This window comes from Falco punctatus (genome assembly GCF_963210335.1).
Source record: "Falco punctatus genome assembly, chromosome: 7".
Classification (NCBI taxonomy): domain Eukaryota; kingdom Metazoa; phylum Chordata; class Aves; order Falconiformes; family Falconidae; genus Falco; species Falco punctatus.
Window position 1 is genome coordinate 33,307,395 of NC_137587.1, and position 72,089 is coordinate 33,379,483.

The 72,089-nt window shown below is 37.8% G+C and overlaps 1 protein-coding gene and 1 long non-coding RNA gene across 4 annotated transcripts in view; both read left to right on the top strand.

Annotated features, from left to right (window-relative positions):
• Positions 1 to 17,713: 17,713 nt before the first annotated feature.
• Positions 17,714 to 55,376, top strand: VRK1 (VRK serine/threonine kinase 1). Of its 3 annotated transcripts, none has more exons than XM_080397746.1 (13): positions 17,714 to 17,865; positions 24,163 to 24,321; positions 25,792 to 25,847; positions 30,731 to 30,800; positions 31,197 to 31,284; positions 32,695 to 32,803; positions 32,942 to 33,034; positions 34,009 to 34,141; positions 35,387 to 35,507; positions 36,591 to 36,649; positions 37,814 to 37,992; positions 42,238 to 42,331; positions 53,677 to 55,376. In XM_080397746.1, the coding sequence occupies exons 1-13, from the start codon at positions 17,760 to 17,762 to the stop codon at positions 53,757 to 53,759; spliced, it is 1,350 nt and encodes a 449-aa protein (XP_080253872.1). In that variant the 5' UTR covers positions 17,714 to 17,759; the 3' UTR covers positions 53,760 to 55,376. The 3 variants fall into 3 exon arrangements, with proteins under 3 accessions (XP_080253872.1, XP_080253873.1, XP_080253874.1); XM_080397747.1 differs by having other exon boundaries at positions 53,647 to 53,879; XM_080397748.1 differs by lacking the exon at positions 17,714 to 17,865 and adding an exon at positions 17,920 to 18,158.
• A 15,767-nt stretch (positions 55,377 to 71,143) lies between these two features.
• Positions 71,144 to 72,089, top strand: part of LOC308067967 — a 168,441-nt gene continuing 167,495 nt past the window's right edge. Inside the window, exon 1 of the long non-coding RNA XR_013929792.1 lies at positions 71,144 to 72,089. This exon is cut by the window's right edge and continues 32,009 nt beyond it. This is a non-coding gene — a long non-coding RNA (uncharacterized lncRNA).

Sequence of the window (72,089 nt, forward strand, 5' to 3'; positions counted from 1 at the left end):
CTCGCAGTGAGCCACACTGCCTTCTCCGTGGACCGGGGCTCCCACCGCTGGTGCCAGCAGTTCCGGAAGCACTGTCGGCCCAGGAGTCATTTGTTGGCATTTCCGCTAACGTGATGCATTTATTCTGCTTTGAGAACAGCAAAGCTTTGCTGTTCTTGTACCAAAATAAAGGTGTTTTGCACTGTGTGAACTTGTCTCAACTCCTGCATATATTGCGAGGGGTCTGGGCAATAATGAAGGAAAACACCGAGGAACTGTAGTAATAGTCCAGGGCCAGGAGACATGTTTTACTGTTCATTAGAAAGTTGAACAGGTTTAAGTAAAACAGAGGCCTTAAACTGGTCGCTGGTACTGCTGGCAGTAGGCTTTGCACCCAGGAGGTGTCTCACACTTCAGAGATCAATTCAACGTTTCAACAGCACTTGCTGTCACAGGGCATGAGTGAGCTATCACTGCCCACTGTTCATTCGGGAACGTGTGTCCCCTTCTATCCACTAGAGATTCCTGTCAGAAACTTTCCTCTGGTTCATAACACAGCCAGAAACATTAGGAAGCAACTCGAGACTTTGAAACCCCTCTGCACTGTACCGTGGGCTCTGTGAAGCTGAACCGGCATGTATTTGCCACTGGGCTAGGTGCCCAAGCAAGGATAGCCCCTTACCATAGTGGAGATAATCTGTCAAACATGATACCATATTAATTAATCAACAGGGTTTTGGGTCTGAGCTCATTGCCTATCCTCTACAGTTTAATTGTTTTTCCATTTACAAGGTTCCTAGCAAATAAGATGGCCATGTTCCTCACCTTAGCAAGTCAACAGCATCATGGAAAAGACAGAAACACAAGAACTACTGTTGACCTACTCAGGAAGAGGGTCATATTGGGCATTACTAATCAGAGGAGGTGCAGCTTTTCAGTTGACTATACTGTTCTGACTGCACAGTCAGCTGCCTGCAGACAGCACGCGTTCCCAGTAAGACCTTGTTCAAACATGTCCAGATTTTGCAGTTCTTTGTATATGCATGTACTTGCTATTAAGCATTACTGAAAGGAGTCTCCTTTTGTCCAGGCCTTACTGTTTTCAAACCAGGTAGGGAATATTGGTGATAATATTTTTTTAAAAAAGCATACAGTTCTTATCTCAGCCCTTAGAAGCCCTCTCCTGCAGAGGCACAGGAGGGCAGCTTTGCTGCACAGTCATAGCCTTCAGGGCTGTTGGTATCCAGCAGCCCCAACACTGCTCCAGCAGCTCTTGCAGTAGGAGGATGCCTCAGTCCCAGTCTCAGATTCTGCAGCCCCAGGGAGCAGCTGCCCTCTCCTGAATGTCCCTGCAGCCACTCCTCCCACTGCTGGCACTAGTATTTGCTCTTTGACATAAGCTCAACAGCCCTTTGTGAATTGTGCTTTCCTGTACCGGGGAAAACATGCACCCCCCTGGTGTTTCACTTTAGACTGACAGTCCACTTGAAACCCTGACGTGCTTTATGCCACTGGCCTTCTCCAAAGCCTGGTTGCCTTGTAAGAAAATCAAGACTATACATTGTGACACAGAATACATTTGCCTTATCATTGAATTGACTTGCTGCAGTTATTTTAGAAAGGGAAACATTGATTAGAGCAGAACAGAACTATCAGCTTTTCTTTTGCACTTTTCATTCTTTATGACAACTTACATTAGGTATTTATACCCAGATTCTGCAACGATCTGTCTAACAACCCTGCATCAATAGGGAGTCCATAAAGTCTACAATAGTTCTTACTGACTTACATGTTTGGGGTTTTTAGTGCTGTGTGTAGTGCTTACTGTGGTTTCCTAGGTAAGCTACAAAATTTGGTCTGGTGAAGTTGACACCAACATTATCCAAAATTAGCTTTTTAAGGTAAAAGTTTTCCCTAAAATTACTGAATGCCGTGTTTTACCAAAGAATGGCTCCTTTTCATTATGCTAAAATTGTTTACCTTTAATTTTTTGAAAAAAAGAGGTCTTGGCACGACACAGTTCTAAGTCCTTTGAATAATGTCTCTTTGGAACAAGTAAGTTGGCATGTTTTAGGTAAAGCCAAAGCTCTGATAGTCCCTTACACAAATGGGTAGGCAAGCAACACTTGTTGCTAAGAGTGGACAAGCTATTCTGTAACCACAACTTTATCTGCTTTTAGAGAAATTTTACTAGAATGATAGAAGGCTTTCATTGCTTTTTTGATCAATGACGCATTTCCTAATTAACGAGGGATACCAGAGACTTTCAGCCCTGTCCTTTGTGAAGTTAGTGCAAAATATTGTTGCTTGACATACATTTTATAAAGCCTTGCTGTTGCTTCCAGTGCATCAGGGATGAGCTAAATACTGGTATTAACATTGTTTACTTTTGCTAGCTGGTTTACTGGTTTGCTGGAACCAGGAATGTAATCTCTGGCTCTTCTTCTGTTGTTATTCTTTCCCCTCAAAATTTAGGAAGAGGAATGTTGTTACAGTTTCAAATTTATCGGTGAAAGCTGATGCATGTTGATGCTATGCAAAGAGGCTGATTTTATTTAGGCATTCAGAAATTGATATCTAATTAAATTTTGAAATGAAATGTTAAAACCAGTGGGTGACAGACTGCCTGTAGGCGTGTCCCCTGAGGTGCTCCCTGTTTTATTTGATAATGATCTTTCTTCTTTGCCCATGATAAACCAAGCTCTACCCTCTACTGCTATAGCACCATTATTCAGTATTTAATTTGCTCACAATCTTTTAAAACAAAAAAACCCCACTCACACTATACTTAATTATTGGCTCATTTAAGCTCTCAGTGGCTGGACCTCTGCTTCTGAGTATAGATACTTATATTTTCCGATTTCAAATACTAAAGTATCGTTTTGCAGTCACAAGACCAGCATTGACAAAAGGAGGTGATTGGGATAAATTAACATAACTCAAACTGTTATGACAAGAATTTGCAGGTGGTCACAGACTGAGATCTGATGTTAACCACTGTATGTAGAAAAGCATATATGTGTAAAGGGGTGTGTTAAGGGCAGATGTGCAACCTAAACACTGAATTTGAAACTGACTTTTTGGATTTTTTCATTGTTTTCTTTCTTTTTTCCCCACCACTCTTCCCTATTCAATCAACGTCAAGAGACCACTTCTGTATGACCTTAAATTATTAGAAATGTTCATTATCTTCAGCTCTTTGCAATAATCACTAAACAGATTTTTTTTTTTTGTAGTCACTAGCATCTCCTTTATATAAGGAAAGACACTGGAGAAATGCATTAACAAGTACATGTAGTAGTTTTTTCTGCCTGTGCCACTGGATGGCTCAATGTGTCACAAAAGAAATCTCTGTTAGCAGTGTAAGTTAAATTCAGTTTGTGAGGAAACTGTTCCTCAAGAAGGATCTGAACATATTTTGCTAAAGGTATGAAGATCAGAGTAGCCATGATGGTCATGTTATTGAGAGCTGTTAAGTTTTCTCTGGCTACAATTCTGTAACACCACTTGCAAAGCCTCCTGTAAAAGATGGTGGTAAACTCTTTGTGGACAGCAGCAATGCCTTTGGACAGCCGAGTTTGCTTTATGCTACTACGGAATCAAGAACAGTAGGGAAACAATAACTTGGTCATTGCCAACTCAAAATTTGCCTGCTCATGGACATGTTAAGAAACAGTTACATGTTGTGGCTGCTTCTTTACCGTTGGCTTAAACAGACCAGGAGCAACGTAGGTGTACACTGGAGCATGTGTCTCTGCATGAAATTAAACGAGAAAGTAGGTAGATGCTTCAGCATAGTTCCCTGCTTAAATAAGCTCTAACCCTTTGCTGCTATTCAGTCTGCAATGATGATTCCAAAACTGATAGGGCTGTTGTCCGTACCCCATTTTTCTGTAGGAACTGTACTGTGACAACCAGACTACTTGCAGTCACATACATAAGTTGGCAACCACTGGTTTCTTATCAGTCTTGATATAGGTCAATAGCTCAAATCCAGCTTATGATTAGAAAGGAAAACTATCCATGCTTCAGGTCCCTGACCTGTCCAGTCCTATGTGTTTTGGATAGTAACAATTACAGTAAAGACACCACACTTCAACGTCTCCTGTTCCACCCCGCGGTTCTTGAAAAACATGATGCAGCTTATTAATAATGCAACCCTTTACTTAGGATGTAGTTATGTGTACCAGCCTGGAATTTCTAATACTCATTGAATGATGATATATCAAATAATCTGTATTATAAATATCTTTTGGAGTTGCTCTGGTTTGTGCTAATTACCATGTTGGATTCTGAGTCATAAAGGTATTAAACCAGATCAAATAGACTGTATTTTGCCACAGAGGTGGCATAGTTCAGCATGACTGAGTCACTGCTCTGAAGAGAAGCGGCACTGAAATTTTATGCAGGGTATTGCAAGTCAAGCCTGAAGTGCATTGGCAGAGCTGCACAGCTGCAGGCAAAAAGCTGCTTTTCAGTACATACCTAATTTTACTTGTGCAATTCACTTTTTTTCCAGATACACATCTTCATCATATAACCTAAACTACATATTAGGTGCAAGCGTCCCAGGATGATTCATGCAGTGAAAAGGGAACAAGTAAAATTCTGAATCATTGCAAATGGTCAGCTTGGCAGGTGCCAAGTACAACATGTCTGGCCATGCTAAACAATCTTGGCTGGGAACTTGAAGCTGGCAAGCATCTTCTAGCTGCTGCCTTGTCTGCTTCAGTTTCCCTCTTTCCTCAGCTGGAAAATGCTTACTTACTATAGTGGAGACCTTTGTGACAGATATGTCTTCTTTTTCCTCCTCCTCCTGCCCGTGCTTGTCCTTTTCTAACCAGTGCTGATTTGAAAAGGGTTTCCAGTTGGTTAAGTCTTCTCTCTGGTAACTCCAGCTTGGTTCCCCTTGCCCTGTTCTGTCTGGACTCCCTGCCTTCTTTCTGCTTTACCTGTTTCCCAACAACTTTTGTGCCCAGAAACACCAGATGCAATTCTTTTCTTCCTGCCACCAGAACAAACCTCTCAGCTGCCCACTCCTACCTGCTGTCATCTCTCACTCATCTGTTAAATCCCCAGGCTTCCTTTATTCCTAGGCAAATGTCCCTTCTGGTTCTTTCTTGGAACATCTTCTATGGGTTTTGTGAATACTTCTGTCTGTGTATTTTTCACAATGTTTTTTCTTGGTGTTATTTCCTCTGTTGGTATACAGCAGGAAACAAGACTATTTTAAGGCTCCGACTATTGTGTTTATTAGTTTCTTGAAAGTTTTTGCAGCTTATTATTGATGTGGGATAGAAATTCACAATGAATCAAAGGTGAATAAAACACTATTAGACCACATCTTTAATGATTCATATTCACTCCAGGCTCACAGTGCCTTGGTAAAAGTTACCACAAAAGGGCAGACTAGTTGAATTTTATTACGCTATGTTGTTAATTATAAAAAAAAAAAAAATCACCTAAAAATGGTGTTTTGCAAGGAACTTTTCAGATGCTTTATAATAACCTGCATCCTTTACCTTATGCTTGGCATTCTACTGGGGGAAAAATAAGCCAATAACTTTGAGACCATGAGTTAAATATGTCATTCTACTAAGAAAATTCTCCATAAGTCCTTGCTGTCTTTTATGCTTTCCATCTTTTGAGGTTTTGGTAACTAAAGATTATTATACCTAATAAATTAGGATCTTGATAACTAATAAAACAAATCCAAGTATAGCCTACCTATTAGGTGAATTAATTGTTCACAACTTCTGGCTTGTTTGAAAGACCAGGTGCAAATGTTGTTTAGCATATTCCTGGGAAGGTACGCACCTACATGTACATACTTCTTCCTTCCATGCACTTTTATCATTCTAAGATGATATAATGATTTACTATTTCCAACAGATGCTCTGGCAATCTAAAGATGTGACAAACAACACTTGCAGGAAAAGGTTATATATCTTATCTCACCAATTGTATACAGAAATTATAAACTTCCATGCATCGGAATTCCCCTTTCGATTCTTTTTATAAGAGAAAATTTTCTTGCACTTCATTCTGAGCATTCCCAAATGTAGCCTTTCCCTCTTTCATATGACACATAAAGTGGTCACTAAATAATTGCATTTTGAGCTTAATCCAAACTACAGCACAAAGACATCAGTACTGAAGTGGTGCAAAGTGCATCTTTAGGTGGTTATATAGGATATATCTTCATATTAGGTTTTTAAAATGATTTATTTATGGAACAGGTATGTTTGTTTTTTTGAGGCCTAGGTTGTATGTTCTGGTCTTACTATGCCATGGGGTCTTGATTAAGAGTTAGAGGCAATGTAGCATCTATGTTGAACAGGCGTTCAGTGATAGCTGACTACAGGGAGGGAGCTTTTCACCCCAGAACAAATGCTTGAATAACAGTCTGTACAAGCAGGAGAAAGAGATGGCATGTGCACTTTGGGCTGGTTCAGTGCTCTCTGCATGCAGAGTCAAGCAAATGGGACCAATGGTTTCATGCCTGAGCCAGGCAGACCCATCCCTCTGCTTAGAAGCCTGTCTCATGCACAAGCAATGTAAATCTAAGTAAACAGCCAAAACTTAGGAAACATTTTCAACCTTAAAGAAATAACTTAATAAAAAGGGTAAAACACCTGATCAAGCAATCTAATACTTTTAAAAGTAGTTGTACCCTCTCAAGTTTTCTGAACTAGAAATGTAGGCGAAGCAGGCTCTATTTTGGGGCTCTGTAAATAAGTTATTTATTAAAAATATGATATTACTTTAATGATCATTCTCAAAAGACTCTTTGAAAATGAAGGAAAAGCAAAGTTTATGTTGGACAAGGAGATGGGACACAATTCTGAGAAATATTCAAGAATAAGTTATATGAAGTTCATGAAACTGGAAGATTTACTCTTCTACCCATCTATTTTGGCCCCGCTCGGTTACTTTCATCACGAGAGATGGCATGCTTTATAGCAGGGGTCCTCAAACTTTGTAACCAGGGGGCCAGCACGCGGATGCAGTGGCAGGCAGCCATCTGCAGCTGCTTGGTTTCCCCCCAAACCCCGGCGGGGGGTGGGCAGGGGGAGTCTGTAAATACCGGGGGCCGGATTGAGGACCCTGGGGGGCCGTGTCCGGCCTGTGGGCCGTAGTTTGAGGACCCCTGCTTTATACTTACAGCCTTTCTAGCAGTCAATGTAGTATTGACTGTATTGCAGCCAGTTTAGCCAGTGTGGTGATGAGATACTGTAGTTTTTACAAGCTTTCATTAGGTTTGCTGTGAAATGCCATATTCTCATATTAGTCATCATCCCTGCTTTATATCTTAAAAGATGCGTTTCAAACTGTTTTAAAAGTACATTATTATTCAACTGTTCACCAAAATAGACCAATATATATTATAATATGTTTACAAGGTGGCAGTCTTACAATTCAACAATTGAAAATTTAAATTCCATCTGAGATAGCCACAAAATTGTTTCAAATGGCTGTGCTTACTTTTTGGAGCAAGTAGTTCTAAATGAAAAGGTTGATGGCTGCAATTTGATTATTAGCAAGTAAAAGAACTCCGATAGAAACATTGTAGTCAGTATGGTGATATTCCATGGAGAATGAAAAATGTTTAGTGGACAGTTTAGGATATTGTCAGTATACGGTGTCATAAAAACTGCTGAACATGCTTCTTTATTTATATCATTGAGGCAGGTTTAACACCATTTAAATATCTTCAAAGCCATGTCTTTACTGAAAAAATTAGCTGTTTCAACAATAGATGGTAAACACTTTCTCCCTGGCATGTTTCAATTGAATACAAGCTTTAGACAGCTGGGGAGGGACAAAGCTTGGCATCTCCTGTCAAAAAGCACCCAGTCTGCAGGGAATGCAGAACTCCTCATCTCAACCATGAGATAGGTAAGGTCATATTTCATACGTGTGGATGGAGCCAGGTTCAAGTGTGTGAAGGGAGAGAAGGAGGTGAAGGGATGGAAGGAAAAGGAAGAAAATTAACCTATTCCCCAAGAGCAAACCATAACACAGAGAGCCTATCAGATTCTAGACATCTTCTCTTAGTGCCCTGGTAAGTTCACTGCGACAGAGGACAAAGCTGATTAATCATGTTTTTTTTAGCTGCTACTACTACATTAATTAATTCAATGCTTTCAACAGATGTCTGCATGAAAATACGGCAACTCAACTAGAAAAAACAGATCTTATAAACAGAGGTCTTAGGAGCTGAGATAATACTGAAGTAAAACACTACTTCTCTGAATAACAGGGCCAGTGCCAACGATATGGAAAATAAGCAAATGAGACCCTGAGGACAGAATGAAGATGGAGAGGAGCACAGCTACAGTGTGTCTCCTCAAGTCAAGGGTGGAAAAGTGTTGGGATTGTGTGTGAAGCTAGATGTGTGTTCTTGCAACTTCTTAAAAGCCTTGCATATTTCTCCAGTGAAAAATGTGTTTGCGGTTTTCCTTACCCACCATTGCAAAGGAGGAAATGAATTATTAATTTACTATCGGACAAAAGATTGTCTTAAGTTATCCAAACCCATTTAGATCACGTTATTCTACTGGAATACCTGCCTACAAATATCCAAACAAGTGGCTTTTAAAGCAAAGAGCACTGGTCACATAAAAGATGCCTGAATCAACAATATTGCACGCTGAAAATGCAGCACTGTCAGTGGTATTGTAAACAACCTCCATCTTCGCCTGCCTCCTTGTAGCAAGGAGGACACTCTCCTGCCTCTCGTCCATTCATCCTGAGCCTGCGCTGCTGCCAGCATGTGTGACAACTATTGCCAATTATGACAGTTGTTTTTGCGAAGGGGGACATCTGTCTACATAAAATCAGGCTGGGGTCTGAAAACTTGTTCACAGAGGCCATGAAATAGTCATCAGATGGTAAAAATTACCTTCTTGGTTAAAAGATAAACTACTGTCCCAAAACTGAGACAGACTGTATCTGACTAATACCTGAGCCAGGCTGACGTTTGTATGATATGTGTTCTGGGGAATCCTTGTAATTGCTGACAGATGGGTCTTCATCTAAAAAGCCTTCCACTGCTACATGCATCTCCTAAGTTTTGAAGTGTTAACATAAAAAATATGGTCCCCACTATATACTAAAAATCTGGAACATTAAATTTTTGAAAAATATATCAATATGTACTATGGATGTCTTATCTTGAGCTGTTTGCAAGTGCTAATCAAACGGCCCACAAGTTTTGTGGCTTTGGGATTGTCTCAGAGGAGTTTCAACATGAGCCCAGCTCTTTTCTTGGCATCTCATTTCTCCACTCATTGTCTTCTATATCTTTTGCTGTAAGCCTAAAAGCATAAAGATCCTCCATACAGTTGGTTCTAATTAAGTAAATTAAAGCTATAGATTTTTAAACAAAAATAAAAATGACATGAACAACAGTTAAGCATTTAAAGCACAAGAATGAATATATCCGTAAATGGGCAGGCAGTTACATTAACTCTTGACTTTCTACCTGATGCAACATATTTGCAGGGTAAATGCATTAGCAGTTCAGTGTTTCTTTAATTTTTGCACAGAAGCATCAATTTTTTTTTGTCAGATCACATTTTGTAACACAATATCAATCTTGCCATATCCATGTTCTAGACAGGCTGTAGGGATTCTGCTGTAATTATGTCAAAAAATGAAATATTTCAAAATCTGATTGACAGCTTGATTACAATAATGCATGTGATTAAATTCAGGTTGTGCTGGTGTAACGAAGGAGGGAATGTCAGTGGTAATTAACTGTATTTTTGTTAAATTTTGTTGAGCATTTCTTCCTCTTAGGTTGAAGTATATTGAAACCAATGAGACACCTAGTGGTAGCATTTTTTTAGAACTTCTTAGTGCCATTTGGGACTTGGAGAAAACCAGTTCTTATGCAAATCATATATTTTGTTACATGTCATGTAAATTTTATGTAGATTAGCATGGTCATGAGCGGCAAAACTATGCAGTACAGCAGCATGACAGGAAGGATTCCATGCTATGCTCACGTACAGAAGAGCAGCAGTAAGTACTTTTTCTTCTCCAGACAGCTAGTTCTGGATAATAAAGCTTGCCAGAAGACAGAAAATTGTGGATTATAATGAAATGCAGTGGTTTATTTTCAATTTTCTTTGTATGATATCTCCTTCTGAGGAAACAGTCAATGACTTCTGCCCCTTCTACTTCCTCAAAGAAAGTTTGTATGAGACAATTAATCCACCGAATACCTATTTATATGAATATGGATTAACTTTTGATATGAAAAAGGATGCAATGTGCACTGATTTTCATTAGGTTTTTTCTTCTCTGAACAGTAAGCTCCATGGAAAAAAAATGCTGTATCCAATCTTATAAAAGTTTTTAGGTATTTTAGAGTGTTGTTTGAAAATAAAAGAAAAATGTTACCTAGATGATAAATATTTAGTGCTCTCTCTCTCTCTGTAATTCTACTTCTCCTCCAAGCATTAGTTAAACTGCAGGATAAAAGCAGAGATGGGAAACTGTTAATTCTTAGATTCAAATAATTGAAGGTGCTTTGCCACACAGTATAATAGACTCAAAACTGTGATCCTTCACTGATCTGCCGATACCTACTAACCTTGATATTTTGCCTGCCCATCTCTTCTACAAGTTTCACTGTCCTCTCAAATGTTTCCCTTACAACTGGAACATCCATTCCAGGCCAATCCTCTTCTCTCAATCCAAATTATACTCGCTTTTAAAAGCCTGTAACTGCTGACTTGTCAGAAATCAGGTTACCTATATTCATTCTATTTTTGGGAGTGAAGGGACAGGGTAGAATAACTAACAGAAAGCTTTGGAATTTATCTGGTATTCACTGACTGTATTCTCTTTGAACAAATGTTATGTTTTCCTCTGACTCTGGATAACATTCAGTAAACTGCTTCCTAGCAAGATATAGACAGTAAAAATACGTAAATGAAATGCACTGTAATATAATAAAGTGAAATATAAATACATAAAGCTGGCATCCTTATTTATTTTCCGTGAAAGAAAGTTCTGAAGAGATTGTTAGAGAATGTAACAAATACATGGTGGTTCTTTATTTTTCCCACTACACAAACACATTTTCAAAACCCAGGGGGAAAGATGCTATTTTTGCTATCTTGAAGCAACAGAGTTAATGCTGCAGTATTTAAAATCCACTGTAGAAAACCTGCAACAGCCCAGTGACCTTGGAAGTCATGGTGATGTCTTTAAACAACAGGAAATATGGAACTGTAGATGGGGAGTAAACTACACAAAGTTTTGCATCTGGCTGTTTGCATCAAAAGAAGGTTTAAAAATATATAACCTCATTCTTCCTTGCACTTTGCTAGAACCTAATCACCTTAAGAAATCATTATTTGATCAGTAGGTCTATTGCTAATAGTAAGCTCATCTCATCCAAGAGATCTGAACTACAGAGGATAGTAAATAATAAGTTTATAGAATTCTGGTTTGTTATTTAAATAGCGTATAGTGAGAACTCCACTACTGTTTAGCAGAAAAGTATTTGGAGGTATGCTAATGGCCACAAGAAATTTTCAAACCTTCATAATGTGCTTTAATCATCAGCTGGAGATCAAAAGCCACCATGTGATTTTATACAGCATGGGCAGCTTCCAGAACTGCCTTACATGGAAAAGATCAATGGTAAAATTGGTAGATACAGCAAAGCTTTGCAATAAAGGCATTTTATGTATCTTGTTCAAAGTATTTAAGTGCCTTTTAGATCACTGATTGAACCATAGACATTATAAAGTGGAACCTTTTAATACCAAAATAAATTTGCAGAATAAAATTCCATTATAGGAAAAAGCATTGCACTGCAACAGGACAGATAATAATTCTTTCACATGTAATGGGATATATGAAATGTTTGATGATAAACAGAAGTTCTTTGTATAATTATAGTTAGACTTCATGTACTGTTGTTTGTGTGCATGCAAATGTATCTGCAGCGTAGGATATACAGTGTTCCCCAGATAAAATGCATGCATACCTATAAATACAGCTTCTAAGATGGGTGAAAACACTTCATATTCAAGACAGTCCAGTTATTTATTTTTAAGTAGAAAAAACTGCCCATGCATATGAGTTTGGACCTTGACCAAAGAAAACATACAAACCATTTAGAAACTCATGAAAGTCCTTTAATTTGGATTAATTTAATGCACTTCAAACAAACTCTAGTCTTAGAAGCTTCAAGTTATTTAAAACTATTCCCTTTCACAGCTTCAAATCACGTCTGTTAGCATCACAAAACTTCCAGAAAAAGTGAAACTTCTAACAGATCTGACTGTAGCTTTTCTTCTGGAGCATTTTCATTAATTCTTCTAATACTCCATCCCCTTTCCATTAAATTATTGGGTACTCTGTAGAGTCTGGATCTCTTATTCCCCATATTCCATTCCTTCATTTAACTATTTAACTGCTTAACTTGGGGAAAGAATACAGAGGATATTTTCAAAGAACTGCAAGATTTATAAAGACCTTTCCTGCCTCTGCATATTAATTTTGAATTTAGTATGTTCTGAATAGTACAATTAATAATGTTTTTTTAATTCATAATACAGAATCAGGATTCAAGAAATCCAGGCCTGACTTTGACATGTATTACAACTTTCCTTTGCCACTTCAAGCTAAACAAACTTCACTCAGCATCTCTGTGACTGCTTCTTCATTTGTAGTAAGGGGTAAATATTTATTTGCTGAAGGGACTCTTTATCAAGTTCTGTAAGAACTTGATCCTATCATGAAACAATGTTGTACTTTCCTTTAGTGAAGAAAACTTAGGTGACAGCCTTATCTTGTGTAATTTTTTAGATAGATATGTAAGAACTCTATTATATAAATAAATAGTCTCATCAAATAGATTGAATATTCAAAATAATAGTTGATTCTCTCTGGTTTCTTATTCTCTGCTTTCTGAAGGAACTAATAAACAAAAAAATTAAATTCCTACCTCAAAACACCAAAATGAGTCTAACTTGTAAAGACACGTGGAAAGATCTTAAACACGGGGCAAAACCAATTTTGTTCCTAGCTATCTTTTAACAAGCACTAGGACATAATAGGATGTTTTACTGCTCTCCTAAAATACACACAAGCTCTGAGGTTACTGGGCAGACCATCTTAAATACTCTCAGAATGTATATTAATGGATGAACAAAGACAACTCTGGAGTGCCATATTGCTATTCTTAGATAATAGTGATTACCCTTTTAAAGTTTAATAAAAGTAGAGTAGAGGATAAACCCCACAGGCTTCACTTAATTTATAAACATCTTTCCACTGTGGAAGATGGCATGAAATGTGAATGAGAGAAACAAAAGAAAGTTTGCAGTTACCTCATTTTTCCCCCAGTGTTGTTATAGTCACACTGCAGGCTAAGACATGGATATGATGGGGAGCATAATCATTTCTACACCACAGTACACTGTGGATGGACATTAACACAAGGCTACTGAGTCAAGAACTGCTTCTTGGAACGTGATCATATCAGTGTTCCTTCTCAAACTGTTAATGAACTCTGACCAGCGGGTTTTTAGCAAATCTCTTTTTGTCTAGCACTTTACAAGGACTGTAATTTGAAGCCAATACCGTGGAAATTTTTAGGACCAGTAATCTCTAACCTCTACTCCTGCCTGTGGTCCTCACACCCTAGTTAGGACAGCTGAGTGCAGTGCATATGTACTCCTTTATCAAGTATCTCTGGTGGCACAGTCTACCCATTCATTCTGGAATTGTCTGCTGATTTTTTTTTTTTAATTTTTCCTTTTTAAAATCTTTGTGTGCAGTATGGCAAGGTGTTTGTGAAATGTGTAATAATTTTCTTATTTTGCAAAGTAGAAAAATATAAAAGACTGCAGGAAGGGAATGCATGCTCGAGTTCTGAACCATTTCATTCTGTAATTTTTGGAAGAGTGGAAATGTGAAGAACATAACGTAAAAATACCACTGTATCACTTAATAACTTTTTAAATCCAAAGGTAATTTCATCTTTTTATAAAGAGATAAGCAGTAATCTTGTGAGGTTTCATTTTCTATAATTTCCAAGAACAAAACTCAAGGGATATGTTGTATTACTTTCACATTTCTAGATTGTTGCTTGTTTACTTGCATCTGTATGTGGAAAAGCATGCATGCATCTTTTGCTCCAATATTCCTTTCTGATATCTTGCAGAAGTTTAGACCATGAATCACAGCCTGGAAAACCTACACTAAAGTGGAAATGAGCCTAACTGAAGCATAACAGTGTCACTACTACCTGCCGACATTTGGCATTCTCTTGGTATTTTTACTGGAACCCTCACATTCATGCATTCTGGTGTTGCATTCTACCCAGCCTTGTGAGAAAGCACTGAACCCACTCAAGAGATTTGGGCTACTTTTCTGACCTTGCCTAATAATCCCTGAAGACCTTGAACAAATATTTTACTCCACCTATGCCTCAGCTTTCTTAGTGTAGAATGAAAGAGAGGCTAAATCACTTGGAACATTTCACTTTTTTCTCTATTTTTTTGTTTGTTTGTTTGTTTGTTTTTGTGAGGTTGGAGGATTCGGATGCTTTTGTACTATTTTAAGTCTTTTGAGGAACATTCTCAATATTTTCTTAGTAATGAGGATGTAACTTGCATGTCTTCTGGAATTCAAAAGTACACATAGCTCTCCCAAACAAATAGCCATTTCTGCAATGGCTATTCTCCATTTACTCTGGAGATTCAGCAGCCCTCTGAAAACTTTCACATTTAATCTAGGTAATTTTATAAGGTGCTGATTTAGAATAATTTATCCTGTAGTGTGATTGCTACCTCTTCAGATGTTCTTGTCAAGCCACATTCAAAATGTGATTCTTTTTAACCCATTGCTAAATTAAAGGAATCTGACTGTTTATATACTATAGTTCATTATATACTGCATATTTGCTATTATTTAAAAGTAGCATTTGAACTCTTCTTACAGCTGTTTCTGTAGTGCATACATAGATTTGATTGCCCATGCCATTTAGGATAAGAGATCGTTTAAGGAAAAGATACAAAGTCCTCTCTTTGGAGAAGAATCAAATATAACTATCAATTCTAAAATAATTCTTAAAGCATATTTGAAAGTTGTAGTCAACACATTCCAGGAATGTTCTTACTACGCATTAAAGTGAAGGATGATAACAAGAAACTCACTCTATGCTTTTGTTTGTTCCCCTGTACTTGGCACTGGTGAGGCTGCACCTCAAATACTGTATCCAGTTTGGGCCCCTCACTACAAAAGGGATGCAGAGGTGCTGGAGCGTGTCCAGGGAAGGGCAATGAAGACGGTGAAGGGTCTGGAGCACAAGTCTTACGAGGAGGGAGGTTGAGGGAACTGGGGTTGTTTAGCCTGAGGAAGAGGAGGCTCAGGGGAGACCTTATCGCTCTCTACAACTACCTGGAAGGAGGTTGCAGCGACGTGGGTGTTGGTCTCTTTTCCCAAGTAACAAGTGCTAGGACAAGAGGAAATGGCCTCAAGCTGTGCCAGGGCAGGTTTAGATTGAATATTAGGAAAACTTCCTTCACTGAAAGGGTGTTCAAGCACTGGAGCAGGCTGTCCAGGGAAGTGGTTGAGTCACCATTCCCGTAGGTATTTAAAAGAAATGTAGATGTGGCACTTAGGGGCATGGTTTAGTGGTGGACTTGGCAGTGCTAGGTTAATGGTTGGACTTGGTAATCTTAAAGGTCTTTTCCAATCTAAATGATTCTGTAATTCTTTGGTCAATATTTACCTTTCTGATATCTAGTCGAACAATTGACAGTATATGGGGAACATCTGAGAAAAGTTGTATTCACTTCAGGTTTGGTTAATACTTGAAGGATTTCTAGCTGTAGCAATATTAACACAAATGTACCCAGATTGGCTAAATAAAACCCTATCCCTTTATTGTATAGAAACATAATATATGAAAGTCCTTGCACTGATAGTTTATTGGCAGAATCTTATGATTTTTTTAATAGAGCCAGGATTAATATATTGAAACTGTACCTTTTGATTTAAACTGAACTGGTTATTCTGGCTCAAAAGAGAAAAATCTGAGGCAGAATGAGGTCCAGGTTTCTCTCTTCGTATAAGAAAGATAATATATTTTGGCCAAATTTTTACATGGGATAGAAGAATTTATTTTAGATCTCCATAGCTTCATTGTTCAGACTCTGTCCAGAATGACATCTTGAAGGTCAACTTTTCACTGGAGTTTGAATAATATTTTTTTAAACTAAGTACTAGATTCTAGTAAATTAAAATGTGATTAATGTGTAGAAATTGAATTTCTCATTTTCTCTATTGGCATCTTAAAATGGTTTCACAATCCCAGTAATCTGATATTAAAGACGATGGTACTTCAAATGAAATGGTATTATGTGCGATAGCCTCATCCATTTCTTTCAAACAACCTTTTGGTCTTTTCTATAAGTGGCAATACTCTAGAACATTCAGAATAGTTCAGATTCCTGAACATCTGCAGGAGTACCTAGGATTTCTAGCATATATTTCTGTTATTCCTAATGTAGCCCAGGTTTTCATGGAAATCTTTATGAATACTGTCATTGTGAACATACCATGGAAAGATAGTTCTTTGGTTTAAGCTGTTTAATACCTCTAAACCTGCAGCATGTGAAGATGGTGGCCATGAAAACATAATGCTTTTCTTAAGGGTTTAAAATTCCCATGAAATTAACAAAACAAAACCATTGTCCTTTTATTTTCCTGCCTCATCCCATAAAACCCGTTTTGGCCTGCCTTTAATTTTCCAGGCCTGTCTCCTATGTCACAGCTTGGCAGAAGCAAATGTGGGTGTGCCCATACTTGTACCCAACAATAAAAGAAAGAGGTGTCAATGGAGCACTTAGGGAAATGGTTTAGTGGTGGACTTGGCAGTGTTAGGTTTATAGCTGGACCCAATGATTTTAAAGGTCTTTTCCAATCTAAATTATTCCGTGATTCTTTGATTCTATGTAGTGATACCAGATGATTGGATCAGACCTGCTAGATGAACCAACACCATGTGATTTGACTTGAAGAAAAAGAGAGGAAAGAGAATCAGGAGAGCAGTCAGAATCCATGCTGACCCTACAAAGGCATGGGCTTTTTTCCATAAAGTTTTGTAATAATTAATTTTGCAGAATGTTCTTGTGTACTCTGAACAACCTAAGTATTAGAGATCCCATTAAAAAAAAAAAAAAAAATCAGTCAGGACTAATTAAACACAGACTTTGCCAAAGGGCAGATAAAAAGCTTCTTTGGAGCAGGGAAAACTCCATCAGTAGATAGGTAAAATCAGTAGTAGGGTAAATCAGAAAAGGTCTGACAGGTAAGTATGAAAGTAGGTAAAGTCAGGACGTATGTAATGGTATGTAATGAGGTAACGCACAGCTGCAGGCTCTGGTGCTGCAGTGGCTGGAGGGGTCAGTTTTTGCCTAGGCATCTGTTGCACAAGATGGATCTTGCCTCCTGGAATCCTGTGTCTTGCCCTGTCTCCTGAACAGGGATTATCACCACACGGCATCAGCCTGACACTGGCATTACTAAACTTATTTCAGCTTCAAACGCTGAGATGCCTCACAGCTCCCCTGCGAAACACCTCAGCTTTTGGCGCGCTTTGGGCGCGGTGCCTGCTGGGAAGTGTAGCCCGTTCCCGCCGCCTGCCCCCGCGCAGCTCACGGACTGCACTTCCCAGCAGGCACCGCGCCCGAGGCGGGGCGAGGGCGGGCGGCCGTGGCGTAGCAGCCCAACGGGCGCGGGCGATGTTGCCAGGTGGGCGCCGGGGCGGGCGGGCGCTCAGGGCCCCTCTCAGTGCGGGAATTTCGGACAGGGCGGAGGGAGCAGCGGCCGGGCCTGGGCAAGGAGGAGGTATTTGAAGCAGGCTTCTGCTTTTGTGGTGTAGTTTTTTATTTTAGGAGGCAAGTTTTGGGGCGCTGTTTCTCCTCCCCTTCGGCCTGTTGAGCGTCCCCGGCCCTTCTGGCGGGTTGCGGCTGGGTTTTCCCGCTTCCCTAGCTAAGGAGGCTGGTGGTACCGCCGGGGCCTGCTCGGATCTTGTGCCTCCCTCGCGGGTGGGGAAGGCACCTTCCCCGCTTTCTCCTGACCCAGCCCGTGGCGCCGGAGGCGTCTCGCTGGGTCAGCAGCGAGGGAGAGAATGGGGGCAGGTGGGTATGAGCTCCCCTCAGTTTCACCCTTGGGGTCTGCTGCGCCCACATTCCTCTGCCTTCATGGGCTGTTGGCTCTAAAGCTGCCTTTGGTGGCAGGGGCCTCAGTTGCTTGCTTTCGTGGTTATTCTTTTTAGCTCTAAGACTAGGTGGGGTAGGTAGAATGAAAGCTATACTCGGTACACTTAGAGGTTTGTCACTTTCAGGAGCATCCCGGTGTGGCTACCAAACAAACTACCATCTTGGTTGGGAGGCATTCCTGAGTTTTGCTTTAAAGTAAACGTAATTGTTGGTTTTTTTTTAATACAAACCTACAAATCACAAATTAAAATCTTCAATATTAGGATCAGGACAGGCCTGTTGTGTAAGAACTGGGCTAAGCTAGTTTTTGTCAGTGGTTGTGGTTTCTCTTCACTTCCTGTTTTTTGCCATTCTCCTTCCTTGTTCAAAAATTACACAATTGCAGGTAGGGTAAACCCTGTATCTTCTTTGGTTTTCAAGTTGTGCTTAAGCCTTTTAGTAATTCGTAGGGAATTTATAGGCCCTTCTTATCATGAACAAAAATATAAAAGCTGTTGTGAAGCGTTCTGTAGCTATTGCCATGTCAAAAGACTTTTGTCTTCCTCTGTAGGAATAAGCTGTCCACTTAATTTTTGGGGATAATTCCCAAATGATGTAGGATTCCTAATGAATTTCAGAGCTGTTGATTTTTATGCAGTGTGCCAAATTATCAAAAAGCCTTTTAAGTGTCTAACTCCCATGCATAGGTACTTGCTGTTGGTTTGGTGGTGAGGTGATTTGGAGTACAGATGATTTCGTACCTTAAAAAGTTCACTGTATTCTTTATTGCAATAACTCTCTCGGTGGTGCTCAGGGTTTTCAGGAGAACCTTAGTAACACAGTACTTTCTCTTGTAAATGCCTGTTTCCTATTTCTGAACAAGCTGTATTCTGGAATTTTAAAAAGTTATCGGTGTGTTTGAAAAACAAGCAAGAACGTGCTCACTATCTACCTCACTTGGTATTACAAGTCAGGGATACTTCAGGTACTGCTTTGGTGGTCCCTCATATGAAACAATTTTACCGTTTTCAGAAGTCTTAAACCGTCATGTTCTTTCCCTGCCACTCCTTGAGCAAAAACTTGCTTTTGTTTTCTGCTTGTCTTTATTTCTTTTTTTGCAAGCAGTTAGATGTCTTGCTGTGGCTGATGAACACTGTTAATGATGCATAGATTTCAGGTCTTGCTGAGCTACCTGTTTACAAAGAGGAGCACAGATTGCCAGCATGCCTTCTCTGTGTTGAGAATGAAAGTAGGTCCTACTCAGAAAAACAACTATAAAAATTGCAGCATCCAGAGAATAAAAGAACAGGATCAGGAAGACACCAGTCTGACTTGCCACACAGCAGAAATACTTCCTTCAAAATAAGTTTGATTTACATTAATTTCAGAGTTATTGGGAATGGCTGCCAACAAAAATTGAGAAGTGGCTATTCATATTTATTGTAAGAGTTCAAGTATCGCTAGAGTAGCAATGATTGCAGACAGCATTTGTAAGGATAATGCCACTAATAGCACTATTGATGCAAAATTGTCTATGTATCTCAAGTACAGTGTATTCAGTTTCTTCCAGGATGTTTTATTAGGGAGAAGCAGGAGAAATAGCCTTTGTGGTACTAAGAGGCTTTTGGAGAGAGTTTAGACAAATAGACTTCTGTTATTCATACTTGTTAGTAGAAAAATCTTTGTTTTGAGCATATTGTAGCCATATAAAACGCTGCTGTTTACAGTCATGCACCCTGAAAATTGTTCTTGTCAGATACCTTGGCTAAGTAGGGTCAGGTCTGTTTGATACTTGAATGATAGTACAGTACTTGACATCTATGGCACTGTTTCCAAGGACTTCAGCATGGTTGCAGGCAGTAATGAATTAAGCTTCACAGTACCCGTGGGATAGAAAATATTTCCATTTACTGGTGGGGAGAAGTAATTGAGATGCAGGAAAGTTTAAGGTGTTTTTTTTTTTTTTTTTTCTTTTTTGGTATGTGTGTGTCCATTTTTAAAAGTGATTTTAGGGAGCAGTAGATGTCTATTCCAGTTGTGCAATATTACAGTAGGGACCTCTACATCATGCTTGCTAGTTTGTAGGTTTCCTGACAAACCTTTCATGTTTGCTGTATCATGAGTTGAAAAGCAGACAGAATGATAGAATTTGCACGAAGATGTCATTTTCTTTTTTCATTATATTTGGTGGGGTTTGTTTTGCCCAGTTCTATTTTTTCTTGTTGAAATTTTTGCAGTCTCCAGGTGTCTGTGGTTTCAATCAATAGAAGATCCATGAATGGATTTATCCAAATAAATGGGAAAGCATGTGCAGCCATTGCTTAAATATTTCCATGGATAACAGCTTTTTTGCAAAAGAGTGAGTGCTTAGTATTGTGCATGCTGCCCAGTGAAAGCGATCAGTGTTTGGAACCTATGGCCTACTGATAGTTTGACCAACTTGTAAGTAGGCACAGTGCCATCTTAACAGACGGATATGAATATAGACAGCCAAGAAACCATGTATGTGTATCTAGTGTATTTGTTAAGGGCAGGGTTCCCAGCTGGGGATGTTCAAACTTATGTCCATTTTGAATTTTTGCTTTTATGGATAAAGGGAAGTTGTGATTAATTATTTTTTTTTTAACTAAATACCTTCAGGCATACAATTACTGACCACATTAAATGAAAAAAGGAATTAAAAAAAAAAAAGGGAAACACGAGCTCTTTCTTTGATACTCTTGAGGAGCTATTTTAAATAAACTTTATTCCCTTTTAACCAAGGCTACTATCAAGAGACTCACTGTGAATGTCAAAGATGTGAAGCATATCAATAGTTTTACTTCACTGACTTGCTAGTTTTATTGGAATAGAGGCTACAAATTTTTCTTTTACTGGGCAGCAATCTGTCCAGAATTCAAACACCTAAGTGCATGTGTCCAAGTCTAGCTGGAATTGTAGTAATTCAGAGAGTCAAGGGATGCAGTCCTTCAAGCCCTCTTCATGTCTCTTGTACTGTTCTTAGCTTGAGGACAGTATGCTTATTTTGTATACATTTTTGTACCCTTTAGATGATAGTGTGATGTTGTCCCACATCTGAGTCATTAAGTAACACTGCTGATTTTTGCACTTTAGGTTTCTCCTTATCTGAGTCAGTCTTGGGGCTGTAGGCTTCTGGTTTATTATCCTATTACCACTACAAATGGTTTAAGTCTGTCCTTTGTTTTAATCTTTTTCTTGATCTGAGTGTCCTGAGAAGCTGCTAAAAGGTTGACCTGTTCTTGTGATATCAACAGGTAGTCAGATATCAACAGTCCTGCCAGTCTTTTGTTCCTTCTGGCACTTTGACACCATTATGTTCTTATTGGTATGGTCCTAGCAGAGCTAGCTGGAATTGCATTTGGTTTTTGGAAGTGTCATTTTTCTTCTGTAGAAAATTTGGAGGAAGAACCTTCCTCTAAGACAGTACAGTATGTATCACCTTGAAGATTAAAAAAACCCACAACAAACATTGAAGAGGTATAGAGAGAAGAGTTTCTTGAAGATGGGGTATGGATAGAGCTGTGGGTAAAGTTAGCCTTAAAACTTAAGTGTAAAATGTCAAAACTGTATCTTGATTACAGGGAAGAAGTATCTTGATTACAGGGAAGAATGTTACTGTATAGAAGTGTAAATATGGGAGAGTAATGCAAAATTAAAACATCCTGTTTTGTGATAATGAGGAAGCTTATGCAGTGTAGGTATTGATGAATACCAGTCTCTTCCTGTGATGTGGGTGTTTTGTAATACCATTTTGTTGAAGTTTTTTGTTTAACCACAATAGGTATTTGGATGTGACACCAAGACTCTTCTCAGATTAATGAGGACATTGAAAAAGCAGAAGTTTTCTTTGGCATGGACTCTTACACCTTCTATTCTGTGTTTATTTCTATATTGAATGACTGTAGCGTCTGCAGACTGCTTGCAGCCACAGTCCAGTATGCTCTGACCAGGTTCTTTTAGATCTACTTGTACAAAGGGTGTAATATTTAATATAAAATTTTACTTATTTGAAGGTAGCTGATGCTATATGAGATTTCTGATGCAGGAGAGTGTTACAAAATATGCTGAAAACAGTACAAATGTAAGTAGTGTTGAGCAAAATACAGCAATTGCAATACATGGTTTGGCTACAATACTGATGTGATTCCCGTTGCTGGTCTGTGTAATACGCTTACTGTCACAATGCTGAGGATACCTTGGTTGAAACCATCTCAAAGTTGTTGATCTCTTGCAAATTCTTTTGCTGGTTGTTTATTTTTTATACTCTTATGTTGGGCTGAGCCTCATAGTTACCGGCCTGGCTAACTCGGGAGACATTTATGTATCATTTGATCCACTCCAAAATTTTGAGCTCCACTCAACTGTTGTTTAGCTATTACCCAAAACAAAGGCCACCCACCCGTTCCCTTTGCGTTGAGCTAAAGAGAGCTCCTTTGCATTATTTCCAGAGCTCCTTGGGCATGTCACTGTGCCCATCTTGATGGACTGTGCCATACATTGTCGAGCTTTTTTCAGTGACTTTCCCACCCCGAGGGGTTTGGTGAGTCACAGCTGCACACTTGAGTATTAGCAGACAGAATAACATTTTCACGGAACTTGACAGTTATTCTTGCATTTAGTAAGTAGAAAAATGAGTATGAGTTGCTCTTTTCAGATGTTAGTTGGGTGATAGACATTATTTGGGGAAGAAAATTTCCTAAAGATACTACCTAGTCAGAAAAGAGACTTGTAAAGTGGGGAGCACTTTTGAAACAACTCTTGTAGTTACTCAATTTTCTATTTGGGAAATTTAAAAAAGTCCTAGAGGAGCATTGGAACTAAAAGAGGAAAATTGATGTTAAGTAACTGCATTTGGCTTAGGCTTATTGAATTTTGTAGCTAGACTGGGAAAAAGTTATTTTGCTATCCAGAAACTTCCTGAATTTGTATTAATACTCCTTCCTGCTTCCCCAAGCAAAATAAAATAATACTATTAAAATCCCACCAATCAGAACCATATCTTTTAGAAAATTCCTCTGGCTCTGTTTGTATGACTTTTATCTTCACACTTTAGAAGGAAGGATCAGTTCTTTGTAAAACAAATCATGAATGTTTTTAATGTAAAGAGATCCAGCACACTCTTTGCCCTATTGTGGCTGCATATTCAGTAAGTTATTTTCCCAAATGAAACTCTGACTGCTAAAAACTCAAAACATTTATTTGCTCAAAATGCGGCCTATTCTGCAGAAAGATGCATGTGTTTGGTTCCTGAGGGCTTTTATGTTATTTCTGGAACTATTGCTTACCTGAGGCTGGGAGAAGGCAACAGTAATTTTTTTACATTTATGTTCTCAAACTAGGTAGTTGTGTGCTAGTTTGATGATGATCTATTACATGCTGCCCTGTGAACAACAGTGTTTCTGTTGCATGCAGTTATGTAGGAGAAAAAACCCCATTTGAATGGCTTAATTTTTTTTGGTATTTCTTATAGGTAAGAGGAATTCCTCATATTATTAATGAAGACTTAGACTATGTGACACTTCTTCAATATGCAAGTTTCTTTCCAGGAAAACCAATGAACTTTATTTCAATAGTTTACTTTTTTCCTAAGTTTAGACCTATGATTTGTTGTGATTAAGTGCAATAGATTCTGAGATTTTTTTCTAGCATGTATTATACAGGGTCTTCTAATAGGTTTCTCTTGTGAAGATTTTTGCTGTCAAATTTTTATGTGATGCCTGGAAAAATTAGTTGGTTTTCCACTTAGAATTCATGCCAATAAAACTACTTACTGTATTTCTTTTAAAGTATTTTTGTAGTAACAAATTAAAGCTTAAACAATCCATACTTTTTCATGCTTCTAATAAATTTCTACATAAAATAAGTCTGGCTAGCATGTAACCTCAGCTTTTGTTTTATTTTTCCTTCCCTCCTCTCCCTCCAGGGAAAATGCCTTATAAGAAGACTGCTGGAAAAAGAGCCCCTGCAAAAAGAAAACTTGCTGAAGTGTTTGCTCTGGGGGAGGTTCTAGCAGATACATCAAGAAAAGAATGGAAATTAGGTATCTCTATAGGGCAAGGAGGCTTTGGACGGCTATATCTTGGTAAGTGTAGTTATCTTTGATAATGCTTTAAAATGGAGAGGGAGATGTTTATCCTTATTCAAAGCAATGAAAAATTGAACCTAAGTTAGAAGTGCGGAGTGTCTTCAAGTGATCTTTTTTACTAGAACCTTAACTTAGTTCATGGTGTTGGAAAAAAATTCCAGGAGTGGATAAATGGTCATTGTAAGTACTGTGGTTGTGTGAGATTCCAATGGTAGTGCATTCAATTTTTAAACCAAAATCTTTATTACTTTTTAGCAGTGAAATGATAGTTTAGTATTTATTTAAACTTGATTTCTGGTCTGGCTGAAAGAAAGTATTTTCACGTGAGTGTCATTTTCACAAATTCTGAACTGAAACTGTCTATCCTGTTGAGGCTACTGATCAGCCAGTATTTTGGCTGGTTTTGACTTTGGTGTTGCTTGTGACTTTTTCATTGCTTTGTGAACTTACGACATAAGTCATATACTTTTACCAATGCTCAAAATAAATTGAAATCTTGGACTTTACAGTTTAAGGCATCAGCACAGATCTTGGTTTGCAATGCTGTTTATTGAATTGAAGGAAAACTTCTGGTAGTGGATGGTGTTCCATACTTAGTATCTCTGTTACTTGAACAGATGAAGAGAGGTCTTGAGAATACCTCAGGGAGTCCAAAAAACTTGATTGCCCCTAGTAATTTTCCACACAATTTTGAAGGGACGAAAGTTAATGTGATCATGACGGTAAGGTTTTTTGTTGCTATGGATTTATGGTCTGTCTCCTCTTGGTGAAAAAGTTGCACTGAGTTCATAGTGAGTTGAAAAAAAATTATTAATAATCTATCCTGATTTCAAAATGAACAGACTGCAGCATAAGTGGATTAAGAAGGAAAACAAGACCAATGGGTGGCTTCTTGCCAAAGCAGCTGCCCTCTACTACCTATTCAGCCTTGCTCAATAAGCTACTACGTTTACTGAGACTGGAGTTCCAGCTCACTCAAATTGTGCAGTTCTTCACGTTAAGAATTCTGGCTTTGTACAAGCCAAATCTTGCTTTCAGTTTTCCTCCCCATCATTTGCACAAAGCTGTGCCCCTGACTGTTCCTGTACTTTGTACTTGCCTAACTTGTCCTTCGTACCTGTATTGCCTTCTGTCACAAATATCAACAGCTTAGTAGCAATGGAAAGTCTCTTTTGCATGTATGACATAGCAAAATAGTAGAGAGAATGTGTTTTTCGTCTTTGTCCACTGTGTATGTTCATCATAGTCCTGGAAAAAGAAAGTAATGCTACTGACTAGGAAAAAGAACTTGTTTATTTAGTAAATTGCCCGTTTTCCTCAAACAGGAGGGAGAATGCAAGACCATATCCATACAGAGTAGTTCTCTTACCAGAGAACATACAGATATATGTTCACATCAGTACTTAATTGCTTTGTTGTTTGTAACTGTATGTTTTATGACAGTTTCCTCTCCTTCCTTTTTAACAGCTGATGTTAATTCTTCAAAGTCAGTTGGCGGTGACGCACCTTATGTTGCAAAAGTGGTGAGAGCATTTGAATCTTTACTTCACAACTTGAAAATGTTTGTCCTAGAACAGCATGTGTAATTTAAAACATCTGGCTGAAAATAATACAGTTGCATAGTGCTGTTTAAAATAAAAGTGTGGTGATACAGAAGAATGCTGCTGAGAATTGGGACTCCTCTATGAGGGTGGATAATGGAATATCAGCAAGTTGGAAAAGGTTCATTAAATGGATCGGATTCTGTTTCATTTGCTTCTTCCTGTAAACAGCCCAAATAACACAAAGTGAATGAAATCTGGCTAGATTTTGGAGAATTTATGTGATTCAACGGTGAGTCTGTGTGAACTGTTGCTCACCACTGGATGTAGGTAAGCTGACAGATGGCTTGGGAGTAGAAACAGAAAAACTTTGATTCCTGAGGTCCCAACAGATACGAAGTCCTTTGAATAGTTTATCGTAAAACACATACGTATTCTAATTTCTGTTGAATTAAAATGGCACTGACACATAATTTTTTTAACCTAATGATTAGAGAGAACAAAAAGCATTGTTCATAGCTCATTTTTAGCCCATTGTAGCAAATCAGCAGACTCTTTTTATTAGTTGAAATTTTCTTGGTGTTAATATTAAAATAGAAGAGTTATTTAACTCGATTTGGCTGTAATGGTCTCTTCCTAAGTGCCATGGTTGTAATCCTGGTTTAACTAAGCACTGCACCACTGCTCACTTGCTACCTCCCCCAGTGGGATGGGGGAGGGAATTGGAAGGGTAGAAGTGAGAAAGCTTGTGGGCTGAGATAAAGACCGTTTAATAGGTAATGCAGAAGCTGTGCATGCAGGCAAAGCAAAATAAGGAATTCATTCACCGCTTCCCATCGGCAGGCAGGTGTTCAGCCATCTCCAGGAAAGCAGGGCTCCATCATGTTTTCATGGTTAATTGGGAAGAGAAACGCCATGACTCCAAACATCCTCCCCTCCCCTTCTCCCAACTTTATATAGCTGAGCATGATGTCGTATGGTATGGAAAAACCCTTTGGTTAGTTGATGTCAGCTGTCCTGGCTCTGTTCCCTCCTAACTTCTTGTGTACCACCAGCCTACTGGCTGACAGGGCCCTGTTAGAAGCAGAAAAGGCCTTGAATCAGTGTAAGCCCTGCTCAGTAATAAAGAAAACATCTCTGTATTAGCAACACTGTTTCCAGCACAAATCCAAACCATAGCTCCCATAGTGGCTACTGGGAAGAGAATTAACTATCCCAGCCAAAACCAGGACACCAAGGTATAAAGTATTTTTTCTTACATTTTGCTAAATTATTTATTTTGTATAGAACCTACTATTATATGTGATTCCCCGGTACAGTTTTAGTGAAAAAGCCTGAGAGTATGTGAATAGCCATAGTAGATCCAGACCATTCATTTTTTAGGTAGTACTTCTGGTCATGTGACAAAAGGAAATACCAAAACTGTACAAGAACTTCACAATGTAAAAAAATCAGTTCTTCAGCACAGTTCTGCAATTCTCTAATCTTTTCTTTAATGAACTATTTGGTGATACTGAAATGTTTTACTGCAATAGCTTGCCACTTATTAAACGAAAAGATCAGGTTAATGTAGAATGAAATACATTTTAGTCAGTATGTGCCTTTAATCTTGATATTTACATCTGCTGACTATGGGGAAATTCTGGAGTACTGGTTTTTGGTACTGCTCAGACTGTTGGTGATGAACCTCTTTCTGAAAAGTTGTCCCTTGCTGAAAATTCTACTGATTATGATGTAAACGTCTACCACGCTTCCAACATTGGCGTACTGCTACTGCCTTAGATGTTTGTGGGCAGGAATTCCCCATAGACCAGGAGCCACAGCCTGCAGCTGTTGCATGGTGGCAGCCTGCTTTTCTATGTCCAACGTGTGCATTGAGGGCAGGAGGTATCCATTGTGCAGAAGCTGTGGCCTGTTTTAGAGGCAGACAACAGACATTCAAGTTATCAGTAGTGGCTTGCCTATGAGAGGCAGTAGCTCCTAATGGCTGGCTCCTGCCACGTTTGAACTGATCAGGAGGCAGAGCACCATTCAACCTTCATGGAAGAATCCAGCTTGACTTGCTTGGAAAATTGTCAGATATGCATTATTTTATGCTGTACATAATTGCTATTCTACTTTTTGCTGGATTTTGAAACCTGTCCATCAGCAGCTTCTCTTTGGGCTCTGAATATAAGAAGAGTTGCTGTAACTTCTGGGTTGCTTTTATGCTAAATTCACTTTGTTGCAGCACTTTGTAAATACCTCCATTGCTAATCTCCCAGATGACTACTCACTTTTTAATTTGTCTTTTATAATTTTGTCTTTATGGCAATAAAGAGTAGCCCCAGTCTTTGTGCTGCGCTCACAAATGACCCATAATGTGTTATGCCACTACAGCGTAGTATAACACAACTATGAGTAAGAGCCTGTTTTCTGATGCCTGGGTGATTGCTGGTTGATCCATCAGCTGAAGCAAAGCAGTCAACAGCTTTGAACAATTATTAGTGTTTAACAAAATATGTGCTTCTATAGTTATGTTCTTCAAATTAAGCTTTAAAGCAGGATGGAAATTGACTTACTTTTTGACATATCCTTATAGTATTGATGTCTGGGCAGTATGAAATGAATCACAGTTTTTATTAAAAAAAGAAATGCTTTTTTAACATGTGGACCTTTCAGATTTCATTGTTCAGGAGTGGATGCAGGGTTTAATAACACGTCATTAAATTGCTGACTGAAAAAGACCAGAATTCTTAAAGTACTGCTAGAAGAAATTTGTTGGGTTTCGACACATACTCCATAATCTGTTCCATTATGATATCTTTTCTAATTAAACTTTAATTGCAGTTTTGCAAATCATGTGTTTAGAATGACCCTGGGCATAAAGTTGTAGAAATTTGTGTTTGAAGTCTTTCTGGTTTTAGCATATTGTAAGATGACTACTATGGCAAATATTGGACATTATTACGTGAGCCTTTTTAACATAGTGTATGCATTTCTTTATCTATATGTAGAATTAACAGTATTATGGGAAAACTGCTTCATGGTCAATATGAAGATCTGTTTTGTGGTTAAATCATTTATCCATCCCCTCAAGTAAGAAAACATACTAAATTTTCAGCATTTGCTCTGACTAGAGAAAGAGATATTTTCTTCAGCACTGACACAGAATTTTTTTGTGGAATTATTTATTAAAATGTTTTAAGAATTTTTAACACCTACAGTTTTTTGTTGTATTTCAGTAAGAAAATAACATTCTTCAAACCTGTGTAAATTGAATCACAATAATATGTATAATGGATTATGCTACACAGAAACAAATGAATAGGTCAAGTAACATTTGTTTGAGATAACTGCAGTATAAGAATTCAGCTATTTAACCCTTCTCTCTGTATGTAACCTCTGTATCACTAACTTGTCCATAGTGGATAAATAAAGTAACTGAAAGTAAATATGCATGTTCCAAAGTCTATGTGCATTGATCAGTTGGTCTAGTTGGTTTTTATTTTTCCAGTTCATGGCTGAAGTCTGAACATTGGTTCCACAAGAAGGGGCCAGAAAACTCTTGTCTTGGCTCCATTGTTTGTCAGGGCAATGCTGCTGAAGATGAGGTGGAGATAAGTGGTAGCTATATAAATATATATATACATACATACTGCAGACCTAGGAGTGGTGCCTAAGCTGGTATCTGCTCTCATTCTGACCAGTCTTCCTACTCTGCCTCTGAGCCAATACAGCAGATGCACACTAAAGCCCATGTGCATCAGTGTGTTTGATCTCTTTACATTGCTTCATTAATGTCAGACAGCAGTAAACCTCTATTAGCTGAGTGGTATAGTCTGGCCTTTAGCAAATTTCTGCATCACTACATCTGCATTTAAAAGTTACAATTAAAACCATTTGAGACTGATGTTACATATCTTGGAACTTTTGGTAATATCATGTGATTGTATTCTTTCATGCCAACAATCATATTCTTTTTTTTTTTTTTGTTAGCTGTTTAAAATGTAGGATATTCCAAAAAGGTATTTTCACTGAAATTAGGTGACTTGGGACATACATGATTAGCTAGACTAAAATAAATTGCTTAAGCTTATCTCAAAATCAATCAATTAAAAGTTGCAGGAGTTGAAATAACTTTTTTTTTTTTTCCCACCTTCACTACGTTCTGGAAATGTAGAGTCAAGGTACATGTCCATCTGCAATTCTTGCAGTATTTCAAAGCTTTGGGGTTTTCAAACCAATTTCTCTTGCACTGTGCTTGCATGATTACCATAGATTTGTTGCTAGAAAATGAAACTGAAATACCTTACGTTAGCTTGAATACAAGGTAAACTCTGAAGTCCAAATAGCTGTAGTTCTTATAATTTAGTTTGATAAATTGTGAAATCCTCTGTAATTTTTACCTTGATCAACTAATGTATGAACAACATATCTCATGTTCAGCAAGGATTTATTAAGATTTTTCCATCAAATCATTTAAGATGTTATTGTAGGCTCACTGGTGATGATTGCAGCTGATGCAATCCAGCTTTAATCTGGAAAACCTGATATAATAAAAGTTGTTTAATGTTCTCTGCTAAACTTTTGCTGCCAATTATTGGTAATATTTCTACACATTTCAGTTAATTTGTTATTCTTTTATTTTTTGTTATGGGAAAGGATTCTTTGATACCTTAATGTTAGGCAATTTATAATAAAAATAAGTTTTTAGAGCCAACTTTCTTTGTAGAAAGAACATATTCTTTTGAATTTATCGGCACTGGGTAGAGGATTTGAGGGAAAGTATGTTTTTTATAGGGTGGACATTACGTTTTGTGAGCTTTTAATAATTATTGGACACTAACACAGCAGTTTTTAACTAATTTTAAATTGTCTTAAAGGAACCCAGCCAGAATGGACCTCTTTTTACTGAGTTAAAGTTCTACATGCGAGCTGCTAAGCCAGATGAAAGTAAGCAGTCTATTAAAATGTTTTTAATGAACTACAAGTATTTAGGAAAATAGAGCCTACAGGAGTAAGGTTGAACTTTAAGAGAATCTTTTTAGGTCGTATTCAAAATTATTTTTTAAATTATTGAAATCTAAATCAGACATATAGTAAAATTAGGGGGTTTTGGTAAGATGTTCTTTATAGTTGTGTTGATGGTATTGTCTAAATTGAAACTTTAGTTGCATCTTTGTCCCTACAATGGATGCGTCATTAACTTTCCAGTGTACTTTGCATACAAGTTTCCATGAAATAAGCAGCTCACATGTATGCAGAAACTGTAAGCGATGTGAGTACTCACTTTTAATGTAAGTCTCTACTATTGCAAATTCATGAGCTTACCCTTTTTTGTATTTTCAGTTCAGAAGTGGACTAAGTCCCATAGACTGAAATACCTAGGTGTACCAAGATACTGGGGTTCTGGCTTGCATGAAAAAAATGGAAACAGGTGAACATATCTATTGTTGGCATATACTGGGATTTATTTCATCCACAACGATTATCCATTTTAACCTAATTTACTTTACAAGATGTATTTTCCACCTATCTTCATATTGTTCATTTCTCTTAAAGTTTCATGTTCATAACAGGGTGTGTTTGAGGAATAGATGAGTAGATGCATATTGTCTGTATTCTCTTTGTATGTGTGTCTATTACATTCTTTGTGATTTATTTTTCATTCCTGTTGAACATTGCTGTTATACAGTGATGCTGATAGAAGCTTTTCATATTTGAATTAAGATAAAGTCAACTTCTAATGTGTAAGTCCTTGAATAATATGACAACCTTTAAAGTTTTTCTTCTTCTGGTGTGCTGTGCACTTAAAGGGTATTTTTACTCACAAGTATAAAAGACTTAGTGGTCTCTCTAAATGTATTTTATTTTCCCTAGGGATAGTTTGCTTTTTTTTTTACTTAATCTGTGAGCTAGAATCACTTCTAGTCTCATGTTAAATCTGTCTTACATCTAGGGATAGGTTTTAGTATTGTTCCGTATCACGAAGGGTTTTTGTTACTTGGTCTTGAATGTTATGCTTATTTGCGTAACAGTCCTTGTTTCATAGTGGGCTTTCTCTAAACAGCTGTGCTGCAAAGGCGCTTTAGTAGTTCTCTGGCAGCTTATATTAGGTCAGGCTGCTTTGTGTGGAGCACTGTGTAGGGTAGTTGATATCTATGCCCTATGGTGTCAGAAGTATCTTTGTTTCAGTAGATCTCGACGTTAAAACTAATCTAATGTAAAAACAACATGACTTTCGAGAGGCAAAAGTACATATAACAAAAATTATTATTGTTGTTCCCCCACACTTCCCCCATAAACTGTTCTTTGTATTCCGTGTTTAATGCATGAGTTCCATTAATACAGCCAGTATTAATTTAAGTATTTAATACAGCAGTAATAGAACCAGTTTGGCTGTAGTAATGAATATCACTTTGGCAAGTGAGATATTTTTTTTTAATAATAGGTTAAACAAAGATTGCTATAGTTCTATAGATTTCAAGAAATGGTCATTTATAAAGTAAAAAAAAATATTGCTGTAAGTAATTGATGCTTGGTTTTATCTATAGTGAATTACAATACAGATGTTTTCCCCCGTGAGTACTTTTTATCGTACTAGTCAGGAATAAAGAACAGTTGTTTTGATGGACAAACTTAACTAGCTGATGTAAAAGATTTAAGAACTGATATACATTATAAAAAAAAGTCAGGTATTTCCCACATATTTCTTTTCTTTGTACCTGCAGTTTATCTTTTGAGAGACATGTTCTCATCAGTAATTTGTGCAGTTAACACATTGCTAAAATACTTTGCTAAGTTCAGTTCAGTAACTTTGCTGCTTTTTTTCCCCCCTTGCGTTTAGTTATCGATTTATGATTATGGACAGATTTGGCAGAGATCTACAGAAGATGTATGAAGAGAATGCAAAGCGATTTTCCCATAAAACTGTGCTACAATTAGGCCTGAGAATAGTAAGTTTAAAAACCAGGTATTTACAGCCTGGCTTCCCCATATAAGTCTTTCCCTTAAATCACACTTTTGTGCTGACGACAGGTCCTCTGCTGGGTGGAGCGGGGTACTGCATTTATATGCCTGTTTTGTTTTGTTAGCTTGATATTCTGGAATACGTCCATGAGCATGAATATGTGCATGGAGACATCAAGGCCTCAAACCTTCTTCTGAGTTACAAGAACCCTAATCAGGTTATTTCTTATGCATTTTATTCCTCATGTTTTAAACCTTTTATTTGACAACACATGGAAGTGCTTTGAACCTGTGAAATCTAGCAGAAGCTCATTTTTAAGAATGTATATATACATTATTTCTGCTTGACATTTATATCTAGTTAATATTCTATGGTTTTTCTAATGCATTTTGCTGGACAGTTATCAAATTGACTATTTGGCCTAAATAATATTCTAGAGAAATTCTCAAGATTAAAAAAGAATTGACTCACAAATAGGTATTTGCAGGTGGAAGCTTAAAATTATATAGCACACTGGTAAATTATGTTTGCCTGTCTGCATTGTTACCTCATTCCTTTGTTCAAGAAATCCATCAGATAAGTGTTCTGTTACTTGGAAAAATTGGTCTTTAAAGTGTTGATTGTTCCACCTGATTTACAGAAGTCTTCCATTTTTCTGCATTTTTAACTCTCTTTACTATTCAAACAATGCATATTAGAGTTTCGGAATTATGTATGTCTTCTTGCCCAAATGTTTTAGCTCATGAAGTAAGTAATCTCAGTTCTTTTAAAGTAACTGGTCTTAGTGAGAAGTAATAGTATGTAGTGACAAATAAGAGAGCTGACTTTAAAGAGAGTAGGACAGTAATGTATTTATAAATCTATGAACATTACATCTTTTTTTTTCCCCCATATAATCTTACCAGTTATTTATAAAATAACTGACTATTTTACTGTACTTTGTTCTCTGTATCACAAGGAATGACTTGCAGATCAAACTGCTATATGGAAAACAACGAAACCTACCTGACATGTTCTTTTCAAATCATATGTAGTAATCTCAGTAATGCACTGAGAAAGGATCATATAAAGTTGAAAACCTCACCATTTTTAATACTTTTTAAGAAGTTATGAGAATGCTTATACATTTATTATTTCATATTTTTTGTGTCTATAGTCTTTAATCTTAGAATTCTTTGTGGAAATTACTAGGTGTACTTGGTGGATTATGGACTTGCCTACCGATACTGTCCTGAAGGAGTCCACAAAGTATATAAAGAAGATCCTAAAAGGTGTCATGATGGAACTATTGAATATACCAGTATTGATGCACACAAGGGTGTGGGTAAGGAGGTAAAACTGTTCTCAGCAATAGGCATTTGTGCATCCTTTTCATAAATGCAAAAGAATTTATTTGCTGCATTGAGTTTTGTAAACAACCAGGTTTCTGAATCTATAAAAATATGGTTTTCTTCTCTATGGACTATGCTGCCATCTTTCTTTTTTTCCATTTACTAACGTTTACTTTGATATTAATTTACTGTATTTTTCATGTAACTTTCTTAAATAGACTTCCTTGATTTATAGACTGTTAAGATTTTTAGTGTGTTTTTTTTTTATTAACTAAGTAGAAGCGGAACAGTGCTTGTGAGATCTTGATAGAAAAACAGGCCCTGCTTTCAGGAGATAAGTAGTTCCTGTTGTCAGAAGGATACTGTTCTTTCATATTTGGCAAAGATGCACAATATTCTTTCTTGTTAATAGCTTAATATTTGGAAGATTTTTAAACAAAACAACATGAAATATTATTTTATAATTATATCTATATTGACTGAACATCAAAAGGCAGGAAGTGAGAAAAGGTTGAACATGAAAAGGACAGGTCTATGTCTGATTAAACATTGAGGATTCATAGTGAACACCAGTTTTATTCATTATTATTTTTTTGTTTTATTAGCATAGAAGTGTGTCCTGCAAAAATATCAGTTGTTGAAAATTATTATTTACTTCAGGATGAACTGTTGCACCCATGCTTAGAACTGAATGTGAACAAAGATGACTTGATTTGCCCATTTATATTTCTAGTGTAGTCTGTTGTCAGTGTGCATGTGGTTGTGGTTTTGCTTTTTGGGCAGGGCTGAGGGATCTGATCTGTTGTTGTCCTCTGTTTAGTTTTCAGGCCACATGAAATATTTCAGCATCATGGAATATTTTTTTTTCAGGAGGTGGGGTTTCATCACTATTACCTTTTTAGAGAAGGGAAGTAAAAACTGTTTTGAACAGAAAGTGAATCACTTCACTAACTTGCTCTGTTTTTTCCACAATCTTGAGTACTTAAAAAGCTTCCCAAACTGGGATAGCTGCATCATGTCATGTCCTTGAAAATAAAATTATCCATTCAGATGTAGGATTTTTCCTACCTTGCTTTCACACTAAAATAAAGAAATCAGTAACAGATACAGTAGTGTTAAATTGTTAGCATTGGCTTTCTATTGTCTTAATGTATTTACAAATTTTAACTGTTGTTAAACCGTGTGCACTTTATTAGCTGCTTTTATGGTTCTTTTTTTATGTGTGCATATATATTTAGCACCATCGAGACGTGGTGATCTGGAGATTTTGGGTTACTGTATGATTCATTGGCTTAGTGGCCATCTACCGTGGGAGGATAATTTGAAAGATCCAAATTTTGTCAGAGATTCCAAAATCAGGTGAGAAACTTGTTTTCTCTCTCTTTTGAAATTGAAAATATGAATGAAAATATCTTAGTCTAGAAATGCTTTGTACTTTGAGTATGTTCCCTTTTGGTAAGTAGACTGTTGTTTTGTATACCCCCAGTTTCCCTTCATTGTGTCTCATGTATCCTTGGCTTGTAATTAAACTTAACTTCCACTACTCTGCTGTTGTTGTATATGTGAGATGCTTGCTTATCCAACACGGTATTGACATTTTAGAGTACTGCCATGGTTAAGCCAAAAAGCACTTTTCTTGGTATGCAAGTAACCATTATTCCTGCTTTACAGAAAGGGAGGTGTGGAGTATGAGTAGCCTTTATAACACTATACTCTGAAGTCAGTGGCAGAGATTAGTACTAAAAGTGGATGGATCTAAAATCTCTTTGAGCATCATTCCAGCTGGAAGGCTACTAATGTGGGATTTCTTTCTTTATTTTTTTGTCCTTTTCCCTCACTGTTACATTTCTTCATCTTCCCCCCTGCCCTGCTCAACTGTTGTCAGGTATTTAATATGAAGAAAGCTGTCCCAGCACAGCAGTTTGTCTCATTAACAAGTTTTTGTTTCCTGGCTTCCTTGTCTTTACTTTTAACACTTAGGCCTCCACCAATGTTGGTGAAGCCCTCCCTCTCACTTCCCCTCAGTTATTATTTTGGCAGAGGATCTGCTCTGAATAATCAGCTAGACAGTGTGTCCTGGGTCTGCTCTGAATAATCAGATAGAGAAAGAGTCCTCTAGCCAGAAGAGGCAAGGGGATTGGTATGTGAGAGCTTAAAATGCACCAGTTCTTTTCCTTCAGTCTTCTGCTTACTTGCTTTTATATGGCAAGTTTTTGTTCAACAGGTTTTGATTCTTATTTCAAATAGCCTGTCTGGCATTCATCAGGTTCTCAGATGTACTGCACTCCTAAAAATGGTTGTACGAAGTCATACCAAAGTTTTACCTAGTAGTGTTTCCTGTTTCTGACAGCAGCCCAAGCTATGTACTTAGGAAGTTTATCAGGACAGGGCAAGATTCAAACTTTGAAAGAAACAATAGATCTGGATAATTTTGTTTTTCAGATGTAGAGATGATATTTCAGTTTTGATGGACAAATGCTTTCCTGGGAAAAATAAACCAGGTAAGAGGAGCTATTTTAAATTAAAATACTTTGGTTTGTACCATGTGGTAAATGTTCTCTAATAATTTGTTTTAGTGTCTTGTTTCTTTGATGGATTTTGCTATTTTAATCTGTTTGGGTGCCATCAAATTGTCCACAACTTCAGAGAATGGCTAGAAGCTCTGAAATTTGTATTTACTTGGGGCATGTTGAGTGTGTACAAGGGAAGGCTATGCTACTCTGTTCAAATAAAAACAGATCAATTCAGTTGCTGCAAAAGGTGAGGAGGTGTCAGACTGTCAGCAGCTTTTTTTTTCTGAGAAGCCTGTCTTGGACATTGTACTCTGATCTGTTGCTTCCTTAAGTCCTCCTTGTTTACTTAAGTTTCTATCTATTTTTCTTCTTACTCTTATCAGCAACAATGAAGTGGCATGTGTTAGATCGTTGATTAAGAGAAGTTTAGACTCTTCCTTTTGGCTGCAGTTATATGAACTGCAGACAGTATGTTGCTTCTGATTAAAAGACTGTATTAAGTATTTGCAAACATAAGATGTATAAGTTGATTTTTCACAACTGAATTTCAGAGAATCAAAACATAAAATAGTGCAAACTTGAAGTATAGATCATTTCTATTTGGCATTGGTGATTTGCTGAGTAGTATTTTTTTTAAAACCTGACTATTAGAAATACACTTTCTTGAGATCTTAAATATTTAGTTATTTCCAGCTACTCCTGGTGATCAGAAGAGTTTTCACTGTCAGATGTGATTTTTCTTTTTTCAGTGGTCAAATGTTTCTTTTTTTTTTTATTATGTTTCAGTGTTGAACTGATGAAGTTCTGAGGTAACACTGAGTTTCCTTTTCAACATTTTAAAATATAGACATAAGAAATACCATGTAAACAAGCATTCATTGGTGAAGATAGGCCTATTACATTTTTCACGACTGACTGTTTTCTTCATTGCAATGAACATGTAAAAAACAGTGATGCTGTCATCACTGGGTAATGAACCTTGGTATAATTTTTTTCTAAATCGTGTTGTAGTAAAGTCATAATTATGAGTTTATAAATAACCATTTCAAAAAATAGCATAAGTAGTGCATGCATAATTTCTGGCTCTTGTGGTAAAAATGAATGATTAAAATGTTTTCAAATAGAAATTAATTGGAGGTACTGTTTCTTTAGATGAAATAGCCAAATATATGGAAAAGGTGAAGCTACTGAGCTATGAAGAGAAACCTGTTTATCAGCATTTCCGAGAAATACTTCTGCAAGGTCTTAAGGCCATTGGGCAAAAAGATGATGGAGTACTTGACTTGGGCTTGTCAGAGAATGGAGACTTGCAAACAAATCCCATGCCAAAGGTTTTTACTCTAAAAATTTATCAGCTTCTTTTAATGTATTTTTTTTTAGTTAAATAAGTAGGAATAAGTATTGGAAGTAGGTGTCATAAGTACATCCAGTAAGAAATAAGCAAATAGTGAAATGTTTAAGTCCTACTCTTATGCATTATTTCTCTAATCGAGCGTCACTAATTGTTGTTAGTGTAATACAGAATGATGTTCATAGGTGTACTTTCATAATAGGTAATAGCTAATACCTTGACTGAAGTATATAGAATGTGTATATATAGTTGTAATGACTTCTGAACAGATGAACATGCAGCTAATTTACTTATTTTTGTTAAATTGGTAAAACTCTAGATGGGTCAAAATCCATGTAAGGTAAAATAAGTCTTGTTTTTGTTTCATATTAGTTTCCGTGACTAGTGAAAAGCTTAGTTTTAAGTAAACAATGTTATGCCAAATATCTGATTCTGGAGTTCACATACTCAATTCATTGTGATCTAATATGTGATTTATGAGTCTTAATTATGGTGGTAGTCTAGGGGTATTTTATTCCTTGTATTTAAGAAGCCTTAAACTCTAGATTTGGACTCCTATTTGAATACAGTGTAAGATCTTTTTAAGCCTTAAGGAACGTTTATGTTAGTGTTTTATAGTAACAATAAAACGTGGTCAAATAATGGAACAATACATATTATCCTGTACTTCAAACTGCATTTATTACTTGTTTATTTGCATTTGTTAATAACAGGTGGGCAGTTTATTGGTTCCTTTAGCGTGAACCTAGGAACTGAGAATTATAATACAGGATAATAGTACCAGAATTCTGCCTGCTTACTGATATGATCAGCAGTGTGTTAAAGATGGAGAAAAAGCACAAAAGAAAAAAAGTGTAGGATTTTAAAGTCTTCTGAGGATATATGTCCACCTTTTCTTTCTTTTTGCCTAGTAAGTAGTACTTTGATGAAGATTGTATAGCCATGGTCTCTATACTAATATTTTCTATTGCACTGAGTGTAAAGATCTGTCCAAAAGGAGAGCTCATTAGCATGAATTCTTCTGTTCCCCCGTGGATCAACATGGCTTGAGACCTGTGCTTTGGGGGAAAAAAAAATATTTGTTTTTAATGGTTGGCTGGTTTCTTTGCTGAATAAGTTGGCCTGCTGCAGAGCCAACATCTGTGACCTTTAATGTCCTTGTCCAGCAGAGATGGCTGGTGCACATTTCCAATGGAATAAAACTTCAAAAATCTTAATTATTTAGCCAATATCAGTCAAGACTTTTCCCAAAGGGTAGGATAATAATTTTCCATAGGTTCTTACTTACTAGTATCAATTAGGAGTTAGTTTTTTAGATTGGGTTTCTTTTATTTTACTTTTTTTCTTTCAGGAACCTTATGTATGGTCAGCTTGCTTAGTTGTCGCAAATATTTTTAAGCACTTAAAGAAAAGTGAGTGTTACTGGCCTGTTTGAATAAAAACAAAAATTTCAGTTGTCTGCTTTGTACTGCAGTGAACTTTATGCTAGCTACTTCATGCCAGCTACTGCTAGTGTCCAGACAGAATAAGATTGTTTGCTTGAAATCAGAGTTGACATAACCTGCTTGCTTTTGACCAAATACCAGACAGATGACTCTTCCTTCTACGTTCTATTGCTTAGGCCTTGTAACACCTATGGTATAGTCTAGGGTAGAAGAATAGATTGTGTCTGTCCTCTTTCCAAGGGTGTATTTTGCACTTCAAGAATGAATGGAAAGAGGCTCTTCAGCAGAATATGTGTTTGGGAACTCATGCTACTAGGTCTTTCTTCCAGAGGATGTCAGACCTTGAGAGGCTAGGAGAACAGGAAGACTATCAGTGCTAGTTGAGAATGGCTGGACACATAGATACACAGAGGAAGAAAGGAAGAACATAGAATGCCAATTAAAATTATATGTACTTTCAGCTGTGACAGGAAGCTCAACTTGATGACTGTTTTAAAGATAAATTCCAAACTGTTAGAAACTGCTTTCCATAAAGATAATTTACCAAGGCGTCTTGCCTTTGAAAGCCTCTATTTTCTAGCACATGCTGAATTCCTTTTGGCATGATTAATGTCCAATATGGAAAAGAAAAATGCAGTCTGGCATCCACCCTTGAGAAGACAGTGACCTCAAATATAGAGTATTTATGGCATTTTGGCTGTACTGATCTTTTAATCACAACAGGTCTTAAGACACCTACTTTTCAATTCCTTTGGGACAACCTACCGTAATACTTTCTTAAAAGTGTTATTTGGTGTTCTGAAGTTTGCTGTTTTGTATATAGGAGATAATATTTCTAGCTTCTGTGCAAATAAATTCTTAGAATGTAGGACTCTCTTGTGCTTCCAGCTCATATAGCTAACTGAGCTATGATGTGCATTATATGTTGCATATAAGCATGGTTGTTCTGGAATCTCAGTCAGTCTCCAGTATTAGTATCTGGCTAAAACTCACAGATGTCTGCTATATTAGAAGTTAAATTTTATTTTTTATATCATGAGTCAAGTTTCCCCACATGTATAAGTAAATGAAACACAGTCCACAGTTCTGCTGGAGGGTTGTTTTGTTGTTTTGTTTTCTGTGTAGTAAATGCATATTGGTTTCTCTGTGTGGTATTTTATGATAGTTTGAGCAAAACAAGAAGCTAACAGTACCATGTGTTGAAGAAAGTATCTGGAACTCCCGACTAAATTATTTAGGGCAATGACCATATCTTTCTTTTATTTAGTGCTGAAGAATTGTTGGGAAATACTGGGAGTAAACTAAACTGGAAAAATACGAACCTTAGTGATTTGTGGTTCCTTCTATTGTTCAGTTTCAGATGCACAGATGTCGCTTTTGTCAGATGAATGCTGTGTGATTTCTGCTGCTATGTAATTCACCTGCATCAAGATTAAGAAACCACTTTTTATTAAATAAGCTTGGAAACAAGATAAATGTATTTTGCTTTTGTGTGGCGTATATTGGATATCTGCTTTTCTGATGAGCATTTAAAATGTTTTCTAGTACAATTGGGAGGAATGCATTATTTCTCATATAAAAGCAGTACAGCGCTGAAATAGTCCTCCTTAATTTTGGTCAGAATGAACAAAAGTGTCTGTGTTTATTCCTGCCTAATGCATCACAAATCTGCTGACATGCTAACCTTGGAGTCTTGGCTGGCGGTAATCAGGCCTGTGCACCGGCAGGAAAGATGTACCTAATGCACTCCATCAGTGCAGTTTGCATATGGAAGTTCTCACAGGGGAGCTGCCCTGTGCCAGCTGAGGGTTACCTGCCCACTGCAGTTATTGTATGTAATTATCGAACCAATCTGTTCAGCCCAGCAGGGTTTAGATGGTAATCATGAAGCAACACTTTGGAAAGGAAAGATGTAATGCACTCTCCCCTTCTCTCATGAGCTATGTGAAGTTGTAGCCACTTTTAAAGCTGTATTAGTAAAGCTCTAGTCTCATAAAATTAAAAACAAACAAAAAAAAAAGGGAGACTCTTCCAATGTCCATCAAAGTTATTGTCTGATACAGATATAGGTCAACTCATCCTTTGCAAAAATCACATGGCTTTAAAAAAATAACCTTTCCATAACCACCTTAAGAATACTTTGCAATAGTAAGATTAAGTGTAATACACAGATAATAACAGTTCTATCCATTTAGAGGTTTTAAGATAATGTACCTTGAATAGAGTTCAGATTTCCCAAGTACCTTTCTGTGGAACAGAACCAATGGTTGCTATTAGAGGAAAATAATAATGTACTGTCAGTGGGTGTTAGCTACTTCTAAGCTGTGCAAAGAAAGCCATGAGAAGCAAGGATCCAGATAAACTTGACTTTCATGAGGTGTAATTGCTTTTAAAAAAAGCAATTAACATCAACTTTGGGTAAAGTGTTTTTCTGTGTTCTTTAAGATTTTGCAGATTGCTCCTTTCGTAACAGTTATTCAATGTAAATAAGCCCCCCAGGTTTTAATCATAAAAACTTCTGTTTTCATACGTGAAAATTTCAGCCTCTAATGTGACCTGCAGATAGGGGAACTCAACTTTTAAACTATCTATTGCCTACTACTAGTATTCTTGCATTAATAAATCTGCTGTATAGCTGGAGACATTTTATAATATATGAAGAAATAATGCTTATAATTGCGGAATATCCTGTGAGAATAAGATATTTTCTACTTTGTGTGGTCTTTTCTGGTCTTGAATTCAGTTCCTTTTTTTTTTTTTTTTTTTTTTTTCTCTAAAAGAAAAAAAGAAAGGTAGCAGCTGCAGCCAGTGAGAGCACTGAAGCAGAAATGGAAGCTACAGGAAGTCCAGAAGAAAAGAAACCTACTTCTTCTAGTAAGTCAAAAGATTGTTCTCACAGTCACATGTACTGGTGTGGTAGGTTAACCCTGGCTAAGGGCCAGACTTCCACCCAGCCACTTACTCCCCTCCTCTGGAGGACAGCAGGAGAAAATGGGATGAGAAAACTCATTGGTAGATACAAAGGTGGGGAGACTGTTTACCATTTACTGTTGCAGGCAAAGCAGACTCAACTTGGGGAAAATTAAATTAAATTTATTGCCATTTAAATTAAATTCGGGTAGTGACAAGGACACCTTTCCTTCTCCCAAGCTCAACTTAACTCTTCACTGTAGACTTATCTACTCTACTACCTGCACGGTGCAGGGGACATGGAAGGGATGTTACGGTCAGTATATGGCATTTTCTCTGCTGCTCACTCCTCCACACATTTTTTTATCTCCGCTCCAGCGTGGACTCTCTTTTGGGCTGCAGTCCTTCAGGGAAAAAAATGTGGTCCAGTTTCTTCAGGAAATAGCAGTCTGCTCCAGTGTGGTCTCTCCCATGAGTTGCAGGGGATATCTGCTGCATCCTGGGTTCCTTCATGAGCTACAGGGAATATCTGCTCTGGTGCTGTGCAGCACCACCCCCTCCTCTGGCCCTGGTGTTCCCTCTGCTGTTTTTCACTTTCTTCTCCACACTGCCATCCTCTGCCTGCCTGCTCAGTGGTTTTTGCCCTTAAGTTTCTCACAGAGGTGCCTCACAAGTTTGGCTCAGCTTTGGTCTACAGTGGGTTTGGTTTGGAGCCAGTTGGGAAGGACTGTCAGGCACAGGGCAGCACCTGGCCTCTTCCCGCAGAGGACACCCCTGTAGCCAACCCCAGCTTACCAAAACCCTGCCACGTGGCCACATATACCCAATACAATCATTTACCTGCAGCAGTTCAAGTGCTTTCAATCTTGCATAATTTCTTTTTAGATTAATAAAATTGAAATATTTGAACTTTCTGTATCAGAAAGGTATACTTTCCAATTACATGCTGCCTAAATCTGGTAGAAATGCTAGGTGATAAAAAAAAATGGTGGTTGCAGCCTGCTCTTCTGCCATCATTCATTCCCTTCTCCATGCTCATTTTTGTCTTTCCATCTTGTCCAACTCACTGTCAGAATGTGCTGACTCCTCAGGACTTCTTCATCACAGTGTGGTAAAGCCAGGGGCTCTAGCAGTAGCAGCTTCCAAAAGTGAGTGTATTTACAGTTGAGGAAAGGATCAGCTATAAAGATAGAAAATGCTGAAGCTACATTTCAGATAATTTGGTATAGTTTCAGTGTTGTCTGGAAAAAGTCATGGACAGATAAAGTAGGATTATTCTAAGTCCAAGATTGGAAATCTTCAGTAGATTTGTATAGGGTATGCGTATAGTGAGTGTCTAGTCAAACTGTTTTCTGGATCTAACCTTCTGACTCCTTTATGTAGATGTGAACTAAATTAAAGTAATTGCAAGCATGTTTTTCCTAAAGAATTTTTGATTCAGACTATTAAGTAAAAGACCAGGTGTTGTCCGTGATCAAGTAGTCTAAAAAAGTAATGCAGTAGCACTGGAGTCTATCCCAAAACAAATCCACTTGTTTAAAGAAGGTTTGATGGAGGAGTATGGCATTATACAGGAAAATGTAGCATTTCAAAGACGGTAATATTATTGGTAAGTTATGGATTTACCCTAAAATATTTACTTAAACTATAGTACAAAGTACAAGTAATTAAGCTAATGGTATTCCAGGAGGTGACACTGCTCTGGTCATTTTCAGCTCACATTATAGAATTCTGATCATTATAATCGGTGATTTATTTTTTTTTTAATTTGAATGCCTCTTGTATTGTTGACTTCCATTTATTATGAATTTTCTAGTCTACCAGTGGCTGAAAAAATGTTAATTAGATTATGCTTTCTCTCCAGGAAAAACGAATTATTTGAGAAGATGCTGATGTTTGTTCCTAGTTTTAGCATTTTCTATTTTATTTAAGACTATAACAAAATATTAGATATGGATGACTATATTTTGGTTGTGATTTGATACACATGAGCAGAATATACTTTCATTTTATATGATATATTAGGCTTCTCTTTTCCTGGAATGTTAGATTGAAATTCTCATGGATAGAGATGAAAAAGAACTTGAGGAATTGTAATCCAAGTGGTGGTATCAGCTTTTTGTAAATGCTGTTTCTTTCAGACTAAGCAAAGGTATTTGGGAGGTTATATATAATTTTCAGAATCCAGTGCTTAAAATGAGTGGGGGACATAAGCTTAATTTTAAAAACTCCTCTTGCCAATTCAATAGAATTACAGGTGAAATGGTTCTAACTTCACCTTTTTGTACTACCCATTTTAATGAATACCAAGTGAGGGGAGTATATCAAATGATTTCAGGTGAGAAGTGATATATGCACTTACTCATTTGGTTCTCTCCAGATTTGGAATTAAAAACTTTACCACTTACTACACGATTCATAAATCTGTGTTGAAGGGAAGTGCAACTGTTTCATAATCTTATGATTCTGATGCATATGACAATTTGAAAATGGCTGATTATAATAGAAATATTTAAAACTCTGTTTCCAAATCTGACTAGTTTATGTTACCATGGACTTGTTTCTCTGTTATGTAATTAGTTCTGTGACTAAAAAAGTATCCTGAAATTTACTGTCCAGTGAAATGGATAACTTCTTGATACCTCTTAATTGTAGAACTTGAAGTTTAGTTATTTAGCTATTGGACTTATCAGCACTGGTGAGAAGAGCCAGCCATGCAGCCTCTTGCTGCTCAGCTGCTCAGTATTAACCGCATCTATGCAGTTTGTCTAATCCAGTCAAAAGATTAATTGTCCCAAAAAGACCCTAATCAGCTGTGCAGCAGTTTGAGTACACCAGGGTGCTCAGTTGCTACAGGGACTCTGCCAGTAATGAAATCTGCCACTGCTGAGGCTGGGGAGCCCCCAGGCTTGGTGGAGGAGCAAGAAAGAATGGCACTGAGAAAAGAAAGGACAGGCATCTTGAAATTCTTGCTTTTTCCTTCTGCTCCCCCTGGTTGTTCTCAGCCAAAGAGTGGCTGCTTCAGATGAGTTCCCTGAAGGCCGTTTTTTTCAGTCATGTTGGCCATCAGTGTTTCTGGAGCTGTCAAGCAAGAGTGTTAGACTCTATAGACACAGAATTTTAGAAAGCTCTCAAGAAACAAGCTCTGTTGTACTTCCAAAATAAGATGAACAAAATTTTGTGGAATTCTGATATAATTTTTTATTTAAATTAGCATGTTATAAGTTTCCTCTTTTTTTTTCCCCCCCCTCTGGTAACTGGAACCCGTATTCTTTCCTGAAAGGTGGAATTTTGAGAGGTATCTTTTAAGGTAATATGGATGATGTTGAAGTATTATATCAATCACTGTTTGTCCACCAGAAAAAAATGCTATCAGAAGAAATGATTCTTATTTAAATGAAGCTTTTTTTTCATGCTGTTACAGCTCTATTTTGTGTATCAGCTGCCTTCATGTATAATAGTAAAAATATATAGGCTTATATGTGATGATATTAAAGCAGAATAACAAATTTTGACATACACTGTACATATTAAGCATCACTTCTGCAGGTTTGTACTGCGTAATATTAATAAGACTCATATGCTTATTTTTAATCAGTTTGCATGGAATAGGCAGCTAGTATAGGGAGCTTTGGTGAAAATGGCATAAATGCTGGAAGAGTTTAATGGGAATTTGTAAGTAATCCTAGGCTCAAAGCTACCAATAGAGATAATACCTCTACCACTGGCAGATTTTTTTCAGTCGTGGGATTGATGGTGATTGGGTTATAGAAATACAGAATTTTTTTAGAATAGGATTTTTAACACCAGCCTTTTTTATTTTCTGTTGTGATTTTTTTAAAACAATTTTGCAGTTTGTTAATTGGGACAGTATAGAGAAATACTAAAGTAATCATGGCAATGAAAGTACTGTATTTCTGTAAAGGACTTTTTTTTTTTTTAATAGTCAGTGCTTCTAGGGGTAGGAATTGTGCGTGTCTGGATTGCTGAATAGCATCTAGCATGGTAAGGCCTTAACTGGAAACTTGCAGTATAAATAAAATACTAAATACTCTTGCAGTATAAATAAAAACTACCTAAAGAGCTCCAAGGAAAAAAATGGTTATACTGATGGATTGGTTAGAAGGCATTCCAAAATGGAGGTTTATTAGTATTACTCAATTAATAAGTACTTAGCTTTTTTTATTTACATTTGCATGGCTTCTTTATTCAAGCAAGATTTATTCCTTAATGTTGGATTAAATCTACACTTAGGCTCATTTTTATATTTAGAGAATTATTGGCCTTGTCATCAAGCTTTAGAAGGCAAATCATACGGTGTTTTTTGAGCTTGTTTATGGCGCCACTTGTTACTTGTCTTTCTACTCCACACCAGTGCTCACATTATAGGTAGATATTTTTACTTCTTAATTTTATACCCTAATGCAGACATTTTCAGCAAAACCTGTAGCTGTAATTGTCTGTTACTCATCTTTTCCTTCTTGTGAAGGAGTTGATACTGGCTGTTATCAGTAATACGCTCCAGGAGTAAGTGATAGTAGTTTTACAAAACAGTGTATCCATTTCTCTGACTAGTCACCTAAAGATCTGTCCTTTTCTGTGCCATTCTTAGCATTCCCTTCCCTGTCTCAGGAATGTTGCAAGTTAAATGTTCTAGTATGAGAGTTACCTGATCTGGTTTTAGAAGTTAAAATTAAAAGCATGTGCTGCTGTGTTGTATCTTGAAATTAACATCAAGATTTGGGTTTTAAAGCAGAGAAATACTCCGCTGAGTTCTCAGAAATATTGACAAACTTGCTTCTGTATTTTGCATTAAGTATATTCAAACACGATATGAAGTGATCTGTCTTTTTATGGCCTCCCCCAAAATTGTTTGAGGATCTTGAAAAGCTATTTAAAGTAGAAGAGGGGTGGTAGAAGGTGCTTTTTAAGTATAAAGATCTTGGAGTATTATGGATAGGAAGGTTAAAGTAAATCAGATACCAAACAAATCTTTGTGGTTCTTCCTGAATAATGGTTTTCTGTGACGATTTGCAAATGATGCGTTCACTGAAAAGCACCTTGAACATGTGCCACTTAATAATAATAAAGCAGCAACATTAATGTCCAAGGTGTATGGGAGTATTCCTGTTTACTCCTGTCTCTGCTTAGAACACAGTTTTCTACTTAGTCTTCCTTAGTATTTTAAGCTTATTTCTATACAATGTCTTCAGAATGCTTCTAGCGTTTAAATGTATTTACATTTTAAATGTGTTTAAGTTCCTTGTTACACTTCACAGGACTGTCTTGTGTTTGCTGCTAATAAAAAAGTATTAAAACAAAACAAACAAACCAAAAAACCTTCTGAGGAAAATTTTTCATGGAGTAAGGTTTTGTATAATGACTTTACATGTAGAACTAAATCATTTAAGCATAAAAGTGATGTCTGCTTTTTTGTTGGTTTTCTGTAACCTGAAGATGTATTGCAGTATGCTGAACAAGTGTTGCAATTCAAACTCGGATATAAAATTTGCAAGTGAAATTTTTCTACAGGAAAGAGAGAAAAACTGTACTGCAGTGACTCACATTTTTACAGGGTACTAACCTTTTTCAAGATTGCAAGTTATACATTTGAATTAAACTTTTGTTCCTCCTTCAAATTGCTTTGTGGTGGTGAAGAGGGATATTTTAAACACATGCTGAGTGTGACTGCTGATTTATATGTGTATGTACAATTGTGTTTTGGAATGTCTTCAGTAAAGCAATTTTTGCAAATGGAAGTAAATCAGTTTTATCTGGAACAATTCTATATTAAAATTTTTAAAACAGCACTCATAGATTCAATGTTATCTTTAAGAAATACAAGGCATAAAGTCATTGAACAATATGTTCTTGTGTCCTGATGTTTTTCCATATGATAATGTTGAAACATGTCAGCTTCATTTGTTGCAGGAAACAGGGCTTGAAGGAACAGAACACCAAAAGCCAAACTCCATCCCATAACTCTTCAAACTTACTTTCCACTCTCTCATCTCCACCCCATCATATTTCCTGGAGTTCCAGTCCATATTTGCATTCTTCTGGTCTCTGTTTTTTTTCTGAATCATGTTTCTGATTTTTTGTAGAGGAAAGGAACTGCTGAGAATATACCAAATAAGCAAAACTACTATTTGTTGCCCTTGCAGTTCCTTCAACAGCCTTCAAAGTACTGAAAATTTCTTGGTTAAGAAGTGTTATACTACAAGGTTTATCAGCTGTGCAGTGTTCCCTGGCCAAGTTAGGAAAGGGTTTGTTAGAGGACTACATACTCTTCCTTATTTTATCTTCTTAAAAGAAAAGTCGCTCTTTCTTGGCATCATATTCAAACTGCCCAAACTGATTTGGGAATGGTAGACTAGTGTGATGCTTAACTCTCCTTAAAAGCTGCACAACCTGGCTTCTGTTCCCATTTGATGTTTGCAGCTGGATGCTGAGCATAGTCTTCAATCTTCCAATGCTATTTTTTTTTTCTTACTCCTTCCATATGTAAATAGCAATTGTATAGGTTCTATTCTCTTGCTTTCCTGTTTCAGTTTGATGATTGTAGAACCCTTTTAAGGGGCTTTTGAAGGAAAAGGGTCTCTTACAGAGCCATCCAGCAAAATGACTTTGTTATTTGATACCATCAGAGACAGATGAAATATGACTGAAGCACCTTTTGCAAGTAAAAGGTGATGCTGTGGTCAATGGATGAATTTTGAGGAACAGTGTCCTAAATTTGTCTCCTTTGGAGGTGACAAGTCCACAATTAGTTACTTAAACTATTAATGAAGCACTCTTGAATTAATTTATCTGATATAGTGACATATGCAAGATCATATCTAGTTGACTAGGGAGAGTTGTGTTAGGTCACAGTGATCCTCTCATTCCTACTTCATCGCTTCTCAGCTTAACTGTGGCAGTTCAGTATATGCGGCACGAAGTTACCAGTATGAAAGAAACGTCAGTTCTGTGCTAAGTGTCCTGCTGTAGTAGAAATGATGATTTAGCTTCATCTGTGTGGGGTCTTGAGAACATCTCTTCCAGAAACCACTTGAGAACTCTTCAGCACCTGGTCCAATACCCCCAATCTGACCTTTATTTCTTAAAGAGATAAACATACAGCAGAGTGTATGTGTGAGATTATACACATGTGTAAACATATTAGGTTTTTTTTTTAAAGAAAGAAAACCTGGTGGTGTGTACTTGGGTGCATATGTTTCTTTTGAGGGTGAAAGGTATTAGGTGTGTTTTTTAATGATGATTACTACAAGTCTAGTTTAAGAGCCTGTATTAACTAAAATTCCTGGAACTCTTCAACTGTTATACAGACTGGCATGTACTCGGTCTCTGTCAGGTGTAAATTCAGCATATGCAAGTGATGCAGCTGCTAACCTCCAGTGTGCCTGCTACTAGATATTTTTCACTTACTGATGTTTGCCTAGAGTCTAAAAATCTGTATGTCTAAAAATGTATGTTTTCAAATATGCTAGCTATGATGTAACCTAGAAGTCACCATTGACACCTAAATCATACCTGATTTCATCTGCTCAGTAGCTGTGTTTTCTTGCTCAGAATCACCTCACTGTCTTAATTTCCATCAGAACAGGCAATTTAGTGGGAAACTTGGGACTCTGGTGTCTGCTTATTTTTACAAAGGAACTTCTGTCATTTCATAAAAAATATCATTTTTTATTCAAGTACAGTTTTATTTCTCTTACTCATACCACTTACGTGTGTTTCTAAAACAATGTGTATAGATTTGGAAAACAGGAGGAGAAGGGATGACAAAAGGTCATCTGCTCTATACAGCAGCCTAAGGACAGGCTTATCTGTCTACATGGGTATTAATCTTGATACATACCAATATTTTCTCTTAAAACCTCTATGATTAAGGTTTTAAAACAGCCCTGGTCAACACCACTTGTAATATTTTACTGTCCTTACTAGTAACAAGGATTTCATAAGGCTGAGTATCTTCTTTTGATATTTTTAGTACCTAATACAAATTTCCCTTAAGCTTATTAGTTGTCCTATCCACTGTGGACATGAAAATTGCTCTCATTTTATGCAGCAACCTTTTGCACATGTGGTACACGTTTGCACATCACATCTCTCTCTAGTTTTTTCCTTTCTTCAGATAAACTGGTTAAATTCAATTCAATTTATTTTTTTTCCCCTAAAGTTAGAAACCATGATCACCACTCCTGGTATTTCCCCTACCTCCATTTTTCTCAGAACTTTCTTGAAGGATAGAGCCCCAAACTATACATAGTACTGCTGGGCTTCTTTTGTAAGGTTGCTTTATGATGTTATTTACACAGAGAGGATCAGATATCACAGTCAACTAGTCTAATAATTCCTCTAGAGCCTGTGGGACTCTTTATGCCTCTACTGAACTTTGTTCCAGTCTCAAAACAAGCTGTGCAGTGACACCATCTGGTTTATTTTTGCCTATATAATTCTTCCTCGTTTGAATTGCTGTTTCAACCTAATTCAGTTTAATCTGCTTTATAAAAACTCTCTCCTTTCCTTGTAATAGCTTTGTGTCCTCATTTGGTGCTGCCCACACAGGACTTCTGTTTTCAGGAACAGAATTGATGTTTCTCCCACAAGAAATGTTTGTGGGGAGGGGGCAGTATATGTTATCAAACTAATTAATTTTGAAAACATAGACACGCTTTTTGGTACAAAAGACCTTTAGTTTTGAAATAGCTGCAAAGTTTGAAGCTAAACATGGGTTCAGAGCAGTCATTCTGACTTGAACATAATTAACTTAGTTTAAGAGAGTCTTTCTGTTGCTTAAGTTTGAAATTATGAATAGAAGAACCATGACAAGGATTTTTTTTTTGTTATGATTCATTTAGAGATTCTCCATGATTGTGGTTTGTTTAGAAAAGCCTTGAAAACAATTCATTAATGCAATAAACATAATGGAAAAATCAGAGACAGGGTAGCTGTCTTCTCCTTTTTGATGTTCTAACATGGGTAACTAGAAATGGGTAAGCTCTTACTGAATGAGGAATTAGTAAGCTGCAGTTGCTTGTATTGTCTGTGACAACCATGAAATACTACATTCTTGAAATACAAATGTGGAAATCTGGTAACTCATTTCTTTTTTTCTCTATAAGCAGGCACCTATAGTATTTTCCTGCTGAAGGTCATCATTTTCATATTGACCATCTTTGTGATAATAAACCACGAACTTGACCTGTCTTTGCCGTGTTTCATTATACAGTCTTATGATTGGATGAGAAGAAAAATCACAGTTCACAGTCATAACTAGTGAAGATTAATGAAAGGGGAAAAGATCATGTTATTGTATTTTCTTGAAGAGAAAACTTTGGTCATTCTCTGCTTTCTGTTGCAATACAAAGATTCCAGGAAAAAAAAAATCTCAGGAGGGGTGGAGAGGGGAAAACTGTTACAGCTCATGCAGTTGATAGGATAGCTTGACCTACATACCACTGAATACTCAATTTGAAAACTCAGGAGACATGTCTATTGCTAGAATTCACAGTTATAGTAGCTGAAATATTTTTGTGACTTTGAAAATGATAAAATAATTCTTGAACATAAACCAGAATTTAGCTGGGAGAAGGAATGATTTGCATCGTTAATTTACTACTTCCGTTTATGATACCTGCTTGTATATCTTTTAGCTATGTAAGGGTACCATAATGGATTTGATTTTTACATGGCAGTTGGGGGGAGGGGAGGCAGTGGTGTGTTTTGCCAGAACATATTTTTCATTGATAAAGCTGCTCTGCTCAATGAGAGACTTATCACCAGAGCTATCCGTTGTTTGGCTTTTTTTAAAGCAATTTATTAATCAAAGACGTATTGTCTGGCAATATATTTATAGTTATATGTTGAATGCAGCAAGTGCTTTTGGACAAAAAAGGAACAAGACTTTTTTCATTCTCCATTTTATTTTCAAGACTAGAATTCTTCAAAGCTAATTTTGGTATTTTTAATTTCAAGTCAACATTTTCAGAGCAAATTAAGTTATGTAAAATTAAGCAAACGTTAAAGGAAAACTTTGCAGTAGTTTGTTGCTTTTCTTGGTGTGGTTTTGGCTTTGGGTATGCTCAAAACTGTTTTGGTTTGGTTTGTGTTGTTTTCTACCTCTTATTTTTCCCCAGACTTACTCGTTGAGCTTGAACAATCGGTGACTCATACTGCTCAAAGGCCGTTGTCTTATGCAAGCAGCTTCTTTCTTACAGACTTCCATGAAACTCAATTTTATCTTTTTTTCTTTGTCAGTAATCCAGAGTAAGAGGTTAACAGGAACTGTAGAGTTATATATAGTTTTACAAGCAAGAACTTAAATAGTTAGGCATACTGACTTCAAGGGGAAGTCAGGATAAAAAAAAAAATTTAAGCCCCAATAATACTGTGGCCAAGAGATGAAAAACATTTTATTGTTACTGCATTTGTGAAAATGGTAGCAATTTTTGTTGTAAGTAATATTTTTTCTCAAAGTGACTACAGTTGAATGCGATTTACAGAAATGAGCTGTGGTGTTTTGTTGGGTTTTTTTTCCCTTTTCCCTGTTAGTGGGCAGAGAAGAATCAAAGTGTGGGGACTATTTTATTGCTGCATTTGAGTATGGTCTTTTGGAACAACCTGCCCGCCAGGTTTGTTAGGAATCTTACTTAGGTGGCACTGTTTGTTACCCTTGTTAATAAAATATTGCCAAATAATAACTTGAAATCTGGAGGTAAAGTTGCACTGATAGCTGAGCTGATTTAACGGCTCAACGCTGCCGAACAAAAATCTTCCTCTTTTCTACCTGTGTGCCTTCCACCTCCCCTTGTATAAGCTTCATTCAGAATGGTCTGAGATGCTGCAACTCACTAGACTATTAGACCAAACAAAAGTTCTTTGCCTGATTGTGGAGCTGGATCAGCTTAGCACAAGGGCTCAAGAGCACCAAAAATGGCTTAATGCTGGGAAGGATCATGGAACTAAAAGTTGGTGCATGGGGAGGAAGGAGGGGTTTAGGTTTTGAAGAGGATCTGATTCTTCATCCTTTAGTGGAGCTGAGCTATTAAGTTGGCTCAAAGGTATGTGATGCTACTGTTTGAGAAGTTGAATTGTACAACGTGCTCTTCAGGAAAAAATGTTGTGCCCAGAAGTTGTGGTAAATTCTTCTGAGTCCCTATCGTGTCTGCCTGCCCTCCAGTCAAAACTAAATGCATGATTTGAGTCGATCTGTCCTCTTAAAGACTATATGTATTTTCTTCTGATCTGTTTCTGTTATTTTATTTTTTAGAAAGTCTTGTCTTTTTTTGTTGTTTGAATTGCAGATGCAGTAGCTACCAGAAGCCGGAAGATGACCTCACCAAAAGCCAAGAAAGGCACAGCAACCAGAAGGAGAGTCCAGAAGTAAATTATAGATGGAGCAACAAATTAAGTTACTCTTTAGCTTATCTCTGGGTTGTCTTTTTTATCAGTTACCGTAGCACTGGAATCTAATTCTTTCCTTTTAAAGTGATGAATCCTAAAAACATGAACTGTTGTTTGTACCTTTTTTGAAGAATAGATGTTTTATTAAAATATTTGCATAATTTATGAATACTTAAATACTAATGCAAAATTTTGCCAACTTTAAAGTGAGGATGTGTTTTCTTTATATACACAAATTCATAACTTAAAGACAAACTAGAGTGCTTTTTTCTGCTTTTTAATGTAGAAATAAAGCTTGATTTACTTTCGTTGTGGGTACTTTATAAAGAACAGTGGTGTTGCATCTGATTTCTTCTAATTTTGAGTAAGTCATATTGAGGGTCATTTAGATGTACACCAGGATAAAGTCTGAAATGGTAGAGACACCTTTTAAATATTTTTCAAGTGTTTGAATTAAAAAAAGAGAACATAAGACAAAAATCACATCCTTGTATTCTAGTTTGTTACAAAATATGTTTAAACAATTATTTGGATAACTGGTAGTGAATTTATTATATTTTTTTCATAGTATTTGTGTTTGTGTCACTTTTCCAATTATTCAGATTTTCTCTGGAAAGGAGGAGACCAGAATTTCAGACATAGGGCCCAGGGCAAAGAAAAGAACAAACCAAAAACCAAAGCCCATTCTCAGCCACCCCCTCACGTTTTCTTCTTATGTTAGTGAAAATTTGTAATTAATAATAACTTTGTAAAGTGTCTAGTTCGGGTGAAAGCTTGACTCACATGTGCTTCTCATAACAAAATAATGGCTTACCTTTTTTTAATAGTTGAGAAGCATGTAACCTTCCAAAACCTTTCTTAAAAGTACTTCCTTGCCTGTCTTTGAGTCTTGTTTTCAGAGTTGTAAGTCAAAAAATGCAGTATTTAATTTTGGTGTGAAATACCACTACTTTACATTTAGATACTGCAAAAAAAAATATTGTTAGGGCATGAACATAATTCTTATCAGGGAGCCTGCTTTGTGAAGTTTGGCAAACCAAAATGAATCCACATGAGCCAGTGGGTGGTGTATTTGTGTGGATGTCCAGTGCTCTGCTTGCTTGATTTTATGTCTGAATTGCTACTGAAATAAATATGTTGTAGCATAAAATGTTGAATGAATGATGAGGTTATGTTTTGAAAACAAGGGAATCCATTGTTTTGAAATAAAACTGGAATAACATATTTAAAAGGTCTAGTGCCTTCTTTCTTCTCTGACTGCTATACTCTGCTGACTGCTATAGACTCAATTAGCAAAGTGTGGCTGATGACTTTAAGCATAGCATTCTTTTCGTTTCAGATGTAAAAATAGGACTGCTAAAGCCTCTCATTTTTAAAACTCTTCAACCTATCTTTTTAATTACTTCATTTAATCATTTTGTTCAAAAAGTATGTTACAGTATTCTGAAGAACTGTTGTCAGGAAAGCATGTTGTATTCTCTTGCTGTCTTGCATACTCAAAGTTAATGTCATTCTTTTGTCCTTTAGTTATTTGACATTTTAATTTTTTTAGTAACTTATTTACCAGTAAACTTTCTCTCTTTGCTTTTGAAGTTTACAAGGAGTGTGTTTTCTTTTGAGACTACCAAAGCCAAATGCAGCAAACACAGACATTTTCATATATTTGAAAAAATGTTTTGAGGTGCATATTTCGTAAGCCACCCCTGCCTCTTCCCACCCCCAAAAAAGTCCTGGAAAAAGTTTGTACTGGCAAGTGTTCTGTGAAGAAAAAGGGTGCTTTCCATCCTAGGTGAATGTTGTTTCAGGGCTTGCCTTTGCTCACAACAGACTTTGCAAAACTACAGTCTTGGCAGGCAAGAATGTCTTTGGCTCACTGTGAACTGCGATGATGTTTTAAAGTGTGGGATGGTCAGGATAAGCAAAGTGGAAGGAAGGCTGTGATAATCCCTGCAGTACTACTGTACATATCGCATACTGTATGTACTTGCACACATGTGTTGTTTTGCAAAACAGGGATAGGGAAATACACCACTCTATAAGAAGTGGAGGGTGTAGTAGGATTTTGTTGACATCCCTGTTTGAAAGTAAAGCCCCTAACACAAAAGAAGCAAGCTGCCTTTAGACTGCATTTACTGCTCTTGATGACTCCAGTTGTGTGTAAATATTAGAAAACAGCAGGGTCCTGCATTCCAAGAATCACTTGAGCAGTGCCATGAAGACAAGTGTCCTTACTGGTATTGTAGTCATACTCCCAAGCTCTCCTGCTGTTTCTAATCTGTGCGCACAGCCGTGAAAAAACTGGACTGACATTTACAGGCACAGCAGGGAGACACTTGAGTAGGGAATGTTAAAGACTCCGCTACCTATGTTTCAAAGTGGCCACCATACATGATAAATCTTCACAGGAGAACTAGTCGGCACTTCAGCTGATGGTGTAATGAGGATATTGATAATGAAGCACAGAATGCTTCTTTTAGTGCTTGAATATTTTGCAGACAGATTGTTTATATTTTTTTCCCCTAATCTAAAATATCTGGAGAGAGAATCAAATTCAGGATGGGTGTAAGATATTTTTTACATGGTGCTGCTTTGCTAATTTTTACAGGAATACTTCCTAATAAGTTAATATAAAATGATAACGTAATTCCGGATGTCTGTTATAGCTAGCACTAAGAAGGGGGTCAGTTGCTTTCCTGAGTAGTTTGACAGGCTTTACTCACTGTTTTGTCCTAGTGAGCTGCCAGATTTGGGATGCCATAATACCAGTAATGCAATTAGGTTTTCTGCACGTTGTCTGGTTGACTTCTCAGTTAAGAGTTTCTTTCCCTTTGGGAATAAGACTAGACAGACTGTCATTTGCTATTACTAATTCTGCTTAGCATTATCACTGGAGCTTTTTTGTAATTAGCTATCTTAGTTGGCTCTTAAATTTTAATAGCCAATTGAAGCTACATTTTAGCCAAGTTCCATATCTAAATTGCATTCAGTCCATTAACAAAGTTGGTTAAAAGGCTATTAAAACAAAAGCCAATATATGGTGGTTAGCACTTACATGTTTGCAGCAGTAGCAGTACCAGCCTCCAATGAATATTCTCAAGAAAAGGCACTTCCTTCTAGCAAAGGAAGTGCACAAAGAATGACCAAAGTTTGTTTTGGGAACAAAGGCTGATTATACAGAATACTTGTAGAAAAAAAAATAAAATTGAAGTGTGTCTTTTCTGGAAGAAGGTGGGGGAGATGCAGAAGGGGGCAATTAATGGTTCTGCTCAGACTTGACAGGTTCTGGAAAAGCCAAATAAACGAAGTGATGTTTTTCTCCATTTCAGCTGATCAAAATTATTAGCAAAACCATCTGAAGCACCTTCTGGTGGAATTGTCATCTTGCTGAGTTTAGTTTGTAAAACATCCTGCCAGACATTAAAAAAACTGTAAGCATGCCAGCACATAGGCTCAGAGCACCGCTTCTCTAATTGATAGACCCTATAATTTTCTTTTATACTGAAGACCATGGCTGGATACCTCAGCCTCCCGAGTAATTTAATGTAGCATCAGTCTGAATTTTTTATCCCTAGTAACACTTGTTTAAATTAGATTTTTCTTCTCTCTTCTTTCTTAAGGTGTAGACAGGAGATTAACAGCCTTTGGATCATCCTGTGACAAATAATGGCTTTCTCAGACTTCTGTTTTTTAAAAAATAAGTAAATCTTTACTGTTGTGAAGACATCAGATATTAATACTGCTACAGTTTTAATACAGAGTCTACCAGTTGCTGATGAGTTGTTTCAAGGATGGTTTGCAGTGCCCTGTACGTGTGATGATAGGTAAGTATCAGTAGCTTCATTGCAGGAGGTGTGAGGCGAACCCCAGATTATGTCTGAATAACCAGTGTGTGTATATATATATGCTTTTACCAGCGTATATAATGGGACATCTAAATTAGAGATTCCATAGTGCACCAGTTCCATTGTTAAATAAGACATAGAGCTGGAGCTCATTGAACATGAGTTGGATCCTGTTGCTTGTAGCTGCACTGCAGTATCAAGCTGATGGGAAATGCTCTGTGGCAGTAAGTGCCAGTTCCTTCATCTCTCGCTGTTTTGGGAGTGCTGGGCTCTCTGTGATGATGCAGTAATCAAAGGGAGAAGGAATCTTATCTGTCTGAAGGTTGATTTTCATGATAGGTAGGGAGAAAGCAGGTGTGGTGGATCAACTTCTTTGGAAATTCCTAGAGTCCTAGTTGATCTCATGGATAGCTTTATGCAACTGCATGCTAACTCACATGCATTTCAGTTTTCTTCCCCCGTATTTCAAGATTGTGCAGCTGAAGATTTAGAAGGGTGATTCCATGAATTCTTTGCTTCATTTTAGGCCTTCTATCTCTGTAGATGATACCTCTATAGCAACAGTTTTGGGGTTTTATGAGTTTTGTTGTTGTTTTTTTTTTTCTTTTCTCCTGAAGTGATACATAAAAAAGGGAGTATACTATTTCTGTGAGCTGAGTTTCGCCTGGATGCAGACTAAGCCAGACAGCTTAGAAAAATGCAGCAGCTCTAACTGGATGCTGCAGACTAGTTTTCTCTACACTGATGTGCCATGTTTTTAAACATGAAGTCACCAGCAGTATTGCACTTGTACTTCTTTCTAGCTGTTTTTGTTTCATCTTATCTCAACCAATACCTGTCTTATTTCAGACTGGAGCATATCCTATGTATATAGGCTTTCATGCCAGATTTTAATGCCCTTGCATTTAGGTCTACTGCATACAAATAACTGAAATATTTTCAAATGGACCTGAAGTTCTTTTAACTGCCTAAGCTGCTGACAAGTGAATCCTGACAGCTTTTTCTCCATCATTGTGAATGCTGCAACAAGCCAAAACAGGTTTTGCATTTTCTCAGGGATATCCCAAACAGTAAAAGAGTTGTGAAGGAACTGTTATTTGGTGGGAGAAAGATTGCCTCCCATATTTCTGGCTCTTGTGTTGGAAGGTCAGCTTTCCAACCCTGCAGACCTTAGCTGCTGTGATGGGTTTTCATAAGTGTACTCGAAAGAAAAGTGACAAGAACACAGTGAGACAGCTGTGGAGTATAGTAGAAGTGAAAAGAAAATATACATGTTTATGAACTTTCCTGAACTAAGTCCTTTTGCCAGACCACTCCAGACAGGAAGAAGCTGGCACAATGGTAATCTGCATCTGCAGCTTCTGAGAGGAGAAAAATGCTTCTTTGGCAAATGGAGCAAGAAACCTAGAAAATTAAGGATTAATATGTTCATTTATAGAGAAGCAGTGAGAACACAGTAACATGAAATGCAACCAAGGAGGATGCATTCAGAAGACAAAAGAGCCCTGGAAGGGAAGGTACTTTGCTTTGTTCAGAATGCAAACTATAACAGGCAGTTCTGGGAATTGGTGAGTTGCACAGCTGAATGTTAAAAGAAATTAGTTCATACCACAAGAAATACACAATCTGTGCCTTGAAAACCTGAAGGTACTTTCCTTTTCTTTTCTGCCAGGAGAGGAGTGGAACACTGGATCTACTTGAAAGTAAGTAACCCTCCAGCTAGTTTTGTCTATCTGCTGCTAAACTTCAACAAAAATAGTTTTAATAATAAACGGAATTCCTTTTTGAAAACAGATATATCTATAAAAAATAAGAATGCCTTTATTCTTGCATTCTCACTAATCTGTCATTATGGAATTGTTTCCTTTGGAATGGTGAAGGTAGATCTGCGCTAGCAAATGTGCAGTCCCTGACTCACTTCTAATAATGCTTGGTGATAGCCGTAGCGAAAGGTATATAGTAAACAACACCACATTTAGAAGACAATATGGTGCTGAAAATATCTGGACATGGGCTAAGAACTAGTTCCTTCTGTCACTGTTGGAGCCGATGATCAGTAATTTGTAGGATTTGGGGTTTTTTAATTAGTGTTGTTAAAGTTAGGATGAGGTGGAATTTAAAACTAATCTCTTATCCAGACCAAATGTTACTTGATATACCACTTTAGAGACTTGACAACGTTTCTTGCCTCTGTTATCTTCATGCATTAGCTGGTTCCATGTGTGGCAGTGAGTTATCTCACTGATTGCTTATTTCCCTTCCAAGCCCTCCTAAAAACAGCTTTGAAACTTGTCATCCATTTCTGGTATAAGTGCAACACAAGTTTTTCTCTAAATCTGACCAGAATACTTTTTTCTCTGTGTGGAAACTGTTCTGTTTTGGGGGTGAATTCCAGTTGTTTATATGGAAAGCTTGAGTTTTCTGAAGTGGTAGTGCCCAAAATATCATTTGAAGCCAGTAAGAGCTGCAGGTATCCAGTATCACTGAAAATCAAGTTTATGTTCCTCTAAAAATATACCCCTTGCCTGCAAGAAAGATAATGATATTTTTGACTGTTTAGCACGCTGCTGAATTACCTTTAAGAGCAGTGATAGAAGCAAAATCGCAAGAGAGGCCATAACAAGGAATGAGCAATTAATAAGTGAAATTGCATGCTGCAGCACTGTAACTCTTAAGCTAACCCACAGAACTTATGCTTGAACTCGACATTCTGAAACCAAAGGTGCTGTGACCAAGGTAATGAGGAACCACAGGCATGAGAAACAAATGTATTGAAATGTGTTCATGTTTTTGCTGTGTTCTTCACAGTTTTTGCCTGTTGGCTTTGTTTTAAGCTCTTTCAAGAGGCGGTTGTCTTCTTACCCATGTGCATAGTACCTAGTGTACTAGAATGTGAGATGCTGAGTGTTGATGGTAAAGTGAATTTTCTTTTATCAGATATTTTGCTTATTTCATGTCAATATACTTCTTCCTTCTGCCTTCCAAGAGAATTTTTTGGTTATTCCAACCAGTAGTTTAGCTTTATTAGACTAATTATTTAGCCTCATTAAGCTAATTATTAGCCTTATTGAAATCTACATTGCCCTGAAGAGCACTGAAAATGAGCCATAGCAGACCTGAGGCTCTGGCAGGCATTGAAACAGGCCAGGGCACAACAGACCGTTGTGCTTATAGCTGGGGAAATGGAATTGCTTTCCTGGAGAGCCTCTCTGATTCTTGCCTAGGGTTGAAGTTTCAAGGTGTTTCCTACAACAACGGTTGCCTTGCTGCTTCCTCTTCATCATATCAGCTTGGCAAAACCAAGACAGAGCCATCCACCTTGGGTCTTCCCTTCATCCCTGTCAGTCCTATTCAATCTGATTTCTTCCCCCTTTAAGTGCAGACAATGTTAACTGCTATTTGATGCATGTGTGATCATACAACTGATGTCTAATCAGAGCCACGCTTGCAATGTTCAGAGCCCTGGGACCAGAAGTAAGAGTCCTGCACAGGTACTGGGGGACCCACTAGATCACTGCAGGTCAGCTGGGTTTTGCAGCTTGGCAGGGGCTGAGATATTCCAGGGAGCCTTCAAAGGGACAGAAATAGCGGAGAAGGGTTTGTTCTCTGCTCTTCTCTAAATTCTCTCCTTCTATTTCTCTTTTCCACCATAGCATCTCCTCATATCATTATAGAATCTACAGACATTGTTCTTCCCCTTTGACCCATTTTCCCTTTACTTCTCCCCTACAGACGCATCTGACAACTCATCAAAGAAGCCTACAGTTCGCTGTGCTTCCACATTATCATGTTGCCTTTGACAATTCTATTAGTTTTTCTGAAAGGCCATAAAACTAGGAATGAGAAAATTGTACCAAAGAAGTGGTTTCTTCTGGAGAACAGTTTTATCCAGGTGTATGTTCAGCCACCAGAGTATTCCTTTACTTGGTAGGCATGATAGTTTTCTGTATATGTATTTTCTTGGTATGGTTTCTCAGGAGTATTTGAGTTTCTTAATATATTAATGATCCCCAAGGAAGAGACAGAATAGATTATAAACCCTAAGATTATAATCTCATGAGTTCTCAGGTATCTGGATTGGAAGACAGACGGATATTTTTGTATTTCATATTACATTCCACTGGGAGCTTGTTTACTGTCAAAACTTGCCTGAATGCATTGATAGCCCATGTAGGTCAACAGCAGGCAATGGAGAGTGTCCAACTTCTTAAAACTGCAAGTTTTATTTCTAACTGCAAAACTTCTTTAGAGAAATGCCAGGGAATATTATGTGCCCAACTGTTGATCGGTCTAGTAGAACACCAGCCAAACAAGGATCTGAATGTCTGGTGGCAAAGGGACTTACATAATCTTCTATGTTAAGAATGACTGCCTGTTCATAAAGTGGAGCTTTAAGTGAGAAACAACATTCATTAAACAGGTTGTTCATAAAGAAAAAAAAAAAAAAAAGATGTCTACTAAGATATTTCCATTCTTTTGTTGCCTTTGTCACTACCTGAAGAAGATCTCTTTGTCTGAACTTGTAAATTTCAAACTCTGCCTGAATAGGTGCATTCCAGTTATGGGCAAGAACACACCTGCCGTTGTATCACAAGCCGTGGCATGTTTCTAGTATATGATCTGCTGGCAAGTTTTTTAAGCCATTAGCCTGCAAAAGACTATCAGACTTGCTTACCCACATACTTTAGAGCAGAATTTGTGGGCATTGCCAGTTACTTATGTTTGTACCAGCAGATGTGATCTGTACTTCCGCAGTTCCTGGTGACATCCCAACGTCTGACGAAGACACTCATCAAGAGGAAGGGTAGGGAACATCTTGTAGGTGAATGGGAAAGCAGGATTTCAGGCTATCTGCTCCACAGACCCTTGTTTCCAGGAAGCCACAACTCCCAACAATTCCATGTATGCTTGCTGATCATCACCTCTGCCATTGACACTAGCCTACTACCCAATTTACTGTCACCAGCACTGTTGTAGGATGCACTAGAAACTTTTTTAATCCTGTCATAAATTCTTCCAGGTCTTATTACAGGATCTGTATTTCTTGTTTTGTGTTTCTCTGGAGGAATCAATGAAAGATCCATGATCACTGCTGAATTTTCTGCATTAGATTTTAGTGCTAGATTAATCCTGATAATTAATGAAGCACTATCAAATGCAGTAAGGAATGCTTTTCTAACCTTTCCAACAGAATTAGTGAATTTCTGAATAGAGCACTTCTCCAGAGGCCTGGGTTGTTGTTTGTTTGTTGTTTTTTTTTAAATTATTTTATTTTTTGTTTGTTGTTTTGTTGTTGTTTTTTGTTGTTTTGTCATTATAGTTTGTTTGTTGTTGTTTTGGGTGGGGTTTTTTTGTTTGTTTTTGGTCCCTGTGGAGTATCAGCCCAGTCCTAACACTGAAAAAAGGTGGAGGAATAAAACTTCAATATATCTTTGATCATTCAGACTCAGAAGTAACTCAGAGCAAATCATTGCTGCATCTTTCTGTTTTCAGAACAAGGTTTTTGAGAGCAGTGAAATTCAACAATTACTGTTTTGGAAATTTAAACAGATCACTAAGACACATTAATATTTTTGCTTCCTCCTCATCAAATATTTGATTACCATTTGATGGTTGGAGGACTTCACAGTCAGAAACCTTTTGCCTCTCACTGTTGTATCCTTTGCAAAGAAAAAGTCGAATTCAAGACCTGCCCCAGAATTCATGCCTACTTTCTAGCTCCTTTTGAGAGGCTGAGGTGTGTTAAGAGTAGCACATAGCCTACAGAGGGCATACACATAAGCGATACCAAATGGAATGAAACTATTTCTGAAATGTCCAAGAGCACCTCTGATGAGGAGCACAGTTCTTCTAAGAATTAGGGCATGCTATTCCTCTAGAGCCCTTTGCTGTGGAAGAAATGGACAAGTCAGTGGATTAATTATGTAAAACTTGTATTTAGTTTTGCTTCCCATCAATGATGAGGATATCATGCATGGAAATTTATTTTTACATTCAGGATTTCTTATAGTTAGCCTATTTTACCAAAGTTAAGATTTAATCCATTCTCCATCTGACTTTTCTCTTCTTATCAGCAATCCTGACACTTTATTGATGAGATATAAATATGAAATGGAAGACTCTACAAGCTCAAATGCAGAAAAAGAACTTTTTATACGGCTATTTTCTCCCTTAAGCTGTTTTGTCCTGCCTACCCTAAAAAACAAGCAAGCACCAGAAGAGAAGAATTAACAGCAAACAAAATGATATAAAAGGAGACATCATTTTTCACCTGTCCTTTTTACAGGGGTAATTGAAAGAGACAGAAGTCAACTAAATTTGGTACACTAAAACAATGTACAGTACTGTGAGTTCCTCAACCTAATGGATCAAATACAGTTCTTTAAAACCTTCCCATTGCAAATGCAAGGAGAGAGAATAAAAAGAGGCTTTATTTTCAGAGTTGTTATTCAGTTAACTGTAAAATAATTTCCAAAGATAAAAAGATGTCCTTAATGCTTTACACCATGTGGATTCAGGTTGGAATCTTTTTGTTCTGCAAAAAGTTTTCATCACCAGAATCTCTTTCCTTCCTTGTTCAGGCATTTAAAACCCACATTCAGACCTGTCAAGTCATATACTTGGAGAATGAGACTCATTCAGTTGATTCCTGTCTCACATGTTTCTATAGATAGCCTGGATATCAGTCAGAGAGCAGATTCGCTTTACAACAAAGTTAATGTAATGGGTACATGGGGTCAGTAGCACAGTCCTGCTTCCTTTTGCTGCTCCCTAGTTGCGCGTTCCTGCCCCCTTTTGCTGTGCTAGTATTATTGCTCATTTGAGCCTGTGGTGAGCTGGCCTAACCTCCCGAGGGTACATCCCTTTTTTTAAACAGGGGTCGGGGTTTTTTTGTTTGTTTTCAGAAGGAAATTTTAAAGCCCCTTTTTATCTAAGAAATAAATCTTTTTCCCTGGCCCATAATACTTTAATGTCATCTGTTACTGGGCTGGATGTAAGTCATTCAGGTACTGGCCAAAAGTGTTTGTTGGGCAGCTCTGAATACATGTTCTGTCCTAAGAGCCCTGCACTCTCTGAGAAATTCCCTTCTGCCTTCAGACAGTAGAGAATTAGCCAAATATCTGATCAAGCTGCATCATTGCCCCTCATCACTGATATTTTCCTATTGAGAAATACGCATCATAAGTTACATGTGAAAGACAATTATGGAAAGCAAACTTATGCAGGCTGAAAGAAGAAATGAAAACCCCTCAATTACTTCCATTTTCTGGCATTGCTTCTGGTACTGGAGCCTCAAGCATCACTAGGTGTTGTCACTCTCAGCATGGCACTTGCACCACATTTTGCTGCTCTTCTTGTCACCAGCTAAGCAGGTCACAGGGTTAACTCCAGAATGTCCATTTCAAGCTATTAGTTTTGTAATCAGAAGTGCTGGGGAATATGATGAACTGGTTTAGAATAATTTCCAGGGCTGTCAAGGTGCACTCGGCTTGCCCTATGACTCCAAAAGACATGCAGTGGAAGCTGAATGATTGGGAGGGACAAGTTGGAACCAGTTTGCTTCTAGGCTACCCTGTATCGGTTCTTGTATTATAATTAATGTACGCTTATACAGTGGGTGGATTTGATTTTTCATGAAATGGATTACCATAAGTCTATGAGGTGGTCATGACATTATCTTATACTGTAACATTGAAAGGAAACAAAATACACATCCTTTCACAGAAAAGCAGTGGTCCCCAGGAAGGTCTTTTTGTGTTGGAAGGATAATGAGATCCTTCAGAATTTTAGGCCTTCACCTGAAATGTGCATGTCTGAAGCTTTGTGTGTTATAATTATGAAGGGAAGGCATTCTTCCCACAAGTGTACTACCTGTTTAAGAGAAAGAGAAATTACAAAGACTGTGGAATGTAAAATCAGTCTTGATGTTTTAAATAGTATTGACTAGGGACTCTAAAGATTTCCGTGGACTGCTTGATAGAGTAGAAAGAGACAATAGAGAATTTTCTGCATGCTGGCTTTGCAGAAACATGTTCTATATTTGAGTGTTTTATTGAGTGCAGCAACAGAGTATACAAAACATTTGGGATCAATAATGATTTCGTACATCTTTCTTCCAAAGATCCTAAGCTATTCTTCAAACATTGAGCCTTACGGTCTTAGGAGGAGGAACTCATATCTAGGTACTAGGTATCCTCTTCCTTTTAAAGGCAGGGAAATGGGACCAGAAACACTGTTCATATGGCGCAGCATTACATGCTAAGTCAAGTGCTAAACTGCATTTAAAATCCCCACCCAGCACATGTCACTTCATCTCCTGGTCCTTCATACGAGTCCTGAAAAGCATTTGTTCTTTGTTCACTGTCCAGCTAAATTATTTAGGAACAAAGTTAATGTCCTGTGGAGGCCCTGTGTACTAAAACAGCCTCAGTCTGTTCAGTCAAAGCTACGGAGCTATCTGTAGTGGAAGTTATACAGGTTCTTCTCTAAACTCCTTTATCTGCCACAAATGAAGAGCAGTGTGGGTATGTCCTGGATTATTTCTCTTGGTCAGTTTCTCTTAAATACCAGGGGTTGCATTGAATTCATAATTTGGCCTCCCCTGGACTGGGAATTACATTGATCACCTTAAGATAGTAAATGTAAGTGCTGCATCAACCAAACATTCACATGGCTGACAATTTCCCAAAGCCCTTTAACAGTTAAAATATAATTACCTGGGCAGACATGAGATGATTGACTGACTAGGTTGTGTCATCACCTTAACTATAATTCTAGGACTCCACTGGTGTTATGAAGGGCAGAAATTAGCACATTTCTGCCTCTTTATCTGAGGGAAACTTCCTAATGCTTACAGCAGGGTGCTGAGAGTCAGCATGGTGCTGGTTTCAGTGTCTGTCTCTGTTGCTGAGACCGGATTTGGTTTGGAGCTTTTCTTAACTCTTTAAGAAACAGGGAAAAATCATAGTCTGCTTCTGATAACTTTGTACTTTATAGTGCAAAAGCAAATTCTGATTCTTTAATTATTTGCAACAGTAAGTGCAATCTCTCTCATTACATTCCTGAAACCTTCCTCTTTGTACGAGTATGGACATTGAGCTGGTATATATTTTCTTTGCATTTTGAGGATCTGGTCTTTTCAAAATGATAGCTATTATTTTGTAGGAAGCTGCTAGTACATCATTAATAAAAGACCAGGGATATTTACCTTTCAAAATATTTATTTACAATTTGTCAGTTTTCGAGTAATTCTATGATTGCCATCAGTTCTTAAGTTTGTGGGAAGAATTCTAAATATATATTCATAGAGGATGTTTTCTCAAAAGGGGAATAACAATGTTCAGCATAAGGTATAAAAGTAATAAAGGTCTTCCATTGTTTTTACAATTCTGGTTTAAATAAAAGGTGTTTTGTGATGCTAGTACAAAGAGCTGTGGGGGTGGTGAGGGAAGACAAAACTGGTGCCTACACATTCAGGTATTTCAAGGGGGAAATTAGATTGTCAGGGAAGGGTTTGAAACGGATGCTCAGGTATTGTAAGGAATGAAAACTACAGTGTCCAGCATTCCTAGATCTGTCAGTGTTGAATACAGACTGAGTAGACATCCCATGCTCTTTTGTATTAATTGTAATTAACTCATTACAAAAATGTGTTCTGTCTCTATCTCCTCACTGCTTCCTCTAGCAGCGAAGAAAGAAGCTGACCCTTTGGTTACCTTAATAGCTTTATATGCAAAATCTCTACTGCTTGCTGGGCTGCCTGCTTGAAGCCAGCTATGGCCTACCGTCAAAAATTATTTATCAGGTTTCAAGAGCCTGTTATAGTGACGTGGTAAAACCGGTAGAGCCACAATATTACTGTATGTGTAGCCCATATAGGGGCTAGGGTACAAACATGCAAGATGAGGTTTTTTCAGGAATGGACTTCTAATCCAATTGCCAGTTACTCACAGAGCAGAGTATACCACTGTGTGTGGTTTTGCCTAAGGACAGAGCAAGGGTGGGAGCAGGAGGACCCACTGACAAGTAGCCCAGGGATGTTTGGGGTGAGATTTGGGACCAAAGCTGAGACTAAAGATAAATTCTGCATCCGAGGGTAGACGGGCACTTGCTGATGCTTCGTTCTCCCACTCCCCTGTGGAATCTGCCACGATTCAGGCACAGCAAGGCCTGGGTTAAGTCATTACAAGGGCCCTCCCGCCTGGCAGAGGAAGACTATGGTAATGGCACATGAGGCTGCTGGAGGCTAGAGGGTGCGCCAGCCCTGTAACTCTGGCTTATCATCATGTGCAAAGCAGTGTGGGCTGTAGAGGGGCCGGGGGTGTGTGTGAGACCTGGGGTGGTACTAAGGGATGACAGCCTGCGTGTCCATTCAGACAGCTGTGGGGCTCCGCAGCAGTGCGCTGCCTGGGATTGGGTGAATTAAGTGGTTGCAGTGAGGCTCAGTTAGGAATTTGTTGTAGGAAAACTTCGTTTTTAACACAAGGAAGAAATCCTCCTCACTTGGGTTACAGCTTCCACTTAGCTCCTCCTGCAAGTCCATTAAGGCGCTTGAAACTTCCCAGTATTTTGATACACAGCTCAAGCCCCATAAACACACACTAGACCTACATCACAGCTCTGGCTGAGAGACTGCCAAAGTTTTTAAAACTTTATAAAGTTATAAACATAGATGAACTATATATGTACACTGGAAACAATCCAGATGTGAAAATCATCTGAGAAGGCACGTGGTAAACACAGTGTCAGTTACTTTTTTATTACATAAAAGCTGCAGGTTTTCCTCAGAACTGCAGAGCTCTGACCACAGTGAATTTGGAATGCAGGCTGGCGTGGCTTAAGGCAGACCTATTTCTGCGCTGGAGAAGTGATTTCACAGGTATCTGGGGGATTTGAGGGAGAGGTAGAGGAGTATCCCCTGTTATCTAGAAGTGGCTTCATGTATCTGAGCGCCTTATGCAACCAAATTCACCAAGTGCACAAAATGCGCAGTTATCATCCATCCAGGGCACCAGCTGGATCTCAGCAGAGTCTATGGATTGCCATTTTCTCCTGCCGTGATATATCTCTTCAATTTATAATTTCTTTTCCCTTATACATTTATATTCTGCAGCTGCTTGTAAACCCTTGAGATGTACCCAGTTTGAGCCTCCTTCTCCACGAGAAGCATTTACAAAAATGTAGCAGTGGGCCTTTGTCCGCATAAAGAAATTTCTGTCATTGCTGGACTACTTGCTGACCTTGTAGTCTTCTGTGCCACATTGCAGACAAGCGGTGTGTTTATTTAATAAATCTTCACGTGTATTCAGGACTTAAAGCCAGGTCCCACCAATAAACCACAGGCCTCTGCTGACTCCAGTGGGGACCGGTGGTGTAGTGGAAAGACCTTTTTGTAAGCTGAGAAGAGCCTAGAGGTGGGAGCAGGGCTGAGCGGTTGTACTGATGGGAGTCTACATAAAGCTGTAGAGATGCACCACGAGTAGGGTCAGCAGAGAACTCCACAGCCACTTGCAGCCAGTTTGCGGCAGCGAAGAAGAGGAATTTTGCTAGCAAGTAGGTAAGAAAGGAGCTAGAAACCGTTTTCAAAAGAAAAACAAGCTTTAAGCAAGAGGTCCTAGTCTTCCGTCAGAAGGAAGAGGACTCAGTACTGGGTTGGCCTAAGGGCTCCGGCTGGGCTGTGGCCGCTGGCACGGCACAGTAAGGGGGCACACAGCTGTAGTCAGGAGCTTCTTACAGGCCTGGACTTGAATAGCTGGAAGGTTTGTTTTTAAAAGAATATTTGCACTCTCAGTTAAACTTTTCAGCTTCTTGCTTCTCTGTTGCGTTACCTCTGAAAGGGTTAACAGGGGAATGAGCTACACAGCTGAGAGCATTCCGAGGGCTGGGGGATGAGGGCTGGGAAGGGCTGTGCCCCCCAGGAGGGCCTGGGCAGAGGTGGGGCTCTGCCAGCTGGGTCACTCGGCTGGGAGTATGGTTCAGTGGCCCCGAGCCAGAAAGAATAACCGACTGCTCGTCCCGTACCCCCTCCTTTTGCCTTTTCAGTGGCGCTAGGGACCTGTTGAAGCACTCGGGACCGAGGGGTGTCAGCGCAGAAGCGAGTGGGCTGAGCGACAAGCCATAGGAGGGCAGCATTGCGCAGACACAAAGCCAGACGCCTTTCAGCCTTGTCCGGCACACGTCCATGGAAGAGCTCCTTCTCTGAGGCCCTCTGCACGTCCCCAGTGCCACGGGTCCCGCCACCCTGCCGTCGGCCTGGGACCCCGTGTGGGACAGCCAGGCTCATGGGGGAACTGCTGCGCCCGCAGCCCCTGCCAGCTGCTCACCGGTCCCTTGGCAAGCACCGCTGTTCTTGAGCTCGTTTGTTTTTTGTTTTTTCTTTTGTCTTCAAGTGTCTTCAAAAGATAATTACAAGGAGTTAGGGCCATTTGCTCAAGTTACTTTTAATCCCCACGGCGGTTATAATGAAGTGAGTGCTGCACATCCATTTTACTAAAGTAGTGTATAAGGACACACTTGACTTTCTCTCTGCAGATGAGAAAGGACAGATCGTTAAGAAAACAGGTTTCCTTTGGAAGAGCTGCAGACTGAGTCTTTTAGACCAGCTGAGATCTTCGGTAAAGGGCTTTTGGATGCTTCCTTTCCCCCAGTTTGGTGCTGATCCCAGCATCATTGCAGGTTTTATCTCAAAGCAGACAGGCTGCTTTGGTTTACTTCCACAAGAACACCAGTAAAAGCATGCTAGTGAATAGGAGAAATGTCTGTAAGAGGAGAGGAGGTAGAAACATCCCTTACCATGAACAAACACTTTTCTGAAGATTTCCACTTTGTAATGCGGGCAGGTGCCATTCCCTCATGGTTCAGGTGAGGGTTGGGGGTTTGGCTGCTTAGGTGCTGGCTGGCTTGCCTCAAGCTGAGTGCCCAAGGTACTGCTAGAGGACAGATGTTTTCACATTCAAATCCTCCTTTCCCAGTTCTTGACTGCTCAGAAGTTGCAGCACATACGCAGATGCATATTCATTTACTATTTCCTGAAAAATTGGCTTCTTAGAGCTGCTCTTCAAGGAAGCGTTGTCCTGCAGTCTCTTACAGAGGAACCAATAACAGGGATTTAAATCAAGCCCTTCCTGTGTGTTGGAAGAGCACATAACTACCCATCCAGAGTATATTTTGAAGCTGAGATTACATTGCAGCTTTCAAGCTAGATATATTTTATATAAAATAATTATGTGGTCTTGTGTTTAAGATATTCACTCAAGTTTCAGCCTTTGGTCTAAGAAATGCTTATTTCCCAAAGTGGAACAATGTCAATAGGAGAGATTCATACCTCAAATAGCTTTATTGCTTCAGGGCTGGGGTGCTGTCCTGGGAGACTGAAAACAGGGCTGTTCCATTCCAAGTGATCTACCCAAGTATTGCAATTTGTGAATAGAAGTCAGAGGTGGAAATGGGGCAGGTTGGCATCAGCAGTTTTGTAACAATTTAGACTTGCATTTTCTCTGCTTTCATTTTTTTTTTTTTTAAAAAAAAGAAGTTACCAACATGATTCATTTCAATCCAAACAAAATGCAGGGATTTTATCTTTGCCGCAGAAAACACAAAAATATATTTGGTCTGGATCCATTTGATTTTTGTCCATTTCTTCTTTTGTTTTGGTTCACCTGGTAAATAATATTCTCAAATATGATTAGAGGGGTCTATGCAGAGATTCATTGAGCAGAAACTGGTTTGTAATTTTATAAATCTTTGCTCAATGGACTTGGCATTGTCTGTCAAATCTTTGATTGACATGACAACATTATGATGCATTTTTGTCCATGGTGACTCATCTAACATCCTTTGCTAGGATGGAAGAGATTTGCATTGTTTTTTCACATCTACCGAGGGGTACAAACACCAGGAAGGGATAGGGATAAATTCCTAATATTCATTAATCTTTTGCTTTTGTGTTATCCTGCCATCCTTCATGTCTTTCCCCAAGTTTCTTAATGTCAGGACTCACTAGGATGAAAGTATTAAATTAAAGGTAACTGGGGATTGAAGCTCTTGCATCACCTTAACATGAAAGCACCATTGATAAGGTTTTGCTTCACTCTTCTGCAATTCAAGGGGACTTTGAAGTCCACATATGTAAATGACCTGAGTAAACTCAGAATGACCACTAAAAATAAACCCGTTTTCTGTTTATTATTTTATAGCACTGCTGAATATGCTTGTTACTTCAGAGATGTGAAAAGAGAAGACCTCATCTGTAGTTGTCTCTGCAGAGCATTTGCAAAGAAGTCAGCATGCACTGGTACGATATTTGTTATAATCATACTACTACTCCACTAGATCTTCAGAGTAAGGAAAATATATTCTCCTTTTGGAATTACTGGATTCAATCCTTTGCCCTGTGTTAAACAGATAGTAGCTCAGACTAAATGATTTTAGTAGTCCTTCGTCCCTTAAAAAATGTTAACCAAATCTACTAC

Excerpts from the sequence above, each read along its gene's own strand:
- VRK1 (XM_080397746.1), top strand. The coding sequence starts at position 17,760 with ATGTTGCCAGGTGGGCGCCGGGGCGGGCGGGCGCTCAGGGCCCCTCTC. Across the intron at positions 34,142-35,386 it reads TGATGCACACAAGGGTGTGG|CACCATCGAGACGTGGTGAT; the intron begins GTAAGGAGGTAA and ends ATATATATTTAG. Across the intron at positions 35,508-36,590 it reads GTCAGAGATTCCAAAATCAG|ATGTAGAGATGATATTTCAG; the intron begins GTGAGAAACTTG and ends TTTGTTTTTCAG.